The sequence below is a fragment of the Fringilla coelebs genome (genome assembly GCF_963513975.1).
Source record: "Fringilla coelebs genome assembly, chromosome: 2".
Lineage (NCBI taxonomy): Eukaryota > Metazoa > Chordata > Aves > Passeriformes > Fringillidae > Fringilla > Fringilla coelebs.
In genome coordinates, this window is record NC_140029.1 from 63,945,095 (window position 1) to 64,017,183 (window position 72,089).

The window sequence follows — 72,089 nt, forward strand, 5'->3', positions numbered from 1 at the left end:
TGGTACATAAACCTCAACAAGCTGATATTGTAATTATCTGCCTTGAAGGTCACAAAATACTATTAATGATGTTCCAAGTAACAAGGACCCTTTTCCCCCTAGAATTTCCCTTGAGAACATACTTGGCTGAAATAAAATTTTATATATATTAAGAATATAATCTTTTTGCAGTGCTCATAAAATAAGACTTTAATTGCATTAGTGAAGACGCAACACTTCATAAGCCAATACATAATTCAACTGAGAATACTGATTTTTCAGTCTGAATTAAAAGTAACCTGAGAGTATAGCCAGTTTCCATATGATTAACACATGCAGCAAGCTAAGAATTCACCTATATCTAATTTCCAGTAAGGTTTCCTTTGCCCATGAATTCAGGAGACTTTTAAAAGATAAATGAAAAACTGTTGTGAAGTGAAAAGTTTTTTATGGTAAAGGAACTGAAACCATTAACTCAGAAACAACTGAAAATTTCAAATTCTTAAGTATATCTTCCCATTCCACAGAAAAGACCCTTTATTTTTTCCTGAAAATTTCAACTGTCAGAAAAAAACATGGTCAAGGATCCCTGCAAGACTGGCTGTCTGTTTGGAGCCATGGCAATCACTTTGCCTGGGCTGGTAGTTCTGGGTAAATGGACACTGTGCATGTACCAGTATCTGCACACCTCTGCAGTTGCTACACAGCCTATTTCACAGACATGCAAATCTACAGTAAGTTTTCTCCATGTGCAAAAAGTCTTACACTTCCAGAAATGTCAAGCTCACAGTGCATGAACTGGCCATGCCTAGGAAATCTTCACCCAAAAGTCCTAGAAATAGGTGAGCATTGCAAGATTTATTAGACTACTGACCTGTTGTGCCTACTTGCAGTCATCCTATTTGTTAAAAATTCTCACTGGACATGTTATGAGCCATAGTGAAGCATGGCTGTGTCTAAACTAGCAAATAAATCAACCCAGAGTGCCTTCCATGGGCCCAAGGGAAGAAGCATGATGCTGACAGTGTACTCTTCCCCCAACACAGGGTGGCCCTGGGTGGCGGGCTGACCCTCAGTGTCAGATGTCCCCTAAAACGACTCTGTCACTCTCCTCATCTGCTGGACAGGGGAAAGAAAATATAAGGAATGGTTTTTGGATAGAGATATGGGCAGGGAAAAATCACTCAACAATTACCATCATGGGCAAAATAGATTCAACTTGAGGAAATTAATTTATTGCAAATCAAAGCAGAGCAGGGTAATGAGAAATAAACCCAAATCTTAAAACATGCACCCCTCACTCTCCCCCCCCCTTCTTCCAGGCAGGGCTCAGGTTCACTCACAATTTCTCTACCTCTGCCCTGCCAGTGGTGCAGGGGGATGGTGAATGGGGGCTGCGGTCAGTTCATCACACATTGTCATCACACATCCTCAGCAGGATGACTCACTCTTTCCCTGCTCCAGCACAGTGTCCCTCCCACAGGAAACAGTCCTTCACAAACTTCTCCTACATGAATCCTTCCCACAGGCTGCAGTTCTTCCCAAATTGCTCCTGTGTGGGTACTTTCCATGGGGTGCAGTCCTTCAGGAATGGGCTGCTCTAGTATAAGTCCCCATGGAGGCACAGGTCCTGCCAAGAGCCTGCTCCGGCACAAGCTTCCTGTGGGGGGACAGCCTCCTTTGGGGCATCCACTTGCTCTGGGTGGGGTCTTGCACGTGCTGCAGGTGGATCTCTGCTCCACTGTGGACATCCACGGGCTGCAGGGGCTCAGCTGCCTCCCCTGCCTCCCCAGGTCTGGGAATCTCAGCTCTGGTGCCTGGAGCACCTCCTGCCCCTCCTTCTCCACTGACCTTTGTGCCTGCAGAACTGCTGCTCTCGTGGAGTCTCACTCCTCTTTCTGTCTGCAACAGTGCAGTTGTTTTACCCCTTCCTAATGCTGCTATCCCAGAGGCACTACCACTGTCACTGCAGGGCTCAGCCCTGGCCAGTGGAGAGTCTGTCCTGCAGCTGGCTGGCATTGGATCTCTCAGAGATGGGGAAAGCTTCTGACAGATCCTCACAAAAGTGACCCCTGTAGCCCCTCCTACTACCAAAACCTTGCCATGCAAACCCAACTCACATTGCTCACACTACTTATTGGGCAAAGTCTTGCTGTCCCTGGCATTGTGCTGTTGCAGTATCTGGGAAGTTTACTACCTGGCACAGGATTAAGCCTGGAGTTGCTACCAACTAGACAATACAGATGGTTTCTGGACAGTGTTTGAGGGCATATTCTAACCCTGTTTATTTTACTACTCCTGATACCAGTTACAGTCAGAGTTACAGTAAAGAAGCCACAACCAGGAATTATGCAAGAAGCAGGAGAAGACATCTGTGTTCTGTGGGAATTGGCCACTCCAACAGGGGAAGAACCAATAACTTCTCTTAAATACATTTCTTCATGTGTGAGGACAGTGTTTGTATTCTGTGTCAAATGAGGCTTCTTGGACCTAAAACTCAGGTGTCTCCAGCTGCTGTTCTTTCCAAAGCCCCTCATGCCGGTGCCTTCTGCTTACAGCTCACCTGCTTTCACTTGTAGGCAAAGCTGGCTTCTCATACAACCACTACACAGCTCACACTTCTGACCCCACGGAGGGATTTCTGGGCATGACCACAGATGGGAATAGGCAGATAACCCCTTCTAATATATCTGGGGTTTAGAATAACAACAACAAAACAAAATTCACCAGTGAAACTCATTTTCTAATGAATTTGAGTTCTGTAGGTGATTGAATTTTCCTTTGAACTGTGGCAAAAGCTCAAGTTCTTGTTAGACACCACATAATCCATGCACATGTTAGCCATTTTACAAATGCTATTTATCAAAGCTGGGAAGCCTTCAGGAATATTCACACATACATGTGTTGTGGTTTAACCCCAGCTGGCAGCTGAGCACCATTGCAGCTGCTCACTCACTCCCACCCTTCCTGGTCAGGAAGAGAATCAGAAAATCTTCAAAACCCTCAGCCTGTGAGGGTAGGAACAGTTTAACAATTCAAACAAAATAAAATATATTAATAATACTAATAACATTAATTATAATAATAACAACAATATTCATAATGAAAAGGACAGGGAGATAAATAAACCCCCAAAAACCAAGCAATGCTCAATACATTTGCTCACCATGCACTGACTGATGTCCAGCCGGTCCCCAAGCAGTGATCTGCTTCTTCTGGCCAACTTCCCAGAGTTTAAATACTGAAATACTGGCCATGATGTTCTGTAGTATGGAATACTCCTTTAGCCAGTTTGGTTCATCTGACCTGACCATGTTTCCTCCCAGGTTCTTGTGCACCTGCTGGTTGGCAGAGCAAGGGAAACTGAAAAGCCCTTGATTCAGAGTAAGCACTACTTAGCAACAATGAAAACGTCAGTGTGTTGTCAACATTGAGATATATTCTCATACGAACTTCAAAATACACCACTGTACCAGCTACTCAGAAGAAAATTAACTATCCCAGCTGAAAGCATGAAAACAAGAAAGGATAATTAAGAGAGAGAAATCTTGGCTAGGATATTGATATTCCACTACCTTACGGCATTTGAACATCAAAAGACTCACGACTAAGGCATTTAGAATTTGTAGATTTTTATCTCACAATCCTCTTCTTCCCAAGAAAGGTCACTAGTGTCATCTGAGATACCCTAAGGTATCTGACACATGTACATGCAATTACAGGTTATGACGAAAGACCTATGGGAGACTTTGCCCTACTAGACCAGAAGTGGATGGCCAGAGTGGTTTCCACTCTGCAGCCAAACTGAGCCCACAGTCAACAAATGCCATGAACTTTAGAGAGCTGATGGGCTGTCCAGAGATGGGTATCTGTTTCAAGGGGACCTGAATGTCATCTGAAAGATGTTTGTTTCATTAGCTTGTGTGTGCACTCTCATAAAATATTGAACTTGCATCAAATGTGTCTGAAGTCAGTGACCCCTTACTGAGGGAGGACTCAGACATGAATACAAATAAACAATATGCTCCCCTAAGCCCTACCTCCTTAGGAGCCTGGGCTATAAACACCACTCAGAGTTTCCATAATCATCTTACCATTGCTGTTGGTTCCCTGTCCTACTCTATTGATGGGGGAGGACAGAGACTTTAATGGCAGCCCCAATAACAGAAATTCAGTGGGTCTCCTGCAAGACTAAGTCTGGGTTTGAAGTGCACAAATGATCATCATTGGTGATAGCTGTGCTTCCCAGATTGGCACACAGTATTTGCTAGGAAGGAGATTAAGTCTGCATGGGATTATCTCTCTGAAGACAGCATTATAAACAGTTCTGTTCTTTGAGATTCCACCTGGTGAGTTTTCTACAAGAGCATAAGTGTGTTGGTTTAGACTTGTATGTCTGAAATCAGAAGTTAACTATGTTAAGTTTCTTAATTAACCATAAGGGACCTCTGTAAGGCTATCTTAATTGTTGCTGGATAAAAGAATTATGAATGTGTTCCCTTAATAATAGAATTGCTGTTAGTATACAGCAGGGAGAGAAAAAATAGCAGAAATAAATCCATTAATCAAACTGTGGTTGTTCAGAGAGAATTCATCAGAGAAAAGAAATAGGAACACCACAGATTAACAGAAATTATAGATGTTTAAAGATGTTTGAAGAGAAGAATAAGTGGCATTTTTGAACTATATGGATAGTTCCTAGGATTAATAGTATTTTAGGATATTCTAGGATAAGTAGTATTCTCACAAATGTCTGAAAAATTTAGACTTCTGTTCCTCAGTACCAAAGGAATGAAGCCTCAATAGAACAACACATAAAGATATGCATATACATATTCTATATGGAAGGTATATATATATATATATATATATATATATACACATTTAAATGGTCGTGTCAGTATACACAGATACATATATAGTGTACGTATCCATGTATATAAACTGTGGTAGAAAGGTGTTAATTTATACTCTGGAAGGAAAATGCAGCCTCAAGACTGTCAAAGTACTTTTGGCTAAAAATAATAACAACAACAACTATGGTACCAGCAAAAATAACAAGAATAATGCCATAACACAGCACATACAAAGTTCACTGTAACATTCAGTCTCAAGTGTTACCTCCTTTCTTACTAACCTGGACATTTTGTTTCATAGCTTTTATTCATGCTCTGCTTTTCAAGTGAACATTTGCTTTCTGAGAGTGTCCTAATGGGGCTGAGAAATTTGTTGAAATACACAGTAAAGGAAGGCAAGGTTAAAATGGCTGCTATCATGCTTTTGATGCAACAACTTTTAATCTGAAAATATTAGTAAAGACTCATACATTTGGCTTTTTTAAAAAGAAACATATTTCAGGGGTTTTGTAGGCTTTTTTTATTTGGTTGGTTTTGGGGGAGGTTTGGGTGTGGGGTTTTTTGGGGTTTTTTTGGTTTTGCTGTTGGTTGGTTGGTTGGTTGGTTGGTTGGTTGGGTTGGGGTGGGGGGGTTGGTTTGGTGGTTTTTTTGTGTGTGTGTTGGTTTTTTTTACCAGTGTCTGAGTCATAATGAGGATATTTTGCAGTAACTTACTGCTGTGGATAAATGTATCAAGCACATTAAACAAGTGTTGCTACTGTTCACTTCAAGCCAGCTCACAATCTGCATACTCATTCAACATTTTTCTCTAAACAGTATACATCATTCTGAGCAGCTTCTATAAACAGACCAAGGTCTGCTTGCTATAGCAACACACCTCCAATAAGTGAGTTTTCTGGCTGATTAAACAGAGGAACAATAACACTTCTTAGATCTAGCATACTTGTGTCAAAAAATATCTGCTTGTGCTAACCCCATAGTAAGGGGTTAGCATATTCTTAGGGTCCGATGGATACACCAAAAACAGGGGGAAAGGGAGAATGATAACAGTGATCATAACTGTATGTAAACAGGAGCTTCTCCCAGTACAGACAAAAAGAAGGAGCAAAAAAAAAAAAAAAAAAAAAAAAAAAAAACAAAAAAACACTCACCAACAAGTAATGGAGAAAAGTTCTTACCTTTCATCTGAGGTACCTTCAGTTTGGATATCTACCTCTAGATAGGAGGGCTAACTCTGACATAAATTTATGAAGTAGTCCAGATGGGTGCTACTCTGTTTATCTCCATTTAGTTGAAAAAGACACTATATAATCAGATTGAAACTACACATTTACAGCATAAAATTAGGCAATATGAATCCCATGGTTTCTGTGGTGTGCCTACATTTTCCCTTCTAATTTGGCTTTCTCCTTTTCTCTCTCTTACTGGTATTTGACCTGACACACTGGCAAACTCTTGAACTCAGATTATTTCTATTAAGGCTAAAAACTATAATTGTTACCTATAGGTGCCCAAGGTGATGCAACTTTGTTTAGTGCAAAGGACAAAGTGATTTCTGCTCAGAGCTGGTTAGAATATTTTTCACCATTGCTTGAGTGCTTTTAAATATATACTGTTATTTTCCTAAAAATTTACTATTGTCAATAAGAGAAGCACTTGCTTAGACAAATGCTGTTGAACAACAATTTAAAATAATTATTTTTCAGCTTGACAGATTGACTTAAAATTTCAGTTAGAAATTCAAACAATGTTTTTAAGGTTTGCAGTGCCAGTATGGGTTCTTTCTGGACAATGCCATCTCTGTGTCTGGCCTCCATATTTCAATTTGTTTCAATGCTACACATGCTTTGTTTTGAATAAAACCAAACAAAGCAATAATTTGGCCTGTGATTAACTTAGGACAGTATTTTAAACTAGATAACTTAAAATGGATCATTATTATCATGGTACATCCATTAGTTACATGTATCACTAGGCCTTTTGCTGGCATTAAATGTAACCCTTGATTCCCTACAAGCAGGTGACCCTTAAATGTGCAGAGCAATGGATTTTAAGCCACGTATTTGAATACTTGAACCACTGAAGCATAAAGTAGATAAACTTGGCCCATATTTGTTGAAACAATGTAAAATGAAACATAATTATGTGGAAATAATTTTCTCTTTTAAACAACAACCTCTACTTAAAAATGAATCACACTTCTTTGCATAGTCTTTTGTTTTTTGCTCTGAGCAAAGTTTAAAACTGCCTCCACTTAAAACTAGTGTAGGGTAGAAGGAAGGAGTAAATTCTGCAGCTGAAGGTGGACAAGAGGTAGCATTTCTTTGGCACCAAAAGTAAGTAATTTTTGTTTGGCAAAAAGGGATGCTTGCATTTGCACAGATATTTGCATTATAAGAAGCAGGCCTAGCAGAAATGAATGAACAGACAGCACGTAGGTGAAGTCTGAATGCAAATCAAATGCCTCCGAAATGTGGAAAACAATTGTCCTCAGATTGGGTTAGGGTTAGTCCCATATTGTATGCATTTAACTTTCTGGACTTAATGAGTCATATGGACCCAAATGAGAATGCCCATGTGCATGAAATTAAGATTTGAGTATATAAAAAGGATATCACCGCAGCAGTTCAGATCAGTCTGGTGTTTTAAACATCAGCATTTTCTTTCAGGGAGACACCATTACAGTTTAAAAGTGTTGGCAAGCCTGAAAGTAAAGTATTTAATTCTTAAGCAAGTAAGATTTTAGTATCATCAGCTCTTGACAGAAATCCCTAATTAGTTTATCTTTTGCTTATAATGATATAGTATATCCTCTGTTTATAAAGGGGAACAGTATATATCAAGTGTGGATGAGTAACAGCAGAAAGTTTTAAATATTTAATACGTATAAATTACTGCATAATTTCTATTCCAAAACTGATGTCATCCTAGAGCCTTGTCCAGGCCTATTTGAGAATTTCCGTTTGGGGCATTTCAAAGTATCTGAGAAAAACATTTCTATCTGAAAGTTCCTGGAAAAGGACATTATAGATCCCAGGGCCAATATACATCTAGAGATTGTGGGAGATGCTCATAAATCAAAAGAAATGAACAGCTGAAATGTCCATTCAGCCCAGTTGATGGTAGGAGTACTCAGCACCTCTGAAAATTAGCTTGCTTACCAGGTCCCTAAATAAGGATGGATTGGTGCTTTGAAAAATGTGAGCTTAATAAATCAGTTTTGTAAACACACAGCAACACTTGCTACAACATTTCCATCACACACTACAGCCAGGGAGCAAATAGGAGCTCTGGAACAACTGCAGCTTGTGCTTCTAGACTTGATCCTGACACACGCTGCATCTGGAGGCTGGCAGACTTGGATTCCTGGCTTTTCCAGAGCTTTGTAAAGCTCAGTGGTGCAAAACATGCTAAGAGCCACCATTTTCAGGACTAGAAGCCAAGTCTTACAGAGAACCCTTTTGTCCACATGGAAGGCTTTCCTTCTAGGAAGGTTTCAAACACAGCTATCAGCACTGTTCTGCTCTTCCAGCATTTTTGTGTAGATCACAGTGGAACTGGTGAGCTTCCTTCTCTCTTTGCTAACACAAGAAGTGAGGAGAATTTTACAAGACCCATCAGCAAGTGTTGCAATCCAGGCATGTCCCACAGCAAATTGCAATCACTCCGAGAGCAAGTGATTTCTCCAGGGACTTCAAAACACATGGTGCAGCGTGATCTTTGGCACTTAAATCTTGCCTTACTTCAATCAGTGGGAAAAAAAGTCAGAAAAATTAAAATAAAACAAATTTAGATTAATGTAATCTCAGTGATGAAGGTATATGCTCAGACTTCAAGAAATTATGTTTTTTAGCCTTACATCAGCTCAGCTGTTTTGCATATGCTGGCCTTGGTTAGTTCTGCTCTGTATGTTTTTAATATTTGTTTCATATCTCTGAGATTTACAATTGATATGCATACTTTAATACTTTTGATAACATAATATTTATTCCTAAATCTCTGGGAAGGTGGCCATCAGTCCAGTCTTGTGCGGGTAAAGCCAAGTTTACGTACATATACGTACATGTGCACGAAATACTCATTTTGTGTTGTGGCTATGGCTTCTCAGTGAGCTCTGGAGGTAAAGAACCTATTTACCAGGATCACGTTGTACACATGACCCACACAGCTGGGCAGGATGATGGCTAAGAGAGAACTGTGGCTCTGCCCTTGACCAGCCCTGCAGGACTGGGGCTCCATTTAATGGCCAGGGCTGGCAGGCACCTCTGCAAGGCTCTAATCCAGCTCCCTCCTCAGGGCTACGGCTACAGTGGCTGCTCAGAGCAACACCCAGTCTGGATTTTGATACCTCCACTGATAGAGACGCCACAGTCATTCCAGACAACCTGCTCCACTAAAGACACATTTTCCTATGTCTAAATGGAATTTCCTTCAGTCGGTGCCGTTTGTGTGAAGCCCTGTCACATTGTTAGAAAGAACTAACTACTACAGTACTGACATGCCATGAGGTGAAACAAGATATGGCTGGAAAAGGGGGACATGCAGAGGTGGGGCAGCACTTTTCCTGGACAAACACTCTTGTCCTAGTTCTTGGAGATGAGCATAACACAGTACAGTTCAAGTACGGGAATGATGAAGCCAGGAGGCAGACATGGACTGTAGAGAGGGATCAAAACCACCCAAGCCCCCCAGAGCCCTCCGACCCATTTCCAGAAAGATCGGACTGTACTTGGTAACTAATTTACACGGAAAGTGAGAAGCCTGTCTTCAGGATGGAGAAAAACTATCCATAAAATGGTACTCCTCCCAAGCCTGGGCAGCGACCCCTACGACCGTGAGCTGGATCAGTGCTGGAATCAGGACTGGCGATCTCTTTTCCTCTCTCTCTTTCTCTCTGCCCCTCTTTAACTCATCTCTTCCTTTCTCTCTTCCCTTTCAACTTACCCCTATATCCAAAACCCACTGCCGTGTGCTTACACATTAGGTCAGGGACTAACAAAACAATTTCCACGCCAAGTGTGCGATTCACTAATAAAACTTTCTAATTGTTTGCGGACCCTGAGACTTCTGATTTCTGCCGCTTATCTGGACCACGAGCGTTTGGGAGCCTCGGGTGCTGCCCTCCCCTTGCGGGTGAGACATCCCGCCCGCCCGAGTCCCGTGGGGCGGCGGAGAGGAGAAGCGCGTCCGCCGCGCTCTCTCCCGCCCTCTCGCCACGGCCGTTCCGCCCTCTCCCTCCGTGTGCCGGGAAGGGGAAGAGGCGGAGCGGCGCCTCATCCCGAGTCATGGCCGCGCCCCGCCGCCGCCCGGCCCCTTCCCTTCGCGGCCCGCCCCGCCCGCCATGTTGCGGCGGCGGCGGCGGCGGGAACGGGAGCGGCGGGATCGCGGGGCGCTCGGAGCATGCGGGGCGCACGGAGCGGGCAGGGCGCGGAGCGGCGTTCCGCGGGCGCGGCTCCCGCGCAGTGGGTGCTCATTGCCCCAGGTAACCCGGCGGGGTCGCTCCGCGGAGGGGCTCTGCCGCAGCTCCCAGCGCTCCCGCCCCGCCGGCCGGCTCGGGCGGGAGGCGGGCTCTCGTCCCCGGGGCCTTGGGCAGGTGCCGGGGCTGCTGCGGGCGGCCGGGCCCCGCCCGGCTGTGCTGAGGCCGCTTTGGGACGCGGCCTCTACACGAGGCCACGCACGGTACCGCCCTCCCCTCTCCAGGGACCCCGTTTCCCTCGCTGGATCAGTGCGTTTGATTGATGTCTGTCATTAGCGTTATTACCGAGGGCTCTTGCCACCGATGTCCCTGATGGGGTCTGGCTGTCCCCTCCCCGCAGGTGGCGGCCCCTCTTGCCTCCATCCCCTCAGTCCCTTCCTGCAGTTTTTGAAGGAAAGGGTGTAGTGCCCTAAGCCACGGCTGTCAAACAGACTTCAGTCCTACACCAGAGTGAGATCTCCTCAGCTCCTGATGGTGAAGCAGCAGAGCTGCACACGGCAGCTCTGCCGGTGCAATATCCACTGTCTTGCGGAGGCTCACTCTCTCCCATGCCGCGCTGAATCACTGGGAGGATGCCTTTGCTCCTTCATGTGTTTCTGCCTAGTATCCGGTTTAAACAAACAGATCGCAAAATGTTTTGCTGTTAAAAAGGATGAGTGAAACGGGATGTGTTCAAATGACAAGACATTAAGAGGAAGTAGACAACTGTCTTTTCCTAGCTTGGTTTTTAAGGAAGTGTGACTTCCATGATTATCTGTGGGCCAGCTTTGTACTGTGGCTATTTCCTAACTTGCTCATAACTGGAGAGTGTTAATAACCAAGCGTGATAAAAAGGATGAGTTCTTTGGAGTAATTTTCTGAGCTTTGCCTGTGATGTTGTGAGAAATGCTGTAAATGGCACCACTGAAGGAGAGGTATAGCAAGAGCTTCATTCAGCAAGGGTTGAAAATAAGGCAGGAACTCAATTTTGAGGCATGTGCCCATAGGAAATCAGGCTTCTCTAGTTACATGAGAAACAGAACCAATAGCTATGATTTCACTGATTCCTCTCTTCCTCTAGTTTTAACTTTTCAGTTCCACTCTTTGTTATCTGACATGCTTGATGCCTAAGAAAGGAATTTATAAAGTGAGGAATTCCTTTTTTTAATATTGACTCTATGCAGACTAGGATTTAAAGCTGAATCTCGTATCAGATGACTGGCTATGCCAACAGATGTCCATACTGTGCAAATATTTACAAATATGCTTAGCTTATGCATGAGTAGTCAGTTCTGTGGAGTAAGTTAAATTCTTCAGTAAGTGTTTGCAGGATTGGAGCCAGAGCTTGTAACTTTCATGAAGCCAGACAGTTTGTATTACCAATTATGCCAGCACAGCTCTGACAAAATTTATATAGTACTCCAGACCTGTAAGAAAGTTTATTAAGCCTTAGTTGAACTTCAAAGCACATAGTGATTTAAAAAAAAAAAGTCTGTGGCTGATAAATTCAGAACTCCACAGCTGATGAGAGCCAGCCAAATGAACCATTTCATGATTTTAGTTTTGTTTTAGCATTATTTTCAGAAAAGCTTTTTTTAAGTTAACATGTTGCCACTTTTCACAATTTTGCATTTCATAACTGCTCTGTTGAATGAATCTTGGAATTTTTTCATTGGCTGTTTAGCAGAATCTGTAGTAGGAAGACCTGATTACTTTCAGGAATGAAGATGGTTGCAATTGGATTTAGAACAAAAATGTCCTTTGACGGTAAAATTCTATTCATATGACAATCTCTATCTTTGTAATCCTGTATGGCATTATATTACATACATACCTAAAACCAGCTGGTGCAGATAAGTACAGGATCTGTTTCTGGGTGTGAGTTCAATGCCATTTGTTCCTGAGTCTACTAAAAAAAGCTTGTCTGCTTTAATATGGGAGGTTATGAAATTACTGCTGATTTTCTTGTTTAAGTACACATTTATATGCTGTTATATTGCATGGATAATGAATTGTTGCTCTGCCATTCAGAGCATGTGTGATGACTGATGAGACAAATTTCAGTTTTATTTTTGATTTTGTAGTTTTTGTATTGGTTTCAGTGTTCTGGAAACAGCTCAGAAACAAGGAATCTCTTCTGCGCATGTTCCTTGTTGAAATCATGATTATGGCTAGAGGAATGCAGTCAGAAAGAGTTTTTTACCAATGCTGTGAACTGTTTTTAGAGGGACAGGCTGTCACTTTCTGTAGCAAGTGATTAATTCTGTCAAATTTCCAGCACTGTAAAAGTTTGGTAATTAGTGGTCCTCTCATGCCTGCTCATCCCAGGGCAGAGCTACAAACTGTATGCTCAGCAGTTACTTTGCACGGTTTGTAGAGGTGGGTGAAGGTGGGGAGGGGAAGCAGGATTGACTGAGCCAGTCTTTGCCCTCGCCAGCCCTTCTGCCTCACCAAGACAATTGGGCTGTTTGGCATGGGGGAATCACACAAAGAGAGTCCAAGTAGGAAGGGAAAAGAAGAGCCTTGGACAGTCATGTGTGAGCTGACTGCTAAGCAACATCTGGATGAGATTTCAAATTTTACCTTTGGAGGTGGTAGTCTGCCCTTGGCCTGGTGAGAGGTGTTGTGATGGTGTTAGGATGCTGATACTTGCTTTTTTCTCATGAAGACAGGACAATTTGACATGCAAATACAGTCATATTTTTGATTTGTTTTTGTAAGTGTAATGATTCCATGGTTAGGGATTGAACCACCAAGGGTAGGACAAAGAGGGAAGCCAGAAGTGGTGGGAGAGGAGTTAGGAAGTGCTGCTCAGGCAGGGTGAGAAGAGGGTGGTAACCATGTTCATCACTCCAGAAAGGCTGGAAGCTGCTGATGTACCTTGTGCAGCCTTATTAGGAATGTGTAGTGAAAGGCTGAGAAATGGATATGAATGGCCAGGAGAGAAAACAGTGAACAAATAGCAAGGCTCAGGGTAGATGGAGGGATTGATTGTTGTGGAGGAAGGTGAAAGGACAGAAGACTTGGTCGTGTTGGTAATGGTAGAGCTGTGAAACAGAGTCAGCTCTTAGGGCCGTTTCTGCAGTTGCAGATTAACTGTGCAGTGGATATACAGGCACCAGATTTAGCCTGGGGCAGGCTCAGCTCAGCACTAGCAGTTTATTAGTTCAAGTGCTGTGCCATGTTAACACATCTCTGCTGTTTCCAGAACCAGCTTTGCAGTGCAGCTGCTTTCAGACAGTGTCTGAACTAATAAGTCCTGATGGACCAAGCTGGCTCTGCGTAGACCCACTTGGGTGTTTCTGTGCTGTGCTCCATGTTCCAGGGGATTTTATTAGTTTGGCTGGAAATCTGGATCTGAGCTTGCTTTGTGCAGAGTAGTTGACGTCGATGGTTAAGAAGACCTCCCGAATCTGGAGTTCTGGAGGAATCGTGGTGCAGAGACACCAACGTGCTAACGAGTCCTGAAGGACCACACGGGCTTCGATGGTGGATGGCTGAGTTTCCAGATAGTGCTTTCCTGCATTTCTAGTGGGAGTTGGGTAATCAAGCCTGTTACATTACCCTTGTATCCAAACTGCTTTTCCGTGAGAATGTAGAAATGGCTGTACTGGCTTTCTGTTGTTGGTCTAGCTACTGGACAGGTACAAGAGACAAGTAGTAGCTCCTGGGGATTAAACCTTGGCTCTCTCACGGCTACAAAGTTACTAATGATGTGCTTTAATGGAGCAGATTCTGTCTGTATTTACTGAGTATCCATGTACTTAAAAAAAATACTGCTACTTTTAACGTGAATGTAGGAAATTTCTACCTACCTTTTCATCTGGGGCCATGGAATTACCATTTTTATGTGTTCTCTGAAAATCATAAGAGCTAGAAGTTATTTTCTAGACTGAAAAATATTGCTGAGACCCAGCAGTATTTTAGGGCTATCTAAATCTGAAGGCAGGGTTTTGGAAGACTCTCAAATACTGTGGTAAAGTCACTGTGTCTGACATAGATGTGATCTGAGCTCTGTATAACAAATAAAACATTCTTACGCAATGGCTTCAAACTGGTCTTACAAAATCACACTAGCTGCTTAACAGGATTGGTGTGAAGGACAGTGTCTTTTTCAGTATTCCTCAGGAATAGGTGTTGTGTCAGAACTGAAACTATTTATATCCTTCGCTGGTTTTAGCAAAGAGGTCAGGAATTGAAGGCAGTTTTCTAAGTGTGATGTTCCACTCTACGCCTAAAGTTAAGACTGATGTGTTTAATATGTTCTGTCTTTGTCTGCATTAGGAAAATAAGTAGGGTTTAGCTGCTGAAAATTATTCTTGACCTTTATTTTTCTGAGCTAGGCAAGTTTAGCTGAGCACATTTTTTCAGTCTGCTGTTTTCTTAAACAGTAAATTGATTAGCTCTTTTATTGTTTTATGGGAACTGCCATATGAATAGAACTGGAAGGGTTGCAATGGGGGAGGGAAATTTAGCAATCCTATTATTTTTAGGAATTACTTATTCAAAAATAAAAGGAGCAGTTTCAAATTATACTTGGCAAATTGTTTGAACAAATCTCATATATGCCAGAAGTCAAATGGAGGCAGAAATAAATGGACTGTGATGACAAACCATGGGGCATCAGCACGCATGAAATTAATCCTCCATCCTTTCAGTTGAGACTAAAGAACTTTTGTCTCCATGCAGTAACCGAGGAAGTATTTGACTTGAAAATTTTGGGTCATAGTGAGAGAAGGTGTCATAGCATAAGAAGCTGTGGAATACTTAATTTGTGAAAGTGGTTTGCTTTAAAAACAGAAGTAGACAGGTTTTGCATTATTTTTTTTTCCATCCTTGAACTTTGATACATGCTTTCACTTAGTGTTTTAAAAAAAATTCAGTTTATCTGCTACAAAATAGATCACACTGCTGGGCTGTTAGGGTGCTTGAATCAAAAATTGTAATGAGTGTCAAAATTGAGCAGAATAATTGAAAGTTAATACTTTCCCAGAATAATCTAGGTAAAGAACTTGGAAATAATGTTTGCAATAAACAAATAGGTATTTTTTTTAACAGCTGAGTCAAAACATCAGAAAACCTATATGAAATAATTGCACATGTTTATATACCTTTTTAATCAGGCAAATGTGAATATGCTTATTTTAGAACTCTGTGGGCATATTTTACTAAACCTCCCCTTAAACTGGCATTTGCATCTCCTGAACAAAGCCTTTTGCCTGCAGGTAATTTTGCACTCTTTCTTACATGTCATCTCCTAAAAGGCATACTGAGCTCTGCTGTGAATAAAGCAGATATAACTGGCAAGCTAAGGAGCCAGAAGGAAGCATAGCAAATAAAATAACTGAAAAGAGATGTTTTAATGTGTAACACCATCTCCCACTTCTGCTTTCTGCCATCTGGCTTGGAAGAGACCAACTTATGCCAACTTAGGCCTCTCTGCATATGGGAATAGGGCTGATTCAGCCAGTAATACAGCTGCACCAGTGCTGACCCTATAAATATTGAGAAGGGAAGTCTGTAGTTTTTATCCTTTCAAGTGATAACCAGTTCTTGAACTTCTCAAGACTGACCTCCCCTTTATTCAGCTGAAACTCTGCATGTTCTGCCAGGCATCTGGACTTCAGTAATGGGTGAATTAGTATTGTCCATTGCTACTAGTGAGTCCATGAACGTGGGGTTTGTCTGGCTAAGAAGTGAATTGTGCCAGCACAAAGGGAAGCCAAAAGATGCTCTCAGGCTTAAGTCTTTAAATTTAGCTGTATTGCCTAGATGTGTCCTGGAGCAAAAGACCATTCAAACTGTCAAGTAGCATTTCATTCTGAAGTTGTGGTCAAGATAGAAAACAGTGCCTTATTTAGATACTGTGTTTTATTGTACAATGTTCTAAATTATGTCACATTGAACATTGTTTCCCTAGGGCACCAAATAATAAATGGCATGATTACCAAACTGATTATCATTCTGTCTTTTACAATAAGCATGGCAAAAGTACCCTCACTGAAGCAAGTACTATGTACAGTCATAGAAGGAGTAAGGTGATGAGGTAACACCAAGTTTACATAACTGAATAATGATTATTTCCAAAAATTAAATGTGGGCAAGTACAAACCCATACCTTTTAATGTAAGCACCTGCAAAATATTGGCTGTTTGCAGAGGTGAATTGTTCCACTCAATGTTCCCCTGAGTATTATGAGCCAAGGAAGCAACAATGTAGACCTGTGGCTCATATTCTGCTTTCTCAACTCTATCAATTCACACATGATCTGGTTTTCTAATTCGTGTGCATTGGTCAAAGACACCTGTGTCACATGTGGAGTAGGATATATTCTATGTCATCTGCTCCTGCCATGGGTTCTGTCTCTTGTTCCAGTGAGCTTCCTGATAGGATTGAAAGTTATTTACTTCTTCATTGTGGGTGGTTTCTTCTCAGCTGGATAAGTGAACTGAGCTGACTTGCTGTGGGGCCTTGAGCTTGCTAGTTTTGGTGGTACAAAACAAGAAGGGATCAGAGTTGGGGACCCCAGGACTGCACTTTTCTGTGGACTGTGATCTTTGGTCATTTGAAGCCGTTTATGGTACAGACTCTATTCTCAGTCTGTGCACACCTGAATTCATTTATTATACTTGCAGTTAATTACCTTGTAGCTTAGAAAAATTATCAAAAATTTGGGTGATACAAAATACTGGTTTTATTATTTTTCACTAGGCTTTTTTCAGGGCATGCTGCACAACAAAGGACACAGACAGTGAATTAAAGCCGTTTTCTTGAGGGTTGAGATTCTAAAAAGAACACAAATAAAATGTTTAATAGATCTAACCTATCTGTACCCTTAGGCTATACAGTTTAAAGTCTTCCATAAAATGTCTATTTAATGGGCTCCATCATAATGTCTCCATCTGACACACCTTTCATGCACAGTTAGAAGTTAAGAAGGGAATGGAAAAGACTTGTGTAGGTGACGTATGGTTTAATATCTGTTTTTAAATGAAATCTTAACTTTATATTTCCAGACTTAAATAGTTCTTTTTCTTTGCAGGGTGGTGGTGGTTGGGAAATTTGTGCTCTCAGGGGGTTTTTTCCTCTTACGCATTTGACAGATATTTACAGCCTTTTTGCTTGCTTGGCTGGCAGCTTTTTGCATGGGAACTCCATATAACTTGATATTAGCCTGTTATATATAGTATTCTATAAGCATTTTTTAAAAAAAGATGAATAGACTTTGTATCATCCATAACAGTTTCATAGCTCTTAGTGGGAGTTTGACGTTGTTTTTCAATTTATGTTGCTGTACCAGGTAATGCTTTTTTTGTTTTAATGGCCAGATTCATTAGTGCCTCATATCTATCCATTGTGGAAGAAATTATTGCCAGAAATCCTTTGAAAGCTGGTTAATTTTCACTTTGTCTTGTTTATGTACTTTATAAAATTTGCCTGGTTGTATGTCTGACCTCCATGAAACACAATAATCTTTTCTCCTTTTCTTCAGCTGCTTCCTGGAAGTATCTGCCTTCTGTCTTCCTAGGCAGTTGAAAGAGGGACTTGCTGGCTGAGATGCCTGCTTGAGACAGGATTAATAGAGCCCCTCTGTACCCTTCTGTCAGTTTTTTTTTGTCAGTGTGTGTTGTCCTAGGAGAAAATCATGCTGTAATGACACGTGTTAGTGAGCTGACCTGACTGTGGGCCATTGTTGGTAGGGAGTGTACTGTTCAAAAAGCTCTCACCTCTCTCCCCCCAAGTATTCTTGTAGATGACAGAGTTTGTCAGGGCTGAGCTAGGGGAGCTGTTATAATGAGCATAGTGGCAATCATCTGATGTTTTCCTTTAGAATTTAACAAAACTGCTCTTCTTGTAATGTTACTTTTTACTATTTATTTTCTGTAGGGGGTTTTCTTATCTGGAGGTGAACCTTTAAATTGAAAAAAAATTCCTAAGCTTGTTTAACTCAGTTTTGCTAGAAAATGGCTACAATACTGCTTTTTAAGAAGTCTGTGTTTACTTAGCTATAAGAGATCCTTGCTGAAGTAGAAGGACTGATAAATGTAATGGCATTAAAGAAATCCAGTTACCTTTCCTGGCTACAGTCCAGAACACAAATAAGTTAGGTTTGGACACCTAACATCAAAAATCCCTTGCTCAGCATTTTCCTAGTCACGAGGTATTTAAATTCAGATAAATAGGGCCTTCTTTGCCCTTAAGGCCATATTAATACTGCATCCAGTTTTCCAAGCAGGCATTCTGCCAATTGCCTCTTTTTTTTTTTTTTTTGTCTGCCAACTTGACATATAGTAAGCCAATCTATAACAAAAATATACTTCAGATGCCCCTGGAAGTGGAGTGGAATATTGCCTACATTTTGAGGAAATTGAATGTTAAAGAAACTCAAAGAAACCGCTTTTGCCTTCCCTTCTCCTTGTGTGTGAGCATGTCCCTTCAGGCAAACTCTTTTCCGTGGCAGCCGTGTGAGTGTGAGGTGCACTCTGATCCCATTGCCATGAGATACTGGGGCAGAACAGCTCGGGCTCTTGGTTGGGCTTTGATACCTGCTGCCCTCTGTGCCGTGCTGAACCCCTCGGAGCCTGAGGAGCACCAAAGAATCCAGTGGGCAGGGCTGTGCTGCTCTTCACCACCTGGGGAAGAGCTCCTGGCAGGGCCAGAGGGGCAGAGAGAGGGTGCTGAGCCTGGGGTAACATGAGGCAGACCTGGATGAAGGAGGGTGGTTATCTGGTTGGGAAGATAAAGGATTGATGAGGAAGAGAAGGGAGACTGTATTCCTTGGGTTTGTTACACTTAGTGCTCCCTACCTGTAGGTGTCCCCCAGGCTTAGCAGAGATGGATAAATTTAGTGTGTTACTAGCAGGTTAGGAGGAGAACATCTCAACCCAGTAAAGATGCAAATGTCATTAAAACCAGCAAAAAATTAGGAAGGATTGTCAACTTAATTGCTGACAAGATGCAACTTTGGGCTCAGCTGGACTCATTCCCAGTGTTCATCAATCTATGCATGAAGAAAGCAGAGCAAGCGAGCACTGAAAGTTCCTTTGGGGTTTTTTTGTTTTGCTTTTTGTTTTAAAGTTTGAAACTCACATTTGCTGTGTATATTTTAATATGTTCATGTGAAACACATCAAAGTAAACACGTGCAGTGTGTTTCTTTCACTATCATTAATCACTTCAGTGTTTTAAAAAGTAACAAAAAATACACTAATGTTAAACTGTGGTCAAGAATTGAAATATACACAGCTCTAGAAATTGGAAAGTCGCCTTTGCCAGGGCAAATGTAGCTTGACAACCATGTGTTTATGTATCAGCATATGAAGCAAGTCTGCTTAGCAAATATGGATTTTTTCCATTAAAAGCCCTCAACTTATATTGAAACTTTTTGAAGCAGTTTTTCAAGCCACCTGAAGACTCAGTTGAGTATTGAAGAGAAATTTACTTTAAATTCTCTGAACAGCTCTGAGAATTATTACCCTCCAACACTTTTATCACTAAACACAGTTGGTTTTTGTGTCCCGCTTATGTCTTTATCTGGACAACTTCTGTTGGTGGCACAGCTGAATAACAAGGGGTGGACATGAAGGTTGAGTGTTATTTGGGCCTTTTTTTTTTTTTTCAATTCCCATGAGGTGTTAGTGAAGAGCCAGGTGTGAGAAGTCCACTTGTCCTTTTCAGATATGTTGGGGCTTTCAGCCAGGGCGGAGGACAGCTACTTTCAGTTGTTCCTACTTCCCTGTTTGTCAAAGAATTGTGCCACCTCCCTCTTCCCAAACCTGCTGGATGTTTCTGAAAGGGGAAGGAGACAATGTGGCACTTCTGTTCCTTTGAATAATCATGCAGTCTGCCTCTACTGCTCCTCTCTGCTTTCCTCAGCAGCACTGTAACACAAACATCAGCCTGATCTCTGTCAGTCCATTCTCTGGGGTCTGGATACTCATTATATATGTGAAATGTTTTAGTAATTTTCCTTGCTCTGATGAATGCCTGTATGAAAGGAATTGAGGCAGAACTGGCAGTGTGCAGGCTAAGAAAGATGATGCTGTCATGGTGCTCTTTACTGAGATGTGGGAAGTTGTTTTCATAAATATAAGTCAGACTTTCCCTACAAAGAGACCTTGGCTAGAATATAATTAACTGGGGATACTTATAGATGTGTATTTTTGTACTTGAGTCAGCGTCCTTGTGGTAGCTGTTTCCCTCTTTTTTCAGTTTCACAGAAAAAATTATACCTTTGTGGCTCTGCTTTTTATCTTCTGTTTGTTCAAAGATACAGGGAAGAAAATATCTCTAAGGGGCTTCAGCCAGAGGAGCTGCATTCTCTCAGCTTCTTTTTCTTGTGGGGGGAACGAAATGCAGTCTTTATATTACAAGTTTATACATAACAGATAAATAAGTGTGCATGTTTTTCACAGACATAACAACTAGAATAGGCTAATTCCTGCATAATCTGACTTTGTGAAAGCTTTAAACGATAGTTTCTTCCCGTGTGTATTTTACCTTTTGGACTTTCTTAATGTCCACGTTGTGCTTGGCCTGACTAACCAAAGCATTCTCATTGTCTTTGTGACTAATCAGGGCAGCATATCAGTTCATCTTACTTAACTGGGATGTCAAATTTAGGAGTTCTCTTGCCTGAAGGCTCTCTAGGGGGAAGTGGTTTTCAAAATCTAAATCATCCCCAGGTGCATATCTTTCCTGTGACAGATAGAGAGTGCCAGGAAGTCTGGAATCATAATTTTAAGTGCCTTGATCAGGTAGGATGAATTTAGGCTGAGGCGTACAATTTTTAGGCAGATGTGTGTGTGTGTTTTCAAAAAGTGTCAATCCAATTAATTCTGAATGTCTTGGTGAAGCAGATGTGAAATACTTCACAATTTACAAGTTCCTAACTTTTTCCTCTCCCCCTACAGAGGCTGCAATTGACCCCCCAAAGACACCTGACAGCGAACCCTTGTTTACAAAACTGCGCAACCCAAGCACAGGCAAGTTCTGGAACTGTGACACGAGCTTGTTAAAATTCTGGTTGATTTTCTCCACCACCAAAAGACTCATGTTTCTCAAAGCTGAAATAATGATGATAGGTACAAGTCTAAAGTGCCAAAGATACTGCTGGTTATGCCAGATGGTTAATGCTGTGCAAACATTTAGGATTTCTTTTATAATTTTAATTGGTTGAACTGTTTATTCATCAGAAATATTGGCAGAACAAAAAAGGGGTGTAATTTAAGTTCTGTTTTTAAGTGCATTAGTTTTGGGGAGCTTACAGTGTTGGGTGTTGAGTCCAAGCTTTTTTTTAAAATCCAAATTTAGGCTTCTTAGCATTCATCTTATGCTATAAAATAAATAGAATTAGAAGAAGTGATTCAATTGTACTTACCAAGCTTTTTGGGTCTTTTCATTTTTAAATCTAATTTTCTTCTCGTGGCCTGGGTCATGGTGTTTCTTTTCTCCTTAACAGAGGATGAGGCACTTTGAATTCAAAATACACTAGAAAGACCAGCAAATGCAAGCAATTCAATGACACCACCATCCCACCATTACTTTCTTCTAGTCATAGTGTTCTTTTTTTCAAGGATTTTTAATTATTCTATGATTAATTAATAATTGGACTGTGTGATGCTGCAACAGAAACTTGCAGCAAGCCTTTGTTAGGGTTAACATTCTGTTAGAAAAATGTTTTTCATGCTGCTTTTTTTTCCTTTGCCTGAGCTAGCTTCTTTTCCGTAGATTAAAGTTTTATGGTTTTGGTCTGAAATTGACTGCTTGTATTTATATGTATTTACGTATATGTGTGTAACTGAGTCTTCAGATGAATTTTATTGTCACAGTATAGGAACCATATTTGTTCTTGAAAGAGGAAAATTGTCAAAAATAATAATATAGAATGTAAAATCACTTACTCATCATGATACCTGTTTCGTGATTGCTCAGATTTGCAATGGGAATATAAAGCCACATCTATTTTCCACCTGTGTTATTATTTCCTGCTGTAACACACTGCCTTTGTAGTTTGTTATGTTTTTAAAAGCATAGATGTTAATTTGTTTTTCTCTGTGTAAAAAGAGATCTGTTTACCTTGTAGAATCAAAGATCTTGGGAAAGTTTTCTGGGGAAGACCTAAAGTGCAATGATTGTCTGGGTGTGTTCCTTTAGAAGTTACAGGACCTTATTTATAGGCCTGCATAGACTTTTAGCTATGTAGCCTGTTATAAATACAAAGTCTGAAAATGGAAGAACTGAGAACACACTATTAATGTATTTTCCTTACCTTTGTGTCTAACAGATGAATTGTTGATGCCAGATACTGTATAAGTAGGCACTGAAGGACTCAGCACACTATAGAATCGATGCTAACCACTTTATTAAATAAAAGCATGCTTCGTGCTTTATATAGACAGGTAAAATGAACAAAATTTCTGTCCCTTACAAAGACTATGAAGTAGGATCAGACTGCAATTCAGAAGTACCACAAGAACCATTAGTGAAGTTGTGAGCAAAGCTGTCCCGGTTGTCTCTCCATCCCCTGCAGTTCCTGTCTAACAATACTGTAGGGAACCCATGGTGACTGTCCTTTTAGCATAATGACATAAATTAAGGACCTGTACTTATATAATAAGAAGGGTTCTTTCCCCAAGATTTTGTAGCTCAGCACAGGATTTGGCTAGCACACTCCCTGGTAGGAGTCTTAAGTTGTTCAGTCAGCACTTCTGTGAGTAGTTTGATATGGGGCTGATCAAACTGTGGTGTAGACCCTTGTTGAGGGTGCACATGGTAATGATTGAAACTTCTGCTCCCCCCTTATGACTACTCATTGCTCCTCTCCTCCCCTACCCAAAAGAAAAATTATCAGAGTACTGAAATTATATCCTTAAGTGAGGTTAAACATCTGGTCAGCCTTTTGGATAAAGGGGAGAAGAATGCATTACCAGTCATTTTTGGGAATTCATCTGTCTGCCCATTTTTGCTGACCTCCCTCCGCACCTGGGGGTGTCTGCAGACTGAGAAGAGCAGTGCTGATGTCAGCTTTCAGGGCTCAGATTGAGGCTTCTCTGAGCCAGCCCATCATCTGCAAGTCACTGCAGCTTTGCAATTTATCTGCTCTGAACAGGACAGCCCTGCTGTAGTTGCTCTTGTTCCATGAGGATGGATTAATAACCAAGATAGAAGCAGTCCAGCAACAGACTCAGCTGACCACATTTCAGTGGCCCCTTCTGTAGTTGTGGCAACTTCCCATTTCAGATATGAAAAATGCCAGTCCTGTTTGCAATGTGTTTGTCACCCTTTTATTGTAACCCAAAACTAATGTCAAATGGTAGAGCTGTGTTATGGGATGACCTAAAATAAAGCTTTCCTTCTGCTTTCCTAATTACTAAGGTTCTGATGGGTGCTTCAAACCAACTTCTTCAAGTTTCCTTGTTTACTTTATATGTCTACCCATACAGAGTCATCACAATCCATTTTGGTGCACAAAAAAAAGAGAGTATTTCAGATTGTCCATGAAAGGTTTGAGAATTTTGTTCCCCTAACCCAGAGTCTGATATCCTCAAGACAAACATGATGGAAGGAGAGGGGATTCTCTTGTTTTCCACCTTCCCTCTTCACTGCAGAAAAAAGCTGATTTCTTGAGTGAATTTGATTTGGGTTTGGATCAAAGGCTTTGTGTTGTAAGATGAACTATTCACACATCTTATTTATTGATTCAAATTCAGTTTCGTTTATAGAGCTGGTAAATGAACATCTGTATATAATAGTGTTTTTTGTCTGAGCTCTCTTTGTAGTGAGTTTATGTAGACTGTGTGTATGTTTGTGTGTCTGTATGTATATAAGGCACATTCTTCAAACATATTGGGTATTCTTTTGATTTTTCTGAAAGCTTACAAACACAAACCAGATTTCTTTTCAACAGGGGAAGCAACCCTTTACTTATTCAATAGTGGTGCACAGCAGCTGTTTGAAGTAAAAGCTTTTCACGAGGAACGTCGTTCCTGGTTTATAGGTCAGACTGTTCAACAGGGTGAGTTGGATAATGTGTCTTTCCCCCATCTTTAACTAATGTTTGTACACAGACCTTCACTCTTTCTTCTAGGAAATTTACAGGTGTTTTTCCTTGTTGTTTGAGACATGCTGCATCATATCCCCACCTTCTGATAGACTTGATAGAGTCATTTGCCATATGGATTTAACCAGGGGCGTTGTCATTTCTCTTTAAAAGGTTGCCTTTGGCAGCCTCAATTAGACTGATGTCCATTTGTCATTTTTTGAAGAGGGAAGGAGGGGTAAGTAATTCAATTGTGTTTAAACTGAAGTGCCATAAAATAGTTAGCTTTCCTTGTCAATCACACCAGCAAATCATCTTTGTAAGTTAATATGTATTATCCTATGGGAAAGAAAAGAAAAGGCAGGAAGGCCTTAGCTAGCCAAGCAAAGTGGTAAAAGCTCCAAGCACTGGAATGTATGGTCTTGTGTTCTTTAAATTGCCTTTGTAGTTTCCAGCCTAAGTGCTAGGTTCTCAGGAGAGGTCAGAAGCTGCTATTTCAGTGTTCTCTCTGAAGGGAGCTGGTCTGTAATATCCTGGACATTCTCTGATCCTGCTCACCTTTGTGAAAATGAGGAGGAAGCTTGTGTAACTTGCTTGTGATGGCTTTCACAATTCATTTTCAGTAAAGATATTATTGTAGCAGTGTTTCTCTGCCAGCATGTCCACAGACCAGCATGTCCATAAGTATTAATTCAGAAGATTAAGGTATATTTGTTTTATTCCTTTTCATTAGAGAAAAGTCCATTTATAGTAATAAATAAAAGCAACCCTTCCAGACATATGCCTTCTTTAACAGTAATATCCCAAAGTGTGTGCTAACTTTTAAACATCCTCTGCAGGCACATAAAGCAGTGCAAGCAGTATGTCTCTGAGCTTTTCCTTGCTCTGTCTTGGGGGTGAGCCAACAGACTGGGTCTGCTCCCTGCTCCCAATTATGTCCACATTGTATTCTCTCTCTCCCTTTCTAACCTTTATTTTGGCCCTTGGGAAGCAGTTGCCTTAAGAAATCATGTCCTCAGTTTTCTTTAAAAAATACAGTGGAAAAATTGTTCTTGAATGTTAGGGCTCCTGTATCTCTGAAAGGGTCAGAAGAAGAGCAGTAAAAAAAAAAATCTGTGTGTTTGCAGTTAAAACAAATTATCTGGTTATCTGCAGAGAAGGGCAGAGGTCTTCATACACTTCCAGTGAGTCTGAATCTTTAGAACAAACAAAAATAACTTCCTGGAGGTTGGGTGGAAAGCATTTAAATGGAAGCTTTAAAAAAGCGGCTAGTAGATCTTTTTCTTTCCAATTTCATTATCAAAGCTTTTGTGTTTGTAAGTAGTCCTGATGCTTGCTTTGCCTCGCACTGAACATCATGTTGGTAATACACATGGTAGGTCGGATATCAGCTTTGCCCAAAACACATTCTTCCCACATGATCTTTTGTTAGTTTTAGGACCATCATAATAGGATTTCCTTTTCTTTAATTATCTTAATCATGTGATTTAAAACAAAAAAAATTACCTTTATTTGCTTTTGGCTTGCTAATTACTGTCAAATTGTCATCAATTATTTGGTCTCATTAGTGAATTTCCTTGATGTTACATTGTTTCCAATTATCTGCAGTTGTACAAAAGGCCTGACTAAGCCATTGTCCTGCAATGAACTCCAGATGGGCAGAGGTGTCTGTTTCAATGGGAGACCGAGTTCTTCCTTTGTGTGTAACCTTGAATGCAGCACACTGAGCCATGGATTCTGATCTAAGTTTATTTTGTTCCATTAGGAGACTGCATCAGATTCTCCCTTTGCAGATTAAGGCAGCTCTCACTTAACTAGCCCTTGAAATTCTTTCTTGTCCTGCCTGTCTCTTCTGCCAGTGCAGTGTTATCTTGCCCGGTGTTAGAGGTGGAGTATTGCTGAATATTTCTGGTGTACCAATCCAATTTCTGTTGCCCCCAAATCTGCCAATAGAGGGCAGCTTCAATTTTGCTGTTTTTAATACAGTCCAGAAAAAAGGCAAAACTTAGAGTACATGAAGCAGAAGTCCTGAAGTGGAGTTTGTGCTTTGCTTTGGTAGGGATAGAGTTATCTCTGCATTTTTAATATGAAATTACAGATACTATTCTTCTGTTTGTTTCATTAAAATATTGGAATTCTTACTCAAAAGAAAATGTTGTTCACACTCCTAAAAAACATCCTAAAGCCCCAAAAAGTCAATATATTGTGGAAGCTTACTTTTGCATATCTATCACCTAGATGGGCGCCTGCTGTTTGTTACGCCAATGGATCCCTTATTTCTGATACTTTACTACCTCATAAAGGCAGACAAAGAGGTAAGCCTGCTTTATTTCTACCTCTGGAATTCTCAGGAGAAAGCACTATTTCTAACTTCAGTTCTGCAGAAGTTATGTTAATTTTACAAAGAGTGGCTTCCATAATAGTGGAAATTTAATTTGCTTTTACAGCAGTATTATCTTAACACCTAGAAGTATTTTTGTTTCCATCAGGTTTTTTGGTTGGTAAATTATGCTACAAGAGTCAGCTTTCAATCTCAACAAGCACTAATCACCTTCTTTTTTAAGAGAAGAGAATCTCTTTTGTCTTTTTGTGAGAGCCTGTCCCAGAACTATTGAATTTAAAATGCTGACATGTCATCAAAACAAACTAATGCCCTTTCTGAGGCATTAGTAAAATGGTTATTTTGGGAAAGAAGGCGAAAAGAAAGAAAAAATTGGATGCTATGGAGGAGGAAGGAGGAACATTTCTGTGGCAGTTTGAACTTGAAAGGAAACAACAACATTTGTAGAGATGCCATATCATAGAACAGCAATGGGATGATTGAGTATCCAAAAGTTGGGTAATTAAAAAATGGGTTCCTTGATTTATAGTGGGTGTAAACCTCACTTAAATTTCTGAAATATATCAAAAGTCGTAGGCAAATTTTCTGATTTTTTTTAATAAGCAGCCTGTGGAAAAAAAGGGGCACAAAATAAAATTGAAATGTTGATTTTTTTGTTGTTGTTGTTGTTGTTTTGTTTGTTTGTTTGTTTTGTGGAGGCAGTGCACTTTTTGCGTCCTAAGAGTTTTTGCTCTAAAAGATTTTCTACAAGGTTGCTTGCTATTCTGCTTTAGATTGCAAGCGGAGAATGCAGGAGAACAAATTATTTATGGTGAAGATATTAAGTCTCCCTCTACTTTTGTAATAGTAACTTACTGTTCTGCCATGATTTTTTAATTATTTAAGGTATATAGTGTGCAGATGTATTCTGTATTTCGGTGGCCAGGCTGGTCCATCAGAAGAGGTCATTCCACAAGGAGTTCAGTTTGTTCCGTGGGCACTGCACTCTGACTTCATCGTTCCTTTGAAAGCTTTATACCAAACTTAAATTAGGAAAGTAGTAAATCTCTCTTTATGTGGAGTGATGTTGAGATAGCCTGAGTAAAGGACAGCTACTGCTGCTGTTTCTGTGCATGGGAAGAGTCCTGTGCTGCCCTTCACTTTTTCAGTACATTGTTTTCTAGGTTTTCTAGGCCAGGCATGATGCCAGATAAATGCATAAGGCTGTTGTGGGTCCTAAAAAAGGGTAAATGCTTTCCTGCATCACCTTGCCTAAGTTAGTGTATTCTACAGTCCTGTGGCAAGGTTAGCCTGAATGCAGCACAGTCACTTCCAGTTTGAACTAATGGGTATCACTGGATGTCACAGAACCACCCTTTTCACTGTCCTTTGCTTTTGATAGTGTGATGCAGGATTGCTTGGTGTGTCTCTGAGCAGAGCCATCCCTTATACAGCACCTTTCTTGGCTTAGGCTCTCTGCCCATGCATGAGGTAAATGCAGCTGTCTTGCTTTGGGACACAAGCAGGTCAGTTATCTATAAGAAAGAGCTTATTGCAGTTTTATTTTTGTGTCTCCTAAATTCTTTTTGCCATAGTTATTGTGCCTTTTCCCTTTTAAGGAGAAGAAACTCTCTAAATACTTTCTTGGTTCTGCTTTTTGTGTGTTTGTTTGGGATTTTTTTTTCTTGTTTTTATTCTGATTTAACAATAGATGGTTACTTTTATTAAGCCTCTGAGTGTCTAGCAAGAGAATTAATTAATCATGAAAGCAGTGTACCCCAAGTGGGTTTTTTCATGCTGACCAGTATAATGAGTTCAGCCTTGGCTACAGAGACCACGCGCTCTCTGAGCATGAGAAGTTCACAGTCTTTGTACTGATGCACTAAAGGATCTTTCCAAAGGGAAGGTTGCCAGTTGTGCCAAACCATGCTGAATGATTATGCATTGTTTGGCAATGGCAGAATTTGTTTGATGGTTCTGTCATGTGTGGGGCTATTTAAGTTGTGCCAAAATCACTTTATATCCCTACTCTGGCCAAACTGGAATTGACTTTGCAGAGGTGAAAGGTTAGTACTGTGTTCCAGAAGCTGCCCTGCTCCTTTGAGATTTATCTTTGTGGAAGGAAAAGCAAAATTTGAATGGAAGTTATGACACTGGGTTTAATCCAACAGGTTTTGGTCTAAAACACTATTGGCACACACTGACTACTGTGTCTTATGTCATCTTCCAAAAAATCCTGCTGTACTTCACATTAGTTTCTTCCCATGTTGTTTTAAATTTGGCCTTTTAAGTGCAGTGTTTGAAGAGTTCAGCATTTTGCAGGTATTTACTGGTCTGAAATAAATATTTATAGCTTGCTTTGTAATCAGTTTCTGAATGTGTCATGTGTTACCGTTCAAAATACGATCTTCTTTAAATCCTTTATTTTAAAGCTATGGCCATTGCATGCATATATATTTATATACATATGTGTAGTGTGTATATATGTGTCTTAACATTTTAGTAATGCTTTTGTAATCCCTTTGATGTATTTTCAGCAGCAAGGAAAGTTCCAGCCACTTGATCAAGTTGTGCTAGACTCAGAATACCCTAGCTGCCCATTGCTGCTGAAGTGTGCAGATGTTAAACAGTACATACAGCACGTAACAGAAGAAAAAGGTGAAAAAATGGGGTGCAGGGGGAGGGAGGACAAATAAAAAAAGACTCAATTTGTTAGTGTCACCTCATTACAAGATGGATTTTAATATTGCTTTTTGCTTTACCAAACAACTGAAGTGCTGGACACAGCTGTACTTTAAAAACAGAAGCTTAGGCTTAGAGCTTGTCATTGCAGTCTTGTGAATAGAAATACGTGGATCTTAGATGATCTGCTGCAACTCTGAAAATCTCATGCAGTCTTGTTGCTGGGTGTCATACAAATGATAAGCCAATCAGAGCTGGCTTCTTGACATTGTTGTATATGTCGTGAAGTCTCTTTGACTTGGATCAGAATTTTACATTTTTCTAAATTCTTTATTTAGTGTAGGATGGTCTGGCATGGAAGTAGTCCATTTTACTTTTTTCATTCTTTGCCACAAAGCATTGAAACAATAAGTAGAAAAAAGCTGGAGAAGAATGACTATGCTGCTGAGAAAGAGGAACGCAAATTTTCTGGCTTTTCATAATTTAGTGTTGTGGGTTTACGCTTAAAGCTTAATTTTTTTAAAATACAAAAATTGATTGGGATGCATAAGTATATGAGGGAGAAAACTCAAATGAAGAAGGTTAGCAAGCTATCAATTCTGTGCGTAGTTTCCTCAGCCTTTGCTCAGAATTCCCTTTGGTGTGAGAGCTTTCATTTTATTTGAGGACAATATATGCTTTTTAGGGAAGGGACAGGAGCTTGACATTATTTTTGCAGGTTTGCAGATATGCAAAACATGCAAGACCTCAGTTTTTATTTTCAGTCTTTTGAATAGCATTCTTCTTAGGTTTGCTAACTCCCATAGGGAATGGAGATATCCTTACATGCACATGGAGATCTGCAGGAGAACATACAGGAATCTTTTGCATCACCAAATGCAAAAGTAGAAAGCTGTCTGATTCTTATGCACAAGAGCTCCTCCAAGGAGTTGAGATTAAAGTTAAAAGATAGATTGAAAGCTATGAACATTAAGAAGTTGCTTTCACAAAGCAAGCTGACCCTTATCATTGATATGTATAAAAGAACAAATATTTTGATGATCTACAGATAATTGGAAAGTAGCTATGGAAAGGTGATGAAAAAATGAAGTCTGCTAAGTAAAAGACCAGACCTCCTTCTAGCTGTATAGAGCATTAAGGTGTTTGGGTGGGGTGGAAGCTGTCAGTTAATTTAGGTGAACAAGTGTAAGTATTTTGGGTTTGATATGGTGCATGTGCAGTAGGATAGGGAAGTTGCATTTGAACTTCAGGGCAGGAAATGTTTCTGTTGAAAATGCTCTCTTTCACAAGGGAGCAGAAAATCTAGGCAGCAAGGCTGTTGTCACTTTCTGTTTGGGACTGGAGTAGTTGGAATTATGTGCTTCCATAAACATGTAATTGTGGAGTAATATTACTATTCTTCCTGCATTTCCAAGAGAGCCTACAGAAACATTGAGTTGCATTTTGTATCATTTTGGACCAAACAATCTTTTTCTTTGGGTGAGGTCTGACTTTTGAGAAGGCTTCTCTAGGACAGGTGCATCTGAAAAGCAAAACCCTTTTGCCTTCTCATGAAGTGAGAGGTATTTCCATTAAAAATTATTTTTAAGCTTTCAGGCAGTTGTTGTGCCCCACAACTTGTGTAACTTGGTAGCCAGGGTGAGAGAAGAGCTGTTAAACTTCTGTGTACAGAATGACACCATCATCAAGGTTGGATGAAACCTTCAAGATTGTCAATCCCAGTGTCAACCTAGCACTACCGTAATCACTCCTAAACCATATTTCCAAGTGCCACACCCAGTCTCCTCTTGAACACTTCCAGAAATTGTGATTCCACCTGGGCACTTTATTCCAAGGCCTGACCACCCTTTCAGTGAACAAATTCTTCTAATACCTGATGAGAACATCTCCTGGTGCAACCGAAGGCCGTTTCTTTTTGTCCTTTCACTTGAGACATGGCAAAAGAGACAACCCCCACTTCAATCCAACTCCTTTTTCTTTCTGTTAGGTGTAGAGAGCAATAAGGTCCCCCCTGAGCCTCGTTGAGAGTAAACACCCCCAGCGCCTTCAGCTGCTCCTCATCAGACCTGTGCTCCAGACCCTTTACCAGCTCTGTTGCCCTTCTCTAGACACACTCCAGCACCCCAGTGTCCTTCTTGTACTGAAGGGCCCAGAACTGGAGGTGTGGCCTCATCAGTGCTGATGGGGACAGTCAGTGCCCTGGTCCTGCTGGCCACACTATACCTGTTACAGACCAGGGTGCATTGGCCTTCTTGGCCACCTGGGCACAGTCTGGCTCATGTTCAGCCGCTGTTGACCAGCACCTCCAGATCCCTTTCTGCTGAGCAGCGTTTCAGCACTCTGCCCCCAGCCTGTAGTGCTGCAGAGGTTTGTTGTTTGTTGAGCCAAGTGCAGGACCTGGCATTTGTCCATGTTGAGCCTCATGCCATTGGGTCTCGGCTCATCAATCCAACCTTTCCAGATCCCTCTGCAGAGCCTTCCTACCCTGCAGCAGATCAGTACTTCTGCCCAACTTGCTGTCTTCTGTGAACTGACTGAGGGTGCACTCAATCTCCCCGTACAGATCATTGATAAGGATATTAGATAAAGAATTGGCTGGCTGGCTGCCAGCTGGATGTAACACAAGTCTCTGGGCCTGGCCATCCAGACTGGTTTTTACCCAGCGTAGAGAGTACCTGTCCAAGCCATGAGCTGCCAGCTTCTGTAGGACAGTGCTGTGAGAGACAGCGTCAAATGCTTTCCAGAAGTCTAGATAGACAACATCCACAGCCTTTCCCTCATCCACTAAGGAGGGCACATTATCATAATGGAGGTCAGGTTGGTTGCCCATCTCAGAAGGGGAAAAATGGAGCCACATCCTTTTGGCTGTCATACTTGAGCTGCATAGGAACTTAGGACAAGGTCTGGAATGTTTTTTTGAAGGGGCACTTCCTCCAAACAACAGTACAGCCTTTGGGCCGTATTTATGTTCCCAAAACAAAACTTTTAAAACAAGTGTTTGCTATAGAAAGGATCTTGTGTCTTGGTGTAACTTCTGTATCCATTCTGATACTGTATTTGCAGTTATTATCCATCTGGGAGCATCCTCCCATAAACTGTATTCTGTTACACAGTAGTGAAGATGCTTCACTGCTTGGTTTTTTCCATTTTAAGTAATCTATTATGTACACCCATGAGTTTCTGTCATTTTGCCAACAAATTGTATTAGCTGTTAAAGGTGTGTTCACTTCCTGGGTTTTCTTTTGAAATGTGAGGTCAACAATGCTTTTGTCATAAAAACTGTACCCACACGCACTCATCAGGTTTGTGTGATGTTCTTGGATTTTCGCAGGCATGTACCTGCATGTACATGCTACTTCTTTTCTTGTTCAGGTTTGGATTGGGTTACAGTGGGGCTTGTTCTTAGGATTTCTTTCTTTTTATAGAACACCAAGAGTACTGTTATGCAACAAACCCATTGGCACTTGCTTGCCTGTCATGCACACATCACCTTTCTGTTTAATCCACTTCTATGTGTTTCATATTCTCGTGTCTTTTATTGCTTGTAAAAAATACCAGCATTATGACTTCAGGTACTCCCTCTTTTCTGGCTCTTAAGAGCTGTTGTCCATTTTGTAGCCTTTCTCATTTCAGGAGTAGAGCATTAGGGCAAGAAATACCAGTTACGTTAAGGCTTCTGCAGCTCTGTTCTGCTTGACAGAACTTAACAACATAATTATTTCACTCTTCATTTAGTCTTAAGACTTTTAACATCTGTCTAAGAAATTCTTACCCCAGAGCACTCACAGTTTACACTTACTGAATTAGCAGAAAATCCACCTTCCCTGGCCTCATTCTTGAAGGGCACTGAAAATTCATTTAGTTGAATTAAATTCTGAATTACCTGCTTTAGTAGTTGTGGAAAGGGTGTGTTACAGCTCACTAAGTCTGGGCGAGGCAGGTTGTTTGCTAATAAGTTCTGACGTTGGATTGAATGTACAGTAGAGAAGGTTTAAGAAAGGGTTATGAATTCCAGTTCTAGAGTGTTACTCTTTGTTTCATTTTGCAAGGCAAAAGCTGCACTATGATCTTGTCTGATGTGATTAACATGAAGAGCCAAGAAAACTTACCTGATTAGAAGAACTAAATAATATTGCCAAGCTTGTATTCCCAGGAGGTAGGAAAAAAGGGGCCCTATAAGTTTCAGAGTTATGGAAAACACTGAGAAAATGGATTTTAAAATGTGCTTTAGGCAGTTTGCTCAACAATACATCAGGGAAACTTCCAAGTCTACATAGCGATTACCCGATCACTGAACATATTATTTAATTGTAGAACCACTTATATTCCATCTGTATTTCTCAAACCCAATCTTTCCAGATGTCTCAGACCAGTTTTATAGGCACCAGACACATTAGGGAACAAAAGGCTTTCCAATATATACTCATATTATCAAACGTAGTCACTAACTCTCACCAATATCAAATGTGCATCACATGTTAAATCCACGTTCCAATATTGAATCCTTTTGTCAGCAGTTTGTGACTTTCATAACTCACTTTAATTCTTCAGAGGTCTTGAATATTGTCAGTTTCTAGGGTTTAATAGTCAAAACTGTCAAGCACACAAAATATTTTCAAACAAAGTGATCTCTGAAGGGTTCAGTGTAATTATTTTTCACATGTTTTAATGAAAATGGCTTCACAGTTTTACATTTCCTTTCCCTGAGTCACTCTGAATCATGCTGTTGTGGGGGAGTCTGCCTGGGAATCCAGACTAGAATTACTTTTCAGCATGGGTTGGGGGATGGTGCCCAGAGGATGTCCCTTCCTCGAACTTTCATAGATAAGAGAGGAATCCATGAATTGTACTCACTGTGCTTGAACCCAAACCATGTTAGCCGTTTGAGAAGCAGGTTCAAGTATCCAGAGAGTTTCTCCATTTTCTGCTCCTTTTCTTTCAGAGCCATTTAGAAGCTTCTAAGTCCTAAAGCCTGCAGCCAGCAATGTCACAGCTAATTGTTTTACCTGCAGCTCATCATTAAGCAAAGTGTACATTAGTGTATTTTTTCATTTTTGCTCTGAAGAATTTTTGTATTTTGCTATTATACAACTCTTGAGACAGATTTAAACTTTTATCTTGCAAACAGCTTTCCTTGACCTCTCTATACCCCCTGCCATGCATGCAGAAAGAGCACATAATAGTTCACTGTTTGTGTGCAACTTGGAAGAACCAAGATAAACCCCAAAGAAGGAAATGCTGAAGGAATCATAAATAATATGTTGTTTTTTGCCAGGGGAGAAGGAAAATCCATGAAATGAGTGTTGGAATATGACACTGTATCAGTAAATGACATGAAACAGATGTAGGTATATATGGGAATGATATACAGGAGATCAAAACTTATTGAAATAACTGAAAAGGACTGAAGCATCAGTCCCCAAAATCTCCTGTGAAATCTTATTAGGCATCTGATTCCATTTCCCAAATGTAGATTTCTGTGAGTTAACACTGAATTTTTATACTAAAATTTCCCTGAGCCTTTGTAATTTTCTCTTTTGCCTGGATATTTTGAACTCATGTATCTCCAGATTACATGTGAATAGCAAGTGCTCATGATGCCCTCGTTATTGCAGGGGAAGCACTCTCCAGAATTCTTAGATCATCAAGTTAATTGGTGTTGCTCCATGAGTGAATTGTGTACTTCCTCCCACAAGGAGTGAGTTTCACTATTTTGGATTCTGTATTTTCTTTTAGCATTATATTGAATTATGTAAAAGGGGGATAGAAGTAAAAATTCTGCTTTAGTCACTCTGACATGAGAGAGGAGAACTGATAGGGAAAGGGTTTATTGAAGAGGTGGTGGATGGAAAGTAACCAAATCTCTTTCCTGGTCTCTTACTAGGTGCTGAAATCCAGTACATAAAGATTTAAAATAACCTGTTGATTTTAAAAAAAAGAAAACAAAAAAAAAAAGAAAATAATGGAACCAACATTTTGTGTTATGAGATACATACTTAAAATCACCAGTCTGGGGACACAGGGCAGTGAAGGTGAAGTGAAACTACAAGGGCTTAAGAAGAGTCTTAGTGAATAAGAGAACCCAAGATTACTCATAAATAAATAAAATCTGTGCTATGCTGAATTAGGTCCTAATTAAAGAACCGTCAGATTGTCCAGACTTGTTCATATCAGCTCAGTCTATTTTTTTTTTTGCTTCCAATATTTTTTAAAGTTATTTTCTGTTATCAAATATGTGCAAGATGCAAATTCACTTTTGTATTCTATCTACAAGTTAAAAGATTTTAAAGGTATTGAAAATGCAATCCAAACCAGACATGACATTTTTTCCCTTGCTTGTTTTTTCTCAGAGATTGGCAGTCAGAAATTCCACAGATACAGCCAAGAGAAGACACTGAAGTGGTTAAAGAAAAAGGTATTGTGTTTCCCTTTTGCTTTAAAAATTGCTATATTTTTTAAATGGAAATGCTTTTTAGCTTGTCCATATTTGCATTGGAGCCATGTGCTGTGCCTCAGTTCAAGGTATATGTCCTGTCCAAGAAGGACAGACATCACAGTAAAGTTGCTGCACTTGGGAATGTGATCAGGTGTTAGAGATATTAACAAGCTTGTTGCATTTCTCTTTTTGACGGGACTGGCCATGAAAGGGGCTTATATGGGGTGTGGGTAGGAAGAAGCTGTCAGCTTATTGCTGTGGGCTTTGCATAAGGTGAAGGGCTTGCTTTTGCTTTGTCCCTTTCACAGACGGGCTAGAGGAGAGTTTTAATTGTCACAATTTCTAAATTCTGCTGTGCTTTGAAGCTGGACAGAACTGCCTTGGTTTTGTGCTACAAATGTGTTTCCTGAAGTTTTGGCAGAGTTCACTCAGAATGGTCCTGGTTTGGTTGCTATTATCCTGATCCAGTCATGCTGTTCAAGACGTCTGTAGAGTTTGCCAGAAATAAACTAGTGTTAAAGCTAAGCTTGATGGGGTCTTTGTTTTGGTATAAAGAAGGTGAATTTCATTTTACTCATGCACATGTGCCCTTAATATGATGACACTCTATAGAAAAAGAGGGTGTGCATCACATGATGATGAGGCCTTGTCATTTATATTAATCAATACAAGCACAAAATCTGGTGCACTTTCTGCAGTGATGAGGCATGGGAATGAATACCTATTTTGCAATGATTAGCTGAATATTTACATGTGAACAGGTACCTGTTAAGTGTTGTTGAAAATGCCTTCATCTGACAGTTTTCTCTCTGTTGGATCCAGGACATCAGTGCCGTGTAAAATCTTTAATCTTTGATTTCCACCAGGACTGCCTTTGCCATCTTGCTGAGCTCAGGGGTGTTCTCTGAGCAGGTGCATTTCTCACCTGTGTAATCATGGCTGTTGAGTCTGAGTAGCTCAGCTCATCTTAGGGTGCTGCAAAAGTGGTGCTGTGTTGCCAAGGCAACATGTTCAAAGACATGCTAGTTTCTTTGGGTTTTTTGAGCTCATCTGCTAGTCATTACAAATGTATATTAAATTTCACCACAGTCCATAACTTGAGTGTTTTATATGCTTGAAACAAAATTACAAGAGCTTTGTCACTGCATTAACATGTGCATAACAATATTGATACAGGCATTTCATTCTTTGGTTTTCTGTAGGTTAATCAAACAGTGAAAGCACTTAAAAGCGACAGTATATCAGTAGGTGAAAGGGTGCTTGCAAGTACATTTATCAACAGTAAACAGATCACAGATGCTCAGGAAGGTAAGAAAACTAAACATCGTAATGAATTCCATTTTTGTGAAGTCACATAAGTAGAGATAAAACACATGATTAGAAACTAAAATATATTGAAATTGGCCTTTGCAGTAAATTTATACCCTGTACAGAAAATTCCATAGAAGTTGTGACTCTGTGCCTTGGCTTTTCCAAGTTCTTTGCTATCTTCACCAGATGACATTGTAATTAACAATTACAATGGTCTCAGCTGGGGTTCTCTTAGCTTCTTCACAGTACAAGGAGGAAACTTTCTTCACAGTGAAATATATGCTGAAGTGCTTTGCTGAACTGAGGCTGTGTTAAGGAATAGGACACATATTTATAATGTATATGAGTTCCCACCCAGTAAGTGTGTCTGTATTAGAACATGCTTCTTTTCATGATTATTTTTCTTAGGATGCATGGAATATTAGCATTCATAGAATTCTTCAAAATGGTGAAGGGATCTTAGGAAGTAATGGTCACAGTGAAAAGGCTCCTGGTCCAAACATTACTTTATGCAACAAATGTGTGAGTTGGATGATTTTTGTGGGTGCACTGGCATTTTACCATCCTCAGCCCACTACATATGCATAAATGTGTAATTATTAAGGACAAAATCTTGATAATATGTGTATTAAATTATAACAATCCTGTTACCAAAAAGTCTGGTGAGATCCTGTTTGCTTCTATTCACCATTTTGCTGGGGAGGGCAATGTCCTGAATGCTACCGACACAAAATTCTGTAGAGAAACCTGAAAATGGACTCAGAATAAAATCTTCAAATGTTAGTGAAAATTAAGAGCAGTTTAGAGCAAGATGAACCAAGGCAAATTGTTTCTTATTACAAAGACATTCAGAAGTCTTCATGCTATTGAAAATTAAGGAGAAACCAAGCAGCTTGCTGACAAAGTGGGAAATGAGCTACCAAGTCATGATATCAGGAAAAACAACATAAATGAGATTTACGAGACAAATAGACAATTTTATAGAACAGAGATTGTAATATATGGTTTTTAAAAAGAGAAAAAGTTGCAAAAGTTGTGACTTTAACTTCACAGTAGATTTTTGTCTTATTCCTGACCCCTACTTTTTTAAAGAAAGGGGAAAGTGTCCTGGCAACAACCATCTTGACTATGCTTAAATCTTTTTCTCTGAAATTTATAATTACATATTTCATCTGCAGTGTTTTTTTTTCCACCTTGCTCTTTATTTGTAGTGACATGATTATAGTAGTCTTTTTAAAAACCTTGAGTTTTCATATTTGAGAGAGCAGCATTGAAATTGGGAATACTGGGGTCTAAAGCAAGTGAGTTTTGGAGGTAGTCCCGCTGTATGTGGCAAGGTGTATGACAGGAAGTTAAATGGGCATTACTCAACACTTATTTCTAGTAAGACTCATTTTCTTGTCTGATTTTCACTGCTGTGACAGTGCAATTTATTTCTGTACAGAATTGTTTTCGTTGGGGTATTATGAAATTCCAGCACCTTAAAAATAGGTCGGTATATGTAGTTAGCATCTACAGGTACTGTAAGGCAAAAATAGGGGAGGATATAATGAGACCAAATAGGGAAGTAGGGGAGGTTTATCATATGGAACTTGACTGTTTCATTCAGAAGACAAAGAAGGGAGGTGTGCAATATTCCTGATGTTTGATGAAAGATTAATAACAAAGCCTGGTGTAAGAACACAGACTCCATAGGAGGCAAATGGTGGTATTTTAAAATTGGTAAAGGAAGTCAGTGAAGGTTGCTTCAAATCAGAAATGCAAAGGGAATGTATTTTGTATTTAGTATGAAATAATAGCAGTTGATTTGGACTCACCATTCAGTGTCATAATACAAAGAGCGAAATGATTGGAATATTTTTCTTAAGCAATAAATTGGACATATTAAGTGCTGAGGTGAAATTGTTTTGGTTTGGAATTATTTCTTGTTCTCTCCTGACCCCAAAGCAGACTTAGAGAGTGAAAGATCTTTGATGAATTTAGGAAGTGAAGGAAGGAGAAGTGCAGATAGGTGATAGTAAGAATTTATTATCAGTACAGCTGAAATGCGTATGCTGCCGTCAGTTTGTTAATGCTTTCTCCTTCAATGCCAGTTTGCATTGGGCTTTTCAGGTTAAAAAAAGAGAAAATGGGAAAAAAAGATAAATTTATCTCTGGCACTAAAGTAATAGCTCTTTGCCACCTTAAGGTTGGTATGCCATGTGCTTCTGAACTCTCTAAGTGTGGAGGCATATGAGCAGATAAACTGGCCTGCTGGAGTTGGAATTCAGAGGGGAGATTTTAACTTAATATCTGTCTGGCAAATGCTTCCTGTGCATGGGTGCAGTTACTCCCTAGCAGCCTCAACAACAGCAAGTTTAAAAAGTCCAGCCCACGATCAGTAAGTGCTTGTGTAGAACGTGACCGGAAAAGATCTGGTTTAGGACTTTGTGTTATAAAAGGGTCACTTTTTTTCCCCAGTCTCTCAGAAGAACATTTATAGCAGGAGTGCCCTGTACTGAAAACAGCTTCTAGTAGTTCATATTTCCACAGATAATTATCCTGTCTTGCCAGTGATGTTTAGATAGGCCTTGGCATTTTCTATAAAGTACTGAAAATTAAGTACAAGACTTTGAAATAGACTCATTGTCTCATCTAATTGTTTTCAGTTGAAGCCAGAAAATGTTCTTTAGTACTGAAGCCCTTGCCAAATAATTGTAAGATCCAGATGCTTTAAAATTAATGATTGCATGTTCTGTTGAGTCAGCTTTTTACTTTTGCAGGTTTTTAAAATTTAATTTCTTCGGAAAAATACACGATATCTAGTACTCTCAGAAAGTGAACAGCTTTTGTAAAGTACATGCAGCAGATATTAATAACATGTGCTGACAAAGTGAGTGTAGTAAGTCTTTACTTTTTAAATAAACCTACAAGTGTCATATAACATAAACTACTCGAGGCAGAGAAGCATCGCAGTGTATCCATTAGGAGTCTGTTGTGAGTGATTCAGCCTTGTGCCTCATGGTAGCACATGCAACATGGCTAAAGCAACGTGACTATGTAACATGAATGTTCTTTTTCTCCTCCTTCCCACTCCCTGACCTCTTCCTGAAGACTATGTACGGTATGCCCATGGGTTAATATCTGAGTATATTCCTGAAGATCTGAGTAAGGAGTTGTTAAAGTACTTGGGGTAAGTATTGTTCCAGCTGGCTTATAGCTTTACATGGCGTGGATTAATGTCCATTTGGTCATTTCTGTTGAATACTGAGATTTGTTCATCAAGGTTGCAGTGAATGACACAATGAGATTATATTTGCCACACTCGAAATGTGATTTTTTAAACGTCGATTATGGGTTATTTTTGGCTTTCCTTTGGTGTTGAGGACTGTGAGCTGGGGGAGATGTAACGTTAAAGTCGGATATGTCTGTTACCACTCTTGCCTGATGAAACCCTGAGTAATGTATCCTGTTTGAAAGCAAGTGGGAGGAAAATCCAAAAGAACAGTTTGTCCAGAATTGTCAAGCACAAACAGCAGAGCCAGGAATTGAGTCTTCATCCCCAGTCCTCTTTCCTTTTCCCTACTCGCTCAGTGCTGCTTGGATTTGACTTATTTATCTCACCTGTGTTAGTTTGTATTTAAATCTGGAAGGTGAGCCAACATCCTCATCCTGGTGTTCCCTGCCAGCAGCAGACTTGGCTGGGGTCATCACTGGGACTCTGCACCTACTCATCAGTTCAGTTCTGTTCAAAGGCTTCTGTTGTGGTGGCCTTTGGAAAAGCATGCAATTTGCAGCCTGGAGCTCCATAGCTCAACAGTTTCATAAGTCAAAAATAAAGTCCATGAGCTGCTTTTTTTTGCAAGTGCTTGCCATGTGTGAGCAGCTGATAACCAAAGCAGCATTCATGAAGAAGGATTTCCAAACTTTAGGTTGTGCAATTCATCTCTCTTTATTTTTAATTTAAAACCTTTTGTTCTGCAGGCTCCCAGAACTTAGAAGCCCAGCACCAGAGCCACCAGTGAAGGTAGGAGAACATTAGGATATTAATAGATGTAAGTTAATTTTTCTGAGTTATTATTGAAACTGGTCCAGACCAAGCATTGGGTACAATACATTAAGTAAGGTGGCCTTGTGAAAAGCCAGTCTGAAACAAGCTCAAGAAATTTACCAGGTAACTCGTATTTTTAATAAGGAATATTTGGGTTGGTTTTCCTGCTTAAAAAGGGGGAGGGGAAAAGAGAGGCATATTTTATGGTTTTGGTCAACAGTCTTTTTCATACATGTTTTGCTTATTTAGTTTTATTGAGGTTGATGGGACAATATGACCTCATAGGTTTTCTTTCATATATAATTTATGAGGACCCTGAAAGGGACCTCCTGGGTCATGGATTCCCAGACAACCATGTTGAATAATCTCTCATACATTGACCATTCTTCACTGTAAGGCTCATTAGGATTTTTTATTTCCATTACTTCTCTTGGAAGAGTGTTCTATAACCTCATTCCTGTGATGCTCAGAAACCTTTCTGTAAATTCCACCTTGAATTTATTCATGGCCAGTTTATTCCCCTGCCCTTTTGTGCTAACTTTATCATTGTTTTTTGAAACTGAAATGGCTCCTTTCCCTCCCTAACATTAGTTCTTTCAATGTGTAAAGGGAAAACATACATGCTTTGTGTTTTCATTTTGAGAAGCCACTTTGGTTGTGTGAGATGGGTTCTCCATTCCCTCATTGTGGAAACATTTCTTTACACCTACTCCAAGATGAATTCAATTGTTTCAAAGCAGGTGACCAGAAAAATGTGTAATTATTTCTGATAAAACCTTTACTCATACAATATGATGGCATTCTTCCCTTCTTGTCTTAGCTAGAAATACTTTGTCCCATTACAGACTAGAATCCCATTTGCCTCTATTGATGTGTGATCAGATAGCTCTCTGTTGTGCTGTGAATAGTTAAGATACACGCTTGGGTTGGTTTTTTTTCCACTGCAGTTTCCACTTGATCAGTTCTCAGATTTACAAGAAATTCATGGAGTTAGTTTCTGCGTACATGACCTTTTGCTTCTTCTGTACATTTAATCTGGTTTTAATGTTTCCAGTCTTGAAGGTTCCCTGACTTTTTTACACAGTGTTAAAGGCTCTTTAGGTGTTCATAATGCTATTCAGTGGTGTACATTCAGCAAATATTAGCATTCTATTATTATCTTTAATTAGCAATTAACTAATAATCTCCATCTGATTCAATTACATCCCTTTATGCATTATTTGCCTTTGTTTCCCTTTTTCCCAGTTTCTCACCTACCTTAAACTTCTTATGCAGTATTTGTTTTCTGTAATTTCAGCTGCTTCAGTGGCACCATGTCAAGTCCTCTGGCAATCCTTTACGTTCTGTTGCCAGAAAATGTGTTATATTTGAGAAAATAAAGGCAAGTTAGTAGGCATTACCTTGTTTTGGTTTTAGGCTGAGACATACTGAGAGAGTGTGGGTTGTTCAGCCTGGAGAAGAGAAGGCTCCAGGGAGATCTTAGAGCACCTTCCAGTACCTTAAGGAGGCTACAGGAGAGCTGGAGAGAAAACTTTTTAGAAGGGCATGTAGTGACAGGACAAGGGGCAATGACCTTAAGCTGAGAGAGAGTGTAGGTTTAAAGTAGATTTGAAGGTAGCGACCCAGTGGAACAGGTTGCCCAGAGATGTTGTGAACTCCCATCCCTGGCAGTGTTCAAGGCCAGGTTGGATGGAACTCTGAGCCACCTGGTCTAGTGGAAGGTATTCCTGCCCATGGCAGGAGGGTTGGAATTAAATGATCTTTAAGGTCCCTTCAAAGCCAAACCACTCTATGATTCTATGTTTCATTTGCTCTTTAATTATTCTTTCATCTTTCACTTTTTTCCCCACTCTCTTCTCCTGAGTCCTACTATTGCTTTTTCTTCCTTCTTATATTAGAGATGGGTCTGTGGCTGTTCTGCACTATTATGGTCCCTGCTTGATAGAATATATGCTAAGTTCTGGCTCTCATCTTGTAGCTTCTGATGCAGTCTTCCAACTGGATCAGCATATTGGGTTTTACTTCTGTCTTGAACAGAGTGATTTCTATTCTCTCTTCTGTCCCTGTGCTTAACCTCTTCATTTTTATTGAAAATGATTTACTGAGGCAGAAGAGTTCTTCCATTTGGGTGCACACATAGGTTAACTTTAATATCTATCCAATCCCTACAGTACAGCAGCTTCACTTTCTCTTTTTAAATTCCCTTTTTGCCTCCGTGGCTAAACAATCTTGTACTGTTTGTTTTAATTTCCTTTCCAAGGTCTAACTCAGCTTGACTTTTTGGCAGTTCTCACTTAGTCCCAGGATTACCTGACCCCTAAACTAATCTTTTTTTTTTTTTTAATATTTCCTTTCCCCCAGTCTTTTTTCTCCCCATTCATTAGAGACTTCTGCTTACACCTAATGTCAGTTGGATTTTTTGGGGGATGGATGGGGGGTGATGGAATGGGGGATGGATGGGGGGTGATGGAATGTGTGTGCATCTGTGTGAGCAAGGAGCCACATTTATAGTGTTTAGTCTAAAAAGCTTTTTCCTCCAAGATTTTCACCTTGTTTGAAGTAGAAGATCCAAAATCACTTCTTCAGTCTTTTACCTTCCAAATGTCTTCCTCGCACATCAAGTCCCTTTGCTTTGCCTCAGACAAGTAAGGCATATGATTTGCAAAGTTTGCCCCCTAGAACCAATAACCCCACTTTGGATAATCCTTTCCATCTAATTTAAACTGGGCAGCCTATGTCTGCTGAAATGAGATTACTTACACACTGGCCTTTCCTGCAATGTCCCTGCTACTTACTGAAACAAAGTCTTAAAAAACCCTCATTTCTGGCTCATTCAGTGACTGTTCTGTTTAGCAGCATGTCAGCTAGCACATAGAGGAATAATTGAGCCCTACTGTTATTAATAGCATTTGTTCTCCAATGGATATCCAGAGATATGTTATTTCCATGTGGCTGGACAGTTGTTCTGGCTGCACAGTTACTTGGCCCTTTGATTCAGTTAAGAATTATCTTTATGTGTTGTAAGAAATATTAAGCACACATCAGGAGCCAACTGATAGTCATTAGCTATATAAGCATGTTAAAACAACTGTATTAAACTGCATGTGATGTACATTCCATATTGTGTACGAATAGCTTTTATACCGTTGGGATAGTTCTGAGAATCTATTTTTAAAAACAGTTTTATTTCAGCAGTTTGGTTGCAGAGGAAATGAGGCTTAGAACTGTTCAGTTGTTGGGTAGTGAGACTTTGCTGAGGATCTGATTAATTTTCTGAGCACTGACCAGGGTGTGTATGTTGTTTCTAAGTTCTTGCAACTTCAGAGATTAAAACACTCCTTTATTTTACAATCTCAGAGGAGCAAGGTAGGCTTATGGAAATTTTATCTCCTTCAGACTATTTTTAATCACTTGTGTTGACATTTCTCTTCATGAAGGCAAGGTGTATCACCAGACATAATATATGATTATTGCAAAATAAGGTTCTAACATGCATTTCCTGTTTTGGGAAAATAATTGCATGTTTGGACATTACATTAAACTCTGGAAGATGTAGAGACTTCAGTGATCAGCCGAAAAGCAACGACACATTCTCTTTCTTGAGCAAGAACAAACTGGGTGCAGCCTGGTCTTTGTGATTTAATGATTAAATCAAAATTGCATGTTCTTTGTATTAATTGTAAGCCGTTGATCTTGTGTTGTAATCATCGCACTGTCCAGTTTGTCAGCACAGGGAGTCTGGCTGTTGGCAGATGATGAGAGACATTTACAAAGAATATGTAGGCTTTGCTGCAACTAAACAGCAAATGTTTTGCTGAAATGCAAACATTTTTGTTATAAGTTTTAGAAACTTGTTTATCAGATTCCAAAAAGAGGAGAAAAGTAATTCTTCATTAGATTGTCATTTGAAAATGTAATCACAGCATGGTAAACAGCCTCCTAAATAGGCTGATCCAGATTCCATTGAAATCAGAAGAAAAGGCTTCAGTTGGATCTGGTTCTAAGAGCTGAGAAATCTAGACTGCAGACCCAGCTTCTGTGCCAAACAGAGAGAGGGAGGGGGAGAGGGAGAGAGAGAGATATCAGAAGCACCATAAACAAAATGAATAAAACAGGATCTTAAAATGTATGGTACCATCCAAGTTGCTTGCAAAATCACTCTCTTTGGCACAAAAGCTGGGAAGGCCACGGTCTAGATTTCACAGGATATTAAGGACAGGGTAGTAATATCAGATATATAATAATAATAAAAATACAGTGTTGTAAAATACTACACACTTTTTTTCCCCTTTTGGAAAGATACCAGAAAGTTTTCACCTTTAAACTAAACACATGCTCACAGTTTATGGAAAGAAATATTCATTTTTACAGCCTGATCATGTGGAGTGCTTAGAATCGTTCACGTGCATTATTTCTGAAGTTAGAAGTCCCACAGTACATGCAGAGTCAAACTTTCATAATATGCTGTTGGATTCAAGTGATGAATGAGCTATGGCAGTGTTTCACTGATGCCAGCCTGTAGAAACTAATTAATTCTAAAGGTTGTGAACAAACAGACAACAGACTAGATGATGATCCACATGTGTTGGCAGTTAGCTACAACACTGGAGGTGCTGCACAGGTCCATGAGATCATGAGCACCACAGTTCCGTGACTGTCAGGCACTGACTTCCAACAGCTGCTCCAGAAAGCTCTCTAAATAGACTGACACCAAAGTCACAATCATGACTGATTTCTAGCAGTCGTTCTTCAGAAGGCTAGGGAGAAAATGCTTCCCCTGACACTGAATGCTCTCTTCTGAATGCTGTAAAGATGGTTTATATTCACATGTAGAGAAGATGATTGCAGACAGAAATCTTCCACCCTTTCTGCAGATTCTTCAGTTGATTGCCAGTCCTGTTTTGGTGCTATGGTTACGTTTTAAAGCCAAAGCTTTGAACTTCCATGTGTGTACATCATAAAAGTGGTTGACAGAGCAACTTCCTCACTCTAACATTTCAGAAAAGGAAATTGTCAGATGTCCCTGTGGAACCACAAGAAGACTATACTAAATTTAACAGCGACAGTCTGAAAACCAAGAAGGTAAGCAAGCCTTTCATTCATCCATGTTTTGCTGAAGTGTAGATTAATAGCAAATACAGAGTGTAAATTAATAGCAAGCACAGAGTGCTTAACTTTCTTCTTCAAAATACATCACAAATACAAAACAAATATAAAATTGTCTGACATCTGTAATTATATCTCCTTGAACTTTTCTTTCAGGTTTAATGTGACAGTTTTAATTTCGTGTTCTGAACTATTTTGTGCTATTGCTGCTGGGCTGTATTTCACCAGTGAACATTCCAGTGAGCCTCACAGGCTCAGACAGATGTGTTAAGGTGTTCAGCTAATGTTTGCAAAGCTCTCTGAGATCTTGAGATGAGAAATCCTATGGCTTAGTGATAGCAACTGGTAAATTTCAGTAACTCAAAAAAGAAATGAAGATGGCAGCATCTATTTAAATTCCAAGGGATGCTAGGACAGGCTTTATTTTTACCTAGAAATATTGCTTGTGCACTTACTTATGTCAACTTAATGAAGTTAAGTCAACACAGAACTTACTGATTGCCAGCTCCAACGCATATTTGGAGGCCAATCCAAATCTGAGTCCAGCGGTGCCTGCCACTGTACTATTCCTAGGAGAGCAACAGAGATGTGAAAAGAAATAGATCCTGTCTATGTCTGCCAAAGCTGTGAGGCTTGTACTGGCTTATTTCTCTGAAAATTGAAAGAAAATGAATCTTCCTCCAATCCGTGGGGAACCGAAAAGGCCCACTGTGTTGGTCTTGTGACCTTCAGTCTAATGCTGACTACTCGTTATCCCTTTGCAAAGAGAAGCAGCTGGTGACAGATGCATTCCTTCCTCCCCCCCAAAACCCCAGGGGTTTTTTTGTCCTCTTTGCACATTCTAGTTTGGAAGTAAGAGGATTTCCCCCTAAGTGAAGGTGATAAATAGTTTAAATATGCATGTTTCCCCCCTCCCCACATGATATACTATTGCTTTTGAACTTAGCGTAGAGATAGAAATAAACTGAGGAGGGATAATTCATTTTAACATTAAATATGATTTACTTCTGAAGTAATAATGCACATTGATGAGAGAATCTGGGAAGGAAAAGATAGCCCTTGGACTCTGTACAGTATACTACTCTTTAAAATACTTCGGCAGTGGTTTTGTTTGTAGAGTAAAGCAGACAATCATACAGTTGTTGCCTATCTCCATTGTATCCATAACCATCTAGCAGATCCCAGGTACTGTTATTGGAAACATAAATGAAAGAGAGGTCAATGAAAGAAAGGTCAATGCAAAGTTTTCTTAATAGGGAAAGCAGCTAGAGATTTAAAACATAACACTTTAAAATACAAGAAAGAAAAGAGGTCGGCTCTATAAAATGTGGTTCATAAAATGTGTTTTAGGTGTAGAAGTCTGGGAAGTTGTCCCAGTGGCCTCAAAAGTGCTTTGGAAACGTTAGTTACCTTCTTCATTCCTAGTTCTTAATCTCTTTTCCCTTTATTTCGCTGTGCATAGTCTTTGATAGTAAATCAGTGTGAATTATTCATCATCCGTAATGCAGGTCTGTAATTCAGCCTGCTGACAGCATAATCATGAGATTGAGTCGGAGGGTACAGAATGCATCTGTTCTATTGCGTGCATTATTCCCCTTAATGTACACTCAGGGATTATCCCAAAGTAAACGTTTGATTTGGGATACCTCATCCTGCAGAAGGGAGAGATGTTTCACCTCCTTCTCCTTGTAGTTGGTGTTCTGTCTTTGTTGGAGGTTAAGTAATTCATGACAAGTTCTTCAGTTTGAATAATCTCAGATTTGTTTTTTAATGTTTTTCTCCTACAATTCAAAGCCTGCATAACATTGTCTTTATGGCTGTATACTAAAAAAGCAATTCAACTTATTGCTTGACTTCTGTATTTAGGAGTTTGTAGCATCTGTTTCCCCCCTATGGAGTTGCTGTTTAACTGTTTCTGTTTATAATTTCACTCACAGGCAAACACCAAGATGTCTGCAGCACAGAAGGCTCTGGCCAAAGTTGATAAGAGTGGAATGAAATCCATTTCTGCTTTCTTCAGCTCCAAACCTAAGACATCAAAATGAAGACTTGTTCTTGAAAAAATTTTATACAGTGGTTATTTTTATGTTAAGCTAAAGGTGTTTCCTGGAGTTTTTTGTTAGTATAGTGTATGCAGGGCATGTCTGGGTACGAGTGTGATGGAGAGGTCTGTCAGCTGGCATGGCACAAAGCTGTCGGGCCTTAGTGAGGCAAGGCAGTACCGTGATATCTGATTTTCCAGCCTGGATTGGGAAGATGGCTCAGCTGCCTTAACATGGTGCTGTGAGCTAGAAGCAAGGCTTAGCAGGGTACTATACTGTGCTGCTGCTCCTTCTAGAGCAAGCCCAGTCAAGCCCACCACAGAGTTTTCTCCATTACAATTCATTCTAGGCTGAAAACTTGCCCACCTTTGATGATTTTTTTTTTCTTAAATTCATAAGTTGCGTTATTTTTTTAAAACTTTCTGAAGTTTTTTACCCAGTGTTACATCAGAGTAGGATGGCATCATTGCATTTTTATTTTGACCCAAATATAAGGGCTGATGTAAGCATTGTCAGTGGTGGTATTTTATTGAGGCAAGGGTACTCTCTGTATTGGGATTTGGGTTGTTTTCAATATGCTGGAAACAAATGGCAATGAATGTCAGTGTACATGTAATGCAATAAAGTGCTTTGTGTAACAAACTTGTGCTTGCTGTATTTGCTGTATGCTTCAAAAGCTAGGTTGAATTTCAGCACATTTTTTAAATGCTTTTGGTATTTTGCTGTATGTAAATTTTAATCTTTAAAGAGTTCTGGCATCTCTTTGGCTTTACGCGATAAATCTCTTAGCACATAGCAATATAGGGTATTTTTATGTTTAGTTCCAAGGTCAAGAGGTCCTTACAAAAATAATCAGGGAAAAATTGATTTAAAGGCAAGAATGGGTGGGTTTTTTTAAAGAAGCCTGTTTGGCGTTGGATTCGAAAGCTTAACTATGAGTGTCTTAGATAAGGTTTAGTTTTACAAAGTTTTGCACAAGGTAGGACTGTTACTTAAAATGCAGTACCCACTCTTTTCTGTGTTCTTTCATCATTACAGGGTATTTCTGTGTATTTAGAGGGATAGCTGATGATGTGGCTTCCCTCAGTCACAGAACTGAAAAAGAGATGGAGTCACTGGGATCATTTGTACTGGTCTAGCCAATTCTCCACAATAATCAATGTCATCCATCAGTTGTTGCACTCAGTCATTACTGTAGATCAACTACAATGTGTATTTTTGAAGGACACTCTTAAAACACATCAGTCTTTGGTACTTCAGCTCAGTAGAGAATCTGCTGGTATCCCTTGATCATGCGAGTTTCAGAGAAATTAGGAATTCCCCCCTTTTTGAGTAACTATGCATTTTTCCACTTCAAACTTACTTGCTGTCATTTACAACCCTTGGATTACGATGGTGTCTGTTATGTTAAAAAGCTCTGTGGCACTCTCTTCCAGACAGAAATGAAAGAGAAACCTTGCCATGTGTTCTGTGCAGTTTTGTAGTTCTTGTTGCGTTTTGTGTGCCTTTCAACCTGATGTTTTTTACAAAGTGGCGGATGTAGTTTGCAAATGCGCAGAGGGTCAGCATGGCTGGAATTCCAGATAGAGGAAAATTCTTGGAAATCTACAGAATTATTATCTCTGATAATAAATAGTGTTTGATGAGGCCAGAACGAGCAATTGTGGTTATGAACTGGAAGGGTTTAATTCCAGAAAACATTCAACCTCCCAAATTCATGTGAGGAGAAGAGATGCCGAAGTGATGGCAATTCTGAAAAATACCTGTCAAAAATGCAGGATGATGCTATGGGAAAATAGGAAAGAAAAAGAACAGGCACATTCCGTCGTGTTAATGGAGAAGTTCTGTGCAGTAAGCAACAAGTTAGGGAGTGTTTTGGTAGAAAAAAGGAGTTTTGTATCTATTAATGAAAAGCCAGTTCTAGAAAATGCTGAGAAAGCAGACAAATGTGGGATGGGTGCTTGTTGGAAAACCAAGAATGGGAAAGAATTATGTTAGAAACAGGAACTATGAGGCAGAACAGATACATGGTAGAAGCTCTTCTGGATATTTAAATATGCTAGAGGTTTGGGTTTTAACAGTTCAAAAGTTTTGGGAAATAAATTTTGCAAGCACACCTTTTTGTTGACTGAGCTGTTCAAGAACCTTCTATGAAAAGGTCCCAGTTTCTCTGGTCAGAATTGGGACAGAGAGAACAAATGTGATACAGATGAGAGGCCTTTGTGCTGACTTCTGATCTGGGGTACCAGATTATATTTTTTCTTGCTCTATGCTTGCCTTTCACATCTGCTGCTGTGCTCAAGGACTAAGTCTAGAGTTCTTCCTCTGTGTAGGGATGCATTTTGCTTTAGTGCCACATCTCGACTTCAGCTGTCAGCTATGCTGTAACTTACCACAACAGTAATTTTATTAGTGACTGTGCTTTTGGTTGAGCGGGAATTTGTGCATGACAAGAAAAATAAGCCATTTCCAAAAACCATTAGAGCTTTCACATGAAAACAAAAACTCTTTTCCCTTTAGGAAAGCAAGAAATACATTTAGTAAGTTTGAAACTTCCTCGACATGTATCTGTAAGAAGTTATGAAGAGCATAAGGTGCCAAGTGCATAAAACAATATTTCCTACCACAATAAGGATTTAAATATAGTTACCCTGCCTGGCCAGCAGTAGCAGTAGATCATTATGAAGTGCTGCTTTGCTATTTCTTCCTTGGTTAGCATAGTATGGAGCAATATGCCAGGGTTATTATAGAAATGTGGTCTTACTTTATTTCTTTTTCTGGGTTAACATGACATCTCTACATGTTCATTTAAATATCTGATGAGCTGTGATGATTTTATGGTTGTTTATCTGGGATTAAACAGCTCTCACATTTTCACTTTTTTAGACTTTGCATAGCAAAAGGGGTGACATCAGTGGGCATGGAAAACATGGAAATACAAGCACTGACTTAGGGGTATTTATGGGTCAGACTGGCACATCATTTTCAGTCTTAAGTAATAAACTTAAGTTCTATTTGTAGAAGTGATTGGTGATTTGAATATTTTCAGTGGAAGAGGTGGCATAGTTGGCAGAACTTGCGTTCAGATCTGAAATCTGGAAGGGTTCAGTGTGCTTGTTTTCAGGTGTTCAGTTGCATCTGACGTGACGTTTATTGGGGCAAAATTCAATGCCTGGATGGTTACTTGAATAAAGTAATGTTTTTGATTAGGGTTTTCTCTTTCCTTTGTAGATGCCTGAGAAAAGATGTGCAAAGAAGAAATGAAAGGAGCTTAAGGAGACTAGCTTGCATTATTGTAACTCGCCATAATCACAAAGCTGCTTTTGACGGCTTTTTTTACGCACTTTCTGAAAAATAAATGTTTGACACCGGACATGCCCTGTTCCAAGAAAGAGCAAATCTCAGCAGATTAGCATTGTTAAATATGCGGTGTGTTAAACATACTCTGCTTCAAATTTTATAGCTTACACACGATTGGTCTATCGGGCCCTTCCAGGAAAGCACTTACGAGCATGCCTAATGTTAAGCACATGAGCAGTGATCCTCAAGTCGGCCGTGCTGTTCGTGTGGGTAAGTGCTTTGCTGGATCGGTGCCTGCAGCCCTGTTAGGTGCTGAGCATCCTGATCCATATCCAGCAAAGCACTTACATCCATGCTTATCTTGAAGTAGAAGAGCCAGTCTAATATTTGTGCATTAGTGTTCACCATAAAATCTCTCTTGGCACAATGATTCGTATGCTTAATATTAAGCACCTGCCCAAAGTCTTTTGCAAGATCAGACCAACTGCATCCTTGAGCAAGTCTTAAATACTTGATTTTCTATGTTTTGTACTCATTTTTTTAATAGAATGTATGCTTTTTGTGACTGTAAGTACAAGTTTTAGAAGCTGTATAGCAAAATGTGTTTGTATAGCATGTTTTATGCAATTTCTTCTTTCTTTTTCAAAAGTCCAATGTTCACTAAAAAAATCAACCAAAATGGGAAAGAACCCAATTGACTCTTTATAGGATATTTACATTTTTAAAAGGAATCTCACTGAGTTTGATTTACATGATTTCGTCCAACGCTGACCTGTTTTACAGAAGCTCATGTTGTGTGGACAGTGTGACTCTTTAAGTGCTAGTGCTTTAGGTAGGTTGTGTGTTCAGAAGGGCAGATGGAGAAGCTGTATTTTTTAAATTTACTTCTAATTTACTTTTATTTTTTTTTTTTTTTACTTCTAATTTACTTAAGTTTACTTCTAATTTACTTTTATTCTAAGGGATTGAATCCTTACAAACATATATAAAATAACATACACATTTTGTGTTAAGAACTAAACCAAAACCTATGTAATTTTTCAGGTTAAAAAAAAAAGACCTAATTATCCTTTATTTATTAATGTAAGTGGCACTTCCTGTGGAGTGAGCTTCAACCAAAATGTCAGCCTGAGTCTACATAAAACATGCAGAAAATGGATGCTAATGAGATCCTCAAGTGATTTGTGCCATATGCAGTCTGATGTTCTTAACTTAAATATCTGTATATCAAACGGCTATTAATATATAATTCCTCGCTGGAGAACTTTTTAAAGTTAATAATTGACAGGATTTTGAACAGAATGAATTTTACTTCTGTAAATTCCAATTGTGACCCCAGTTCACAGATGCCTACAGCAAATAACCAAAATGCTTGGTAAAGCTTGAATGTATTTTAAGTGTTCTAGGTAAAACATAAAGAAATATTTTACTTCAACTCTAGCAAATTTTGCCTAACTTTGAGTAAAGAAGAGCTCCAATAAGAGTTTATTAGGACCTTTCTGGAAACTAAATTCCAGGACAGAGGCAATAGCTTATTCAACTTTCTTTTCAACTGATTCTGTTCATCTCTACTGCAAAATATGAAAAACCTGAACTATTAACTGTTTAGAAATCATATATGAATGGAAATGTAATCTGAATGCCTGTTTTAGGAATTTGCACTGAATTCTTTTTCTTAGTCTGGTGAAGCAATGTGCACTTTCTCTTTTTAAGGAAAAAAAAAATTTTAACACTGTTTTTAGGAATACAGCAAGATTATTATTATATGGGTCCAAAATAAAATTTCTATTTTTCTAGCTTACATTAAAAAACGCTTGATGTATGAATTAAGATGATATATTTCAGTATGTGGTTCCATATTTTGTAAGATTTTATTTTTAATATATGTGCAAGAAATAAATAAATGCCTTTGGAATATTTTGCTGTTTATTTCTTCACTAGTATCACAGAGGAATGCAAAGAAAAACGTGGTTGGTACAGTCAGGCTACTGATGCTGTTACCCTCCACCGGGTAGTCAGTAATTCTTGGACTGAGTTGGAGGAAATAATGAATCCTGATATAAATACAAATCTTAAAGTTCATTTAGACAGATTCAGTGATGCAATTAGTCTAATCCCTGAGGACCTTACTGTACAGGTTATAAAGAGAACCCATCTCTGTCTACACGCAGTTGCTGGCCTACACACTCTGGACGTTTTCATTTTCATGAACGTGGTGGTGAATCTTTGAGTGTTGGTGGGATGAAGAGAGTGGAGGTGAAGAGAATGATGTGAGTATTTGTGTGACTTTTGACATATATTGCATTCTTCACCATCACATATGTGATACATAGGTGCTCCATCCCAGACTGACACAGAACTGATAAATTATTTTCCATGGTTTTTGGTAGCAAACAGTTAATAGTGCACAGAGGAGAAGCTGTTCCTCTGCCAAAACATTATCCTGGTATCACCCTGATATTGTAAGTGCTGACATGAGGCTTCAAGGCTGTTAGGATAGTTACAGTCATTGCATTTATAAAATCCAGACAGCAAGGGGCAAAGCAAAGGTGATGGGTATTTTATTTGGCGGTCAAGTTTGTTTAGTGATATTAATGAAACCAAAAAAGAAAAGAGGTAAGGCTTGTACCATTTCATATACCCATCGCTCACCAGCACTGAAGAAAGAGAAGTACCAGTGCTAACAACAAAGCAACAGCACAGCATCTATTTAAATATGAAATAGTATTTACATTTCTGACTTCAATGAAGTGATCTCACAAGGTGTTGCTAAGACTAAGGAAAACAGAAGTTGTTTTACATCCTTGAATAGCTTCAATAGCTCAAATGTCCAAGCTGAACTCTCTAGTACCCCCTCTGTGCACAACTGTTGTCTTTTAGGGTCTGTCACATTGCAAATTGCCCTAATTTTTCCAAAGCTCCCTTTTAAAATGCATTGCATACCCTGAGACAGTTGCAAAACAAGCAATGGTGTCTCAGGTAAAACAATGCCCCTGTGAGGCTCATCAGTTTTTAAAAGGGGAAGCTAATAGGAAGGTGAAAAGTTCTGCTTTAAAATTTGGCTTCTGATTTGGGATTATGGTCATTGTTTTGTTCACCCTTTCTCTTTTCAATCTGAGGACCTGATTCTTTTTCAGAAGATGCTAATTTATTATAGTCCCATTTCCCCTTGACTTCAGGCCAACTGAGCAAATTCCTGTTTCAGAACAGGAATCCACATTCATGAGGACAACCAAAATCAAAACTCTCTGCAAGCCTAGTGATGCATAGGCTCATCACTACTTCCTCTTGAATTCCTTGTGCAAGCTGGCATTGCTACAGGTTCTTCCAAAACAGTTCCCAGTTGATTCAGTAGGGGTGAAAGTGAAAAAACCCCAATCTGACATACTTTCTTCTCTTGTAGTCAATCCTATGCTGGAGAAACTGAGCAGAAAGGTTAGAGAGACAACAATGAGGATGGAAATTAAGAAGGCAGCAAAGCTGGTTCAAATACAAAAGGCAGTGTTGAAAATGAAGGAAATAGTGGAAAACGAACTGTTGAATTGAATGTAGAAAAAGACCACAATAAGGCTGGACATGAAGAAAGCGACAGCAATGCTGATGCAAATGAAACAGACTATATTTAATTTCTGCTGAATTTCTCTGCCTTTAGTGACATCAGCCATGCTATGGTCTCGCCAGGGATCTGGTGCCATTTTAGTAGGCACACTGGGTACAGAGATTGGGCTGCTGTTATCAGCAGTTGGATTTGTTACTGCACCTCTCCTCCAGATGCAGATGCAGCAGCACTGAGCTCAGTCCTGCTGTTCCTTCCATATGAGGCAGACCCCCAAGTGTCATGCCCTCTGCAGAGCTCACATCATCTCCAGACAGCAGCAGATGGCACTGTGTGGCTTGTGTGGTGTCTGCAACTCCTTACATGTGTTTCACACTTCTTCTGACTTCAATTTCCTCCCCCAGCATCACGTCCTGTCACATCATGTCTTGATGGTGCAGCCACTGGACCTCGCCCTTTCTTGTATTTCAAAATATCTTGGTGCCACCAATGCCTGAAGGCTCCTAATGAGCGAGTACCACTTGCATCAGCTACTGGTGCTGCAGAGCCACATTCCCAAAAGAGAATTGTCTCTGTCTTCCTGCAGAGTTGTGTGGAAAAGTGTCCTGGTTTAGGGCAAATTTTGGGAGGAAACCTCTGAATGGGGTCCTTCTAGAAAAGCAAATTCAAGTGGCCCCTCCCCCAACTGGTTCGGGAAAATATTTCCTTGGAGAAAAGAGGAAAATGTTTATTTAACAAGCAAAGTACCCACAAGCATAAATAATGAATCATAGTAAGCAGTATAACCTCTCACTGTTCTGAAGAGATGGCAAATTCAGAAAGTCTTTTTCATGGCTTGTAGCCCAGCTCAGTCTCTTATCAGTCCCTCTGACATTGGAATGCAGCGTCACAGGCCCCAGTGGACCACAGGTGTGAGCTCCTGGTGTTTTTCTGAGTTTTCTGTCCAGGTTAGGTTTGAACAGTTCCAAGAAAAAGAAAAAAACACAATCTGGGAAACTTCTCTGCCTCAGCTTACTGAAAAAAAACCCAAAAAAGCAAAGGAGAGCTCTCTCCCACTCTCTGTCCATACTACAGACAAAACAGTCCAGAAGGATGCGGGGTAGTGAGTCCCTGATAACAAATCCACGCTTCTTCTCTCCCCTCTTTGCCCTCAGAACCAGTCTTAAGGGTGCAGAACTTAACGTCCAGCATAAACAGAGCAAACAATTGGGGATGCAAGCACCATAAAGTCATCCCAGGTCATTAAGACAAGGGGTAACAAGTATAAGTTGCACTGGGAGAGCTTTTGTCTTGACATAGAAAGAAATTGTTTATGTTAGGAACAATCATTCACTGGAACAACCTTTCATGAGTTGTGGTGGAGTCCCCATCACTGGAGGTTTTCAAGATGCAGTTGGACAGGGTGCTAGATAATCTTATCTAGGCTCTTCTTCCATGGATGTTTTGAAGTCCCTTGCAACATGGGCTGTTCTGTAATTCTGTGAAATCTGTGATGAATGTGCCACCACAGAATTGCAGCAAGATGAGTGCTGTGTACCTTTTTCCCGGCCCATTGTTTAGAGAGTGCAGCTTGGGCAAAGAGGAGACCTTCAGGAAAGATTATTTGCTGTGGTTTTTATTTCCAAGGCAGGTTGTCCCTGTATGCATATGCCTGACTTGAGCATTTCCCTTCCAGGACTACTGGTTAGTGACAAGCAGCGTGGGCCAAATAATCTACAGAGATCAGAGAGTTTTGTTGTTGGCTTATTTGGAGGGTTTTTTTGCAGGAAAATATGGAGGGTAAAAGGCTCGAAGGCTGCCCAGGAAGGTTGTAGAGTCTCCCGCTCTGGAGATATTCAAAACTCACCTGGATGCATGCCTGCATAACCTGCTCCAAGTGACCCTGTCTGCACAGGGAAGCTGGACTAAATGATCTCCAGAGGGCCCTTCCAACCCAAACAATTCTGTCACTCTGATAAGCTTGGAAATAAAGGAGTGGAGGTAAGAAGGGCAGAGAGAAAAGAGAGCTTGAATAGCACAGGGAAGCTAAGAGGACCATGCATCAGCACTTTTCCATGCTCTCATTTTATCTGGAAGTCGTGCTTTAAAAGTTCTTCTTTACTTGTGCCAGTGGTATGTGTAAACCACTAGGTAGCAGGCAACTACTAAGAGGCAGTAACTCATTAGAATGGACATGCTACTCCCTGACAAGAAGAAAATGTTACTGGACCCTTTTAAGAGAAAACCACTATAGAAATGAGTTTGCCAGTAGCACTTGCAAGGATCAGAAACATTCTTGGTGTAGTTTGCCAGAGCCTTTTTCAGCAGTTCTTCATAGAAAACTGTTTATTTTTACAGTGTACAAAAGAGTCCTACTTGGCTTTGAAGCCACTGAGAGATGAGGTATCTGTCCCAGTGGGCTTACAGAATAACTACAAACAGTGACATTCTCAGATGTCCTCATACTTGTGTCCATGTGCTCTGTTCCATGTGTGTGAGTATTTTCAACTCTGCCAAAGTGTAACCACACAAATTCTATTGGACAGAAAGGGAGTTGTGTATCTGAATTCTGCCTGGGGGTTTGGAAGCGCTGAGCTTAAACTAACAGTGTGTATAAACAGTGTGTTTTTTGGTTGACATGACCTAAGCCATTATGCTCACAATACCTGGTCTCCATGAGTGAAGGGAAAGGCTTGGGAAGGAAAAGAGCTTCCATGGGTAAACATCTGGCTGCACATCTGGTGCCAACAGGAATCAGGCATTGACAACTATGGAACCCACTTTGAGGACTGAGACCTGCTAGGAGCAGGTGGGACCCGTCTGACAGAGTGGAGAGTTTGCCCAAGTGGAGAGATGTGACAGATTGATACAAGCTCAGGAACAAAGCAGGGAAGATGCAGAGAGGGATTATCATCTGTGTGAAGGGGCCTTTTGGATGTATGGAGCTCCTCTGTGGAAGAGGAGCTTCTTCTCTTCCTCCCTTGTGAGGTGGAGAACATAACCACCATCTGTGCTCCAAGTTGTCACTTTTCAGGGGGGAAAGTTGAATAGATTGGAGTCTTTCATTCAGAATCTGGATCCTCCTCAGGATTTTGCAATTTAATAGCCACGAATCATTCTCCCTGCTGGCTACAGTGTAGTGGATGGTGAGGGTGGTCCATCAGGAGTCCACTGAGCCCACATCATGCCTTTTTTCTCACATCCCTTGCTTCCTGGGATGGTCTGTGCTCTCTACACGTGGGTCTGGCAGTGCTTCATGGTTTGCTTGTGGCCCACTGTCCTAACCTGTGGCCCACTGTCACTAACTTGTTTACCTCCTTCAGCACCCTATCAGCTGCAAGTGTTCTTAGGAAACATTCTGGACATTTTGCCAAGTTGTTGTAAAAAATGTATTTGCAGAGGGACAAAAAAGGTCATGTGTCCCTCCACCCCAGCCTTGCTTGACAGAAACCCAGCTGATGCTGATACTGATTCCTCTTCTGCACCTACAGGGAACTCTATAATTTGTGTCTGTTGGTTCATTTTTCCCACCTGATCTGTGGGGCACTGAATTTTCCCTCTTGTTGAGGAAGCTCTGTGGTATCAATCTACTGGTGTTAGAGCAGCACTTGTTTGTCCAGTGATCTTCAATCTCTTCAAGAGGAGCTTCCAGGTCTCATGTGGTTTATCTTCTGCAGGAGATAGAGAAAGAAATAAATGAGACAGGAAGAAGAATGAGGAGTGGTGTGTCTTAATGAACAAGAGATATCTTCCTTGGGGAGCCAGGAAAAGAATTAAAACTAGAGCCTGCCACCAGGGTTGGTGAGTGGGCAGGAAGAGGTGGAAGACAGGAAAAGAAAGGTTCATGTCCTGAAGCAAGTGACATCAGCACTGCTTCCCAGCCCAAGAGCTATGGCAGTAGGCACAGTTGCCCACTGAGCCTTCTTGGGCTGTGGAAATTGGATAGGGTCTCACCTTCAGCTGAAGTGTCCAGGTGCCAACAAGTGTTTCTGCTCTGCATCTCTAGGAGCAGCAGACACAGGGTATCTGCAGCCAGCTGGACCCAAGCAAACATCTGTGGGCTTTATTCCCCTCTCACATAGGTAAAGGTGACCTGAACGGCCAGAGGAGGAGCGTAAAAGCCCTGACTGGCATCCAAAAATCTGGTTACACTTCTTCCCTTGCTCCAAAACTCTGCTGAGACCTGGTATGATAAACACACCTTTTTTGCCTCATGGAGGGGAGGAAGGATAGAAATGTCTATTTTTCCCCCATCTCAGTGATTTTGTGGTGCCTTTTATTTTACCTTGAGCAACTGCCATTTTCTCAGCCATTTTCATGCAGTTCTTGGCTTACAGAAGTCTTGATCATTAATTATTCCTCTCAATTTCAATTGTAAAAAATTTGTTTTATACAGGGCTACAGGATTTGCCCATCTAAAATATCCATGAAACAAATAAATTCTCCTTGGAGAGTCCTAAGTCCTTTTTGATCATTTCTAGAAATCCATTTAAGTGAAGGCTTGGTTTATGATGTACACGGCTGTGCTTCTTAACAGAACTTTTTGTAAAACGTGAGGATTTGATTGAAATATTTATAAAATACTTCATTTTTTAAGATATTCTCTTCCTTGGGTCCCAGAATTCTATTGCTTTCCACTGGGCACGAGTACAGCCCTTTGCCTGAGCTCACTGGCTCCTGACTTTGGGCTGCTGTGGGTCTATTACACCCTTGGGAGTAGTATGAAGCTAATGACCAAGGGCAGAGGAGAGTTACACAAAAGGCTGCTGAATAAAGCCTGCAACAAACCAAAAATAGCTGGGGGGAGGTGAGAGGAGGAGGAGGAGGAGGAGGAGGGAAGGTGGGTTGTGCTGCACAGGGTTCCAGATGGGCTCTGCGTGCTGCGTTACAGCAACAGAGCCGTGGGGGACGAGCAGAGTGTTCCCATCCCTAGAGGATGTATGGCACCAACCTGCAGCACACATTCCTCACCAGGTGAAGGATTGCCCAGCTCCCTGTCCCAGGGATCCCACCTGACCAACTGGGCAAGAGGGCTGATGTTCAATAAACTGGGAACCAGCATGGCTCTTTGCTCCTACAGCACTTAGCTTAGTAGCTAATTAGACAATTCCTAAATAAGCACTACAAATAATGAGCATGCAGTAGCATCCTGGTTTAACCAGGAGTTGAAGATAGTGCTGAAAGCATTTATTTGTGTTTTAAAAGGCTCCTGGAAACCTCCTTTTCAAGGATGAGTTAAGTAGCCTCATTGTCATGTCGCTTCTGCATTATGAAGTTAAACAGCTCCATGATCTATGAACTCAAATCACACAGCTAATTACCCCACATTCCCCCTTCTTGCTCCCCTCCCTCTCCCACTTTGCTCTTGAAATACATTATATTTCTTTGGCAGTCCACTGAGAACAATGTCTGCTTTTGTGACAGCAACATTGCCAGTGGTGTAAAAATCTATGCGTCTGTCAGGTTTCCCCATGTGAAACATAATTGCTTAATTTCCATTTGAAAGTACATCCCTGACATTAGAACAACGTAGACACACCAAGGATAACAATGATTTCCTGACACCTACAATGGGGCATAATGTGGTAATAAATATGTGTGCAAAATGAATGCTCTGCACACAGAGGGAGCAGGTCTGAATTTACAGCTGCAGATGAAGTGTTCCTCAGGAAAAAAAAAAAATAATAAAAAGAAAGAAACCAACAGATTAGCATCAGCGTGAGTCTATGTCAACCAGATGGCTTGCTATGGAAAAAGAGCTTCCCTGCTTTATTCCAGTAACCCTGGCTAGCAGGCTGAATGTCTGAGATGAGAAAAATGATCTCATTCAGTTGGGTTTTTTTTTGTCCTTGCATACAGTTTGAGCTGAAACACAGTAAAAGCTCTGAAAAGAACACAGAAGTTGTCCCCTAATGGTGGCATGTGATGGACCAGGAAAGCTCCTGGACAGGGGTTCAAGCATGCCAAAAGCACAGTGAAGAGCACTGCCAGCTGGGAGGAGGGGAGTCCTCAGGGGACAGCCACTGGGTCCAGCCAGGCATCTACTCTGCACCTTGAAATGGTGATGTGCTTCTCCCAAGACTTCTCCCTGCTTCAGATGGTCCCTAAAACGGTTGGAGCAGAGGTCATCTCCCCAAAGTCCCAGTTGCTAGCATCCTTAGATGTCAGTGTGATGGCAGGCATGGCCTGGCATGTTTGGTCCTGGCCTGCCAAGACTGGACTTGGATTGGGGAACGTTTGCAGTTCATGTGGAGGCAGCTACACTGGGCTGCTGCCTGGTCCAGGCCACCTCATCTCATTTTAGGCATTTAACCGAACACTTAGTTAGGAGCAGTTTCCTTCAGGGTCACTGGGAACAAAAACACATCTTCATTTGAGTGTTGACAAGGGGTCTGGTGGTGCCTCTCTCTGCAGACTGTGGGAAAAAGTCCTAGTGTAATAAGACTCTCAACTTGGCCTGAAGTGAAATGGGATGAGTCCAGGCTCAGATGTCTCCCCTCAGGGTGATGAGTGCTGTCCTTTTCCTGAGCAGGTCAGGACATCCTCGCTGTTAGACTATCTGAATCACACATGGCTTCTCCCCCGAGACACTGCAGTTTGACAGCTGAGGAAGGGACCTGTAGCTGACAGTTTGAAGAAGTCCAAGTGCACTTATCTTTACAGGCATTTGAGAACCCAATATGAGATTTACAATGTTGGCTTGCTGCTAAAGTATCATTTCACAAAAGCTCTGGTACGGTGGTTCCTGGGACAGACAGTGTGCTTCATGCAGCAGGCAATTTTGCTGGGAGTTTCTGGATTCCAGTTAGAACTAAGTGCATTTCTGTGGCACTGGGATGAGGGTTGTCCTACAGAGAGGTTGTAAAAATAATCAGGGTGATTTGACCTCTCTTATCTGCAACAAATGATGAGTTCTGACTGTGCACTGAGAAACAGGAGATGAGGATCTTTCTTCTCTTTGGAGAAGTTGTGACACCGTTTGTTATGACCTCCTTCAAGGCTAGGGCACCATTCACGGGGCAAAAATTGAATAGTTATTTTTCTGTTTTCTTTGTTTAAATTCTGTTCCCAATGGAAATTTTTCACCGTAAGAAATGAGGAGGATGTTTAACTTTGATTTGGTCTATGGTAGAATTAATGTGCATGGAATATCCAGTCCTCGATTCTTTACTTGTCTTTGGCACTGAATGAATGTCTGTCATTGTGAATATCTACAAAATTACTGTTTTAATGACCTGTTTGCTTCAATTAAGGCCTGGCTATTATCTTTCCAAGAGGCAGAGGGTCGGGGAGGGGGAGACGGAACTGGAGAAAAAAGCTGATCACTAGGATGTGTGAGTAGAACATTTAAGGGGCCAGCTGAAACTGAGAGTGGATTTGGAAAGGCTGTGTGATGAATCTGTGACATTGCAATATTTCAATCATCACATTTCAGATTCTGGTTCATGCATCATTTGCTATGAAAGTTTTGAGATTTTAATCAGTGTTTCAAGAGTAAATTGATACAGCCTAATCATTTAGAATCTCTGGCATGAGACCAAAGTGTATTATGTTAAGTGTATGTTATGTATTATAAAAGCTGCTTGCTGAAAATTAATTGAGTATTCCCGTGCTAGATAATGTTTCTCCATTCCCCAGAGCCCATCCCTTTGCGTGCGAGTGTTTTCCCAAGTGCAATGCAGATGCCAGAGAAAAGGTGAATATATAACATATGTAAAAGACTGGCTCAGTTTGACATAGCACAGTATCAGGCCTGCTAACCTCCCTGACTGGATTGTGGGGTTGTTTATTTGTCTGCATGATGTGTAGGAGGAAAACTTCCGGGTAGAAAATGACAGAAAAATGTATTTTCCATAAAAGAAAAATAGAAGAAAGCCTATAAAAATGGAATGTGTTTGCATTTCCACTGATGACCTGTGTGGACTTGGCAGAATGAGCAGCCCAAGTAAATGACACAGTTAGCAGCCAGTGGCCCTAGGTAACAAGAGTGCCACGCACTGTGTGTTGAAAAGCTCACTAAATTCCCGTGTTGTGCTTGTCCTGCATCCTGCTCGACCTGTGGCAAGGCTGATAAAAGGAAAAAGCTCCAAGAAGAGGAGCTTGATTTGCCAACAGCCAACAGTGGGTGGCCACCAGCATTATTTGTCCTCTGTGCTGACATTTCTGCTACAAAACATTTCCATCTGCTGAAGTTGGTTCCTCAAGGGGATTTGGGCTCCTTTTGCAAAGAGGGGTTGATTTTGGAACATTCTTTGTCTAACTAGTACAGAGGAAAGAGGTTCAAATACCCCTTCTGCCTCATGCACAGTTCTGCGCAGGGACTCCCAAGATGAATCTTCCCACCACCAGCATGTTCTTCCCAGCATCCTGGTCAAAGCTAGCCTGACTAATTTATGGGTTTTGGTCATTAGGCAAAAGAAGATGGGTATTTGCTGGCTGCAGTTGGATCTCACTTCCCTCAGCTGCAGTTTCAAGTCCTCATTATGCATTTACTCCCTTTACCACCTTTTAGAAAGTGGAAAAACATCAATGCCTGGAGTATGTGTCCATCCTCTCATCCTCTCATGAGATCTCAGTGCAGGTTCATTAGCCTCAATTGGGCAAGCCAAGAGTTTGAAGCCCATTTGTACACGTCCCAGGCAAGAGCCCAAGCCCTCTCCTTCCCCCACCCCACTACTGAAGTCCCTCAGCCACAAAGTGAGGAGAAAGGCAACATTTGTCTTGATAGCTTTGGCTAGGACACCCAGCCTCCCCCTTTGGCTGTCTGTCTTTCCTTCTTTGAATTTTTAAAGCCCCAAGGCAATGGAAGGAAAGCATTTGTTTGGGGTCACTTTAAATTCTTCAGTCAAACAGAATGAATTGTTTCATTCCACTGAATATTGGGAATTTCTTTTTTTTTCCTGTTTCAGTTTAATGGATAATCTCCTCCCCAAGTGGAAAATCAATAATTCCCGTGGCCTTAATTTAGGCACACCCATTACCAGCATTTCTAAGTTCAGATATAGTCCATAAGATGGAGGAAGGAGATAGCTGGGAGGAGGTCATTCAGCTCTCCTGAGGAAGTAACATCTCAAAGGACTCAAGAACTCCTTTCTGCTCATAAGGTTTGCAGTCCCTTGCCTCCGCCCATGGCCTGGTTTGTATCACAGAAGTGCCAAAGGTGCACGTGCTGGGGCACACACAGCATCTCTCCTGGGCTGAGCAGGGAAGTCCCACATCTGGCTTCCCCCTCAGGGCCCTGTTGTCCCCAGTCATACATCTGCAGTTCCACCCTGCTGTACTCTCTGGCCCTTCTTTCAAAGGACAGCCAGCTGCCCTCCTCTGTTGGCAGCTTGCTCATCCCCTGGTGGTCACAAAACAGCAGAGGGGCGCCTTGTCAGCAGGCCCCCAGCTCCCAAATGAGTCCTCCTGCTCTTTATGGCTGCAGCTTTGCCCTGATGCCTGGCCCTCTGACATGCTGTCTTTGATAACTGGAGAAGATACTTGGGTGTCCTGTGGGAGAGGCTTGATGCTCATGATCACAGATGATTTAACATTGCAAGGAAATGCAGTTTAGCCACTAGCTCTTATTATTAGCGTAAATATTCCAAATGTTTATTTATCTATTCTCTGTTTATGGTGGCACCCTTTGGAAGAACAGTGAACAGGAAATAGAAATGGAGTATCCAAGAAGGCAAAATACTCCAAAGATTCACAACTGATATCCTTCTTCAGTTCTTGGGGTGAAAGATCTTCAGGAATAACTGAATGATTTAGTGACTGTGGCAACCTCATCTTCTCAATGACACAAGTCATTGTGTCATTGAGACACAGACAACATTCCTCCAAGAATAGGAGGCCAAGCTCTTTTTTTTCATATCTAGTGGAAGAGCTTGCAGAACTTCTTTGGAATATCCTTCAGAGGTATTGGAGTCTTAACAGCAGATGCCAGAAGACACACATGCTTCTGCTTCATTTAATACATATATGGAATAGCACAACCAGGCATAAAAGCTAACAAAGAGCTAGAAACTTGGGCTGCTAGACGTAACATCTCCTTCCTGAGAGTCCATTTATTCCTTCCTGTAGCTAGCTGCTAATTCACCGTATAACTGTGGCCATCCAACCTGGTGCCTTCCTGGCCTGTCCCATTGAGCTGGTCTATAACATGCCAATTTCTCTGATACACTAAAATGCTGTTGACAGGTCTCTTGTTTCTCCAGCCCCATCAGAGCCCATAAGCCTCACCACAATTCCTCCGTTCTTCTCTAAACTCATCTCTGCATCCCCCAGAAGCACGAAGAGATGAGATGGCATCAGGACTTTCCTTCTGTCGCCTATCTGGAGTCCTACAATGAGGGCTTCAAGAAGTAACCAAGCTACCTTGAACTGTTTATAGAGTCTGACCATGGGAATGCCTGCAGCAGGAAAGGAAAAATATTTTGTCCATTGGCAAAATATTTACATAGGTCAGTGCAGACATGGAGAAGTGACAGAACCCATCACCATGAGATGCAGGGGCTAGGGCTAGCAATCATAGCTCTACACAACTCTGTAGATTCATGACTTCCAACTTTTTTCTTCCCTTTTTGCAGATCCCTTGAAGTTTTTCTAAGGGAAAGACACATTGTTTTGTAGTGAACTCAAGTCCACTAAGGAGGCATTCCTGATCTCAAAGAATTGAGGTACAAAATCTCTGCTGTAACTGTAAGTAATGACTCCTAGGTGCTTCTTGTTCTAGACTTTATAGGATGACACAATCTCAGTTTCTTAGCCAAGGTATTACATGGGTCACCCACTGCTGAACCTCTGGCTCATCATGCTTAACTTAGTGCTCTGCTTCACCTGTGAATGAAGTCAAGGATAGTGATCCAAAGTCCACAGTCAGTGTTACTCTGAACTTTCTGTATCACACAAAGGATTTAAATTATGGCTCCAGATCCAGCTTGAAGACACCTGCCCTCATCTTCTATGTTTTTTAGTAAAATAGTCTGTCATGAATGTCATATTAGCAAACTTAAATCTGGGGGCTCTTTCCTCCTTTGAAGGGGGAAATCACTCTGTAACGACATATAGCTCATCTTGAACTTTATATTAGCAGCCAAAGAGAAAGGCTGTAAACTGTACTTGATTTTTAAAATATAGGTAATAAAATTTCATCTTTTTTCATTTTGGAACTTGAGACCAAAAGTACTGAACACTTCTGTTTACCTTTATTACAAAATATTGGCATTCTTAAAGTCCGGACTGAAAACTCATCATCTTTTTTCATTAAAGTGCCTAATATCAGGCTTTCTGCAATTCATTGTTCCTTTTTTTCCATGTATTATGACAAAACACTAATCCTAGAATGTCTGTTGCCATTGCTAATTGGAAAGCCACTCTTCATTGTTCCTTTTTTTTCATTCTCCGTTAAGGCCAACTGGCTTTAGTTGCTGGCAGATAAAAAGTGAGAACAAAAAGAGGTGTTAAAAAAGTGCCAGGAAAATCTCCAAGCAGTCCTCAGTGTGAACAGATCTAGCTTGTCAGTCACCTCAGGAGAAAACTCTGGTAAGGCTGATGAGACACATTCTTGTGTGCTGCATCCAGCTCTGGGACTGCCAGCATAAGAAGGACAGGGACCTGCTGGAGCGAGTCCAGAGGAGGGCCATGAAGAGGATCAGAGGGCTGGAGCACCTCTCCTGTGAAAACAGACAGAGAGAGCTGGGGCTGTTCAGCCTGCAGAAGAGGACCTTCTGGCATCTTTCCAGCACCTGAAGAGGGCTTGCAAGGAAGCTGGAGAATGATTTTTTCCAAGGATATATAGTGATAGGAAAAGGGAAAATGGCTTTCAACTGAAAGGAGTTGGTTTTAGATTAAATATAAGGAAGAATTGCTTTACTGTGAGAATGGTGAAGTGCTGTCGTGGGTTTCCCAGAGAATCTGAGGGTGCCTCATCCCTAGAAGTGTTCAAGGCCAAGCTGGATGGGCTTTGGGCACCCTGGTCTAGTGGGAGGTGTCCCTGCCCATGGCAGGGGAGTTGGAACTAAATGATCTTTGAGATTCCTTCCAATCCATACCATTCATTGACGATGATGATTCCATGCATGTGCTGTCCTTTGGGATTTGCTCATTCTCTGCAGCAGGGCTGGTGCATTGCATTCAGCTGTGTCTGACAGAGCTGCTCCTTTGCTTTTGATTTCTTTTGTCATCTGCTGTATCACCAACACTACAGGTCACATAGCAAAAGCAGCAAACCCAAAAACCTCAGAGCAAAATTGTACGAGAAATTTCCTCATGGAAGATGGAGGAGGACAGGTGGAGTGGACTATAACCTAGCACAGCAAATGCATGTGAGTGGCTTGAGGGGCCGTATCAGATCAAAGAAGGGGACTGCAAAACCCTGGGAATGGTGCTCTTCTGTTTTGTGACCATCACCAGCAGACAAGAGCCAGAGAAGCAATACTGTAGAAGCACAAGGTGTCCACATTCTTAGAGCCTTTTTTTTTCCTTTGAACTCTCTGACTCTTTACCTTCAATTCCCTATGTAGTCAATAGCAATTTTATGGTGTCTCCAGGAGACTCCAAAGTCTTCAAAAACACTCTTGAAAACTTGGTGATGAAGGAAACTTTGAGGTGAGGCTGCTGTGAGGCGAATGGATGCTAGAGAGATGGGTGATGCCTTGTTCTGCACAATGTCAATGATCCTCATGGTCACCTATCATCAACCCATAAAGGTGTGAACTCTGCAGTGACCAAACCAGATTATTTAATGGAGTTTGGTTTTATTCACAGTGTTCTGCATGAATGAGGACAAAGCAGATAATAAAACTGCTTCAGCTTGTGGGTCCCACATGGTACAAAATTGGAAATCTGGTGTTAGCATGACTTGCAGTGGTGAGGACTTCATAGGGGTGCCCTTTAACTATGGTTGGGTTTAGCACTAACATAAATACATCTGCCAAATCCCACTGCTGCTGTGCAAGCTCACCAGCCTTGAGCAAAGCTTTCCACTGGCACCAGCAATCAGGAATATCTGCCCTGGAAACAGACAGGGCCCAGGTACAAACCCAGGTCAGCAAACAAAGCCACAGCTTACACCTCCAATCTTTCAAGATGAGGTAACTCATTAGGATGTGGGGGCTCTAGTAGCAAAGCCAAAAGGACAGATTTTAAAGGGGCTTAGTTCCTTCTCCCCCAGGTTAACAAGGAGGAACAAAACACATAAATGCTGTAGAAAAAAATTTGGCCCTGGGGGAGCTATTTGCTGTAGCATGCAGATGAGGTATGACCTGGCTTTACTAGGCTCATCTGGATCATCCTCAGCCCACCTCCCCTTGTGTGAAATAAAGTATCAGGACCATTTTAAAGCAAGCCTCCCTGCCGGCAGTGCTGCTCGTGGTAAGCAGCTGCTCATCATCAGCGTGCTCCATAGCAGTTCCCACTTCTCTGCCCAGGCTTCCTACAGCATCTGCCTCCTGAAGGGCTCAGAGGAGGAAGAAAGCAGGGGTGACAATACATAGTGCTCTGAGGAGCCAGGAAAACACGGACTCAAAAGCAGGAGGGAAGAAAGGCTTTTAAGAGCCAAGTTTTCTTACATTTTCTTTTCCCTTAACGAGTACAGGCTTGCTTGGATCCTCACATCCACACAAAGGCACGTGGGTAGTTGCCAAGTTGGGTTTGTGTGTGCAGCTATCACAGAGCTTATGGGATAATGGATCCAAAAAGGGATTAGACAGATTCAGAGAGGGTAAGTCTGTGGTGGCTGTTAAACTTGGTGGTCTGGACACAACCCCAGGCCTAGAAAGCCTTTAAGTTGCTGATTGCTGAAAGCCAGGAGAGGATGCCAACCAGAGCCTGAGTCTCTGCATTTCCCATTCTTAAAGATCTTCCCTAAGGATTTTCTACTGCCTCCTGCTAGAATGCTGACCTGGACAAACCTTTGATCTGACCATGTTCTGCCAACTTCATGTTGTTATTCCCATATATAACATGGGCACAAAGAATGGGGAATGAGCTTAGCCATCCTCCTCAGTCCCAGCAACATCCCCAGCATGCTCAGTGCTTCTATTGGATATGTGTTCCTCACATGTGCTGGCTAAAGGCTGGTGGCTTCATGTGTTGAGGAGGAATTCATAAATCTGTTACTGTTTTCACAGTCCTAGGTTGAAAACACAGTCTTTGCCAGAAACAATAGCCTTTTCATCTCTCTAGATGTGAAGTGGGATCCTGCTGACTTGCTTTCTGCCATGAGTGCTCCTGCTCTGTCAGAATTTCACTCTAAGGTGAGGTCCCATCCCTGCAAGCAGTGATATATGAGCCAACAAACAGGCAAAGTGTTTGCATCTGGACCAAGGTTCCTGGGACACTTCATGGTACATTGCAGACATTTGTTTGATTTACTGCAGGGTAGGAGTCTGCCTCACCCATGGGTATTTCAGAGGCAAGTCACTAAGCGTGTGATGCAGTGAAATCCCCTCCTCTCAGGGGCAGAGGTGTGTTGTCACAGAGAGATTTTGTCTGCCTTCCCCTGGCAGAAGGTACATGGCCCAGTGAGACACACTTGTCTGTGCAAGCATAGGCTGCTGCATGTGAAGGTGAGAGGCAGTCCATATTCCATATCCTGGAGCTGGAAAAGGGCTCAAAACCAGACATTTGAGTCATGTTTCTAAATCTAAATTATCCTTTAAACTTCCATATCCTACACCCTGCAGAAGATTTATATTTGTTCTCCTGACCCACTGCCAAGCTCTTTGCCTGCTCCTTTGTCCTTCTGCATGTCTTTCTACTGGTTTGCCCAGATTGCTTCAAGATATGTTCCCCTAGTCCCCCCTCTGTGTGCTCACTGTCTCTCCTCTCCCCTTCCACCAACACTCTCAAAAAATATTGAGGTAACTGCAACAAAGAAACTTCAGAATTTATGTAATTTGATATCCTATTCACACAGGTTTTGTGTTGTGTCCTCCAGTTGGTCACTATTTGTACTTAGTCACTATTTGTTCAGGGCCAGGGCAATATTTACCCCTTTTTCCATTTATTGTTTCCACAGCATGGTGAGGGAGGGATCTAATTCTATGTCGATTGCATCAATTTTCCTCCATATCTACTTTCAAAAGACATCCTGCTGTCTCATTTTCCTATCATCCAGTCTGTTTACTGACAGCCAGCATAAAAGGGGGAAAGAAGGTATAGCTGGGCACTGGGATATAAATTGAATTTCTCAAGGGATTTTCTTTAGGCCGGAAATGGAGAATGGCTGCATTACTTGACACTTCAAAATAAATTGAGCTTGCTACCTTTTCCCAGAATTCAGAGCAATATTGTTTTAGCTGCTTTATATTGGGCTGGAAGGCCTCCTCTATGAACCTTTCTGTTCAGCCTGGCTGCAGAGAGGCTTTGATTTCAACCTCAGTTGCATGCAGATGCTGAAAAGCCCTTCTCCCTTTTACTTCCTCTTTAGTTTCTCCCATCTATTTTAAAGTTTATATTTTGGCAGATTTCTTCACAAGAGAAAATGTGGAAGTTAGGATAAGGAAGACTATGCCAAGGATGTGGAAAATGTGGAAGTTAGGATAAGGAAGACTATGCACAGGGACCAAGAATTATTGGAAGGAAATTAAAAAACTGAAATGACAGTGCACCCTCATTACTGCTGCATACATTTTGATGGCCAGGGCAGTGGTATCCAAGGCAATAGTTTATTCTTCTAGGTCACTTTCTGCTGTAATTTGTTCTGTGGGAAAAACAGCTTCCCCTGTACTATGCTGTTTTATATAGAATGGCATAAAAGCTCCTGGTAGTGTCAGCCCCAACACTCCAAGGAGCCAATATACCACTGTCTCCTGCTTCTGATAAAGATCTGCCTGCAGTGGAAGAGATATCAAAAACCTCATTTGATTTGAAAAAGGATACCAAAAAGCTGGATGGAAGATAGGATTTCAAGATATTAAAGAGTTGTACAAAAGAATTCAAGCAGAATCCAATAGAATTCAATAACCTCTCAATAAGTATCTCCTAATGCACAGCACATGGGTAGACAGCTAAATCACAGGGAGTCCTTCTGCCTCCCTCCCTGTACGTGTAGCCCTCTGCCCAGGCATGTCATGTTTTGGGACTGGGGCTCAGCAAAGCCTTCTGTAATTCATATTTCATTTAAGTATCCAAATTTCACACATAAACCAGGAAAAAATGATCTGGTAAAAAAGCGAGTGTGAGGGTCCACATTTCTGGACTCTGGTCTGATTTGTTCAGTTTATACCAGGAAATCTCTTTCATGAGTGCCAGCTCTGCAACCATTCGGCCCCTGTGCTTCTCTGGCTCATAGATCATCACCAGGAAAAAAAAATCCTGCAACTGGAACTTAACAATTCCACTGTGAAGCATGAATCAGAAAAGAATTCACAATTCTCTCCTACAGCTCCATTAGCTCTACAGTGCTAGTAAAAATTATTTGTTGCTAGCAATTTTTTGAGCAGAAGTGAGCTTTGCAAGACTTCTCAGAAAGGAATCTGCTCTAGACATTTAAGGCTTCATTTGCAAACTTATTTTCCTGTTTGTTATTGCACTTTGCAGTAGTTATTGGTGGTGTGAAATATATGAAGGTGTTATATGTCAAGCACAGCAAGCAGCATTTTGTGACTTTGTTTAATGAGTATTTCTCTCTGTTCTTGTGAGAGCATGTGTCAGTAATATCCAAAGCAAGTCAAAAAGACTCCATGATGCTCAGTTCTTCAGTACATTACAAGAGCATTTTCTCCTTCTTTCTGTAACAGCAAGTAAATGACTTTCTCACAATCTGAGTGCTGTTTCTCCTGCAGATAAACCCAGAATTGTTCTGTGTTTCATGATATGAAGTGATGCTGAATGTGACTAAGTTGTAAGGGCCAGATGAAAACCTCAGGTTTACACAGGTATCATCTTCAATCCACTGTGTCACCATTATGACAACTGCAGACCAGAATTTAGGCTCCTGAGAGAAAAAGTCCCACTAAGACCAACAGAAATTTTGCCCGGATGTGGAATGCAGAGTCAGACTCTTT

At 40.8% G+C, this 72,089-nt stretch overlaps 1 protein-coding gene across 4 annotated transcripts; it reads left to right on the forward strand.

Moving 5' to 3' along the window:
- The first annotated feature begins 10,184 nt into the window (after positions 1 to 10,184).
- RNASEH2B (ribonuclease H2 subunit B) lies at positions 10,185 to 53,401 on the forward strand. 4 transcript variants are annotated; one of them, XM_084200924.1, is made up of 11 exons: positions 10,185 to 10,317; positions 21,203 to 21,274; positions 24,199 to 24,306; positions 26,569 to 26,645; positions 29,188 to 29,308; positions 35,683 to 35,747; positions 36,971 to 37,076; positions 40,173 to 40,251; positions 41,043 to 41,085; positions 46,111 to 46,191; positions 48,153 to 48,886. In XM_084200924.1, exons 1-11 carry the CDS (start codon positions 10,236 to 10,238, stop codon positions 48,258 to 48,260), a joined length of 942 nt encoding a protein of 313 aa, XP_084057050.1. In that variant the 5' UTR covers positions 10,185 to 10,235; the 3' UTR covers positions 48,261 to 48,886. The 4 variants fall into 4 exon arrangements, with proteins under 4 accessions (XP_084057050.1, XP_084057051.1, XP_084057053.1 ...); XM_084200925.1 differs by having other exon boundaries at positions 29,191 to 29,308; XM_084200927.1 differs by lacking the exons at positions 46,111 to 46,191; positions 48,153 to 48,886 and adding an exon at positions 51,489 to 53,401.
- The last annotated feature ends 18,688 nt before the right edge of the window (positions 53,402 to 72,089 follow it).

Excerpts from the sequence above, each read along its gene's own strand:
- RNASEH2B (XM_084200924.1), top strand. The coding sequence starts at position 10,236 with ATGCGGGGCGCACGGAGCGGGCAGGGCGCGGAGCGGCGTTCCGCGGGC. Across the intron at positions 35,748-36,970 it reads TGAAGTGGTTAAAGAAAAAG|GTTAATCAAACAGTGAAAGC; the intron begins GTATTGTGTTTC and ends GGTTTTCTGTAG. Across the intron at positions 41,086-46,110 it reads CACCAGAGCCACCAGTGAAG|AAAAGGAAATTGTCAGATGT; the intron begins GTAGGAGAACAT and ends CTAACATTTCAG.